Consider the following 63,410-nt stretch of genomic DNA (forward strand, 5'->3'; position numbering starts at 1 on the left):
CATCTTACGGACCAAATCTCTTATTTGTCATGAACCATTTTTAATACTATCGAATTAATCTATATATTTATCTTACTTGATACGTTTGGTGCAGAAATGGCCGATCAGAATTCGTTAAAGGTTGTTGATACGCACAACATAGCTGGATACTTATATGATCCACCTCTTACTCACAAGGAATTCTAGTATATGATTTTCGGTCTTAACACGTGCATTATCTCTCACGCACTACGAGAGAATCTCGTCATATGCAAGAAGATGATCACAGATTTTTGGAACAACACTTCAATCAATCCGCGAGGGCAAGATGGAGTTATTTCCATAGACTCCAAAGTTCAAAAGAAGCCAGTTAGCATCACTGAGACCATCGTGAGAGAGGTGTTGATGTTTGGTGATCAACCTGATTACCCGACTGAGTACCCCACTGCTTATGTTACTGAGGTCCTCACCAAAATGGGTTACAAGCGTATCTATCCTCCGGCAATTAAGAAGCTATTTCATCAATACTGGAGATTCTTGATTCACACGTTCTTCACCTGCGTGTCCGGTAGAAAAGGGGGCTCTGATGAGATTAGTCATGTTCAGATGTCCGCTGTCACTGCTCTGATCATGGATTGGAATTACAATTATTCCAAGTTCGTTTTCAATGAAATGATGAGCAATATAAAAGGGAAGAAGAAGGAGATGTTCCTTATGTATCCAAGATTCCTGCAAATGATCTTTGATTCTCACTACACCTATCTTTTCAAGTCCGTTGACACCTTGGATATGAAGTCAATGATTGATGAAGCAAAACAGAAAAGGATCCAAGATTGTGTACCCGGGTCTCCATGCTCTGGTTAAATTCAGACAATTTGTGGAAACAGAAGCTGAGCCTATAGCTCAGGTTGCTGATGAACATGTGACTCCAAATCAGCCACATGTTGCGTCATTTGAAATTTCTGATGATGAAGAAGATGAAGTTGAACACCGTCAGTCAGTCAGACACCTCTGCAAGTGCTGAGAACTTAAATGCTGTGGAAGCTGTAGCAGCTCTGTTACAGTCAATTGCTCTGAAGCCTCCTCAGACAGTTGCTGAAATCAGTGAGGAAAATATAGCTGAGGATCTAGCCGTATACCTCGGTCCAGGTAAATGAAAAAAGGAAGATCCGAGGCCTGGCGTGCTGATAAGTGAACCTGATATAACCACTACACCAACCATAGATGCAACAATTAGCCCACAACAACAAACTGCTTAACCTGAGCCACATGCTCCTGAAATACAAGCTGAACATGATACATCTACTGCTGAGCCTTCATTTCATGATCTGTTGACTAGTGATTTTGTTAGTGAATTCGATTTAGAGACATATATTCCACACACTGAAACTACAGATATTCCCTCCGGTTCATCTGGTCCATATGCTCAGGGTCAGTCAAGTTCAGGTACGTCAGACAAGTTGCCCAAATTCTGGCTATGCAAGAATCTTACCTTCAGAACAAAGGTGAAGGTGTTATTCTTGAAGATGCTCCTGTTGACATTTATTCATTACAACGTCGAGTCTTTGAACTCGAGCAAGATTCAGTAGTTAAAGGCGTTCGTATTCAAGAGTTGGAAGCAGGTAACTCTGACAAAGATGCCAAGATCAAAGAACTACAGTCCAACATGGGAGAATTAACAGCATTGTATCTTGACCTTCAACAAAAGCTATTTCAAAAGTTTGGAGACGAGTTTAAAGGCAATGATGATGAGGTCTCTAAAATGCCCAACGTTAGTCAAGGCGGCAGTTCTACTACTCGCCCTGTTGACAACATTGATGAGTCGGAATCACTGAAACAGTACATGGATGCCCCCTCCATCACCAAAGAGAAATCAGATAAAATTCAGCAAAAAATACTTGAAAATGGGAAGAAGAAACTGCTGGTGATGAAGAACTCAAATCAGAACATTGAATCATCAGATCAGACAGGTTTGTCATTACTTTTTAAAAGGGGTTCTCGGACAAATATGTTGACCGATCAGGAGTTCTATTATGGGGTTTTGATGCAAACAAGAATACGTGGTAGGTAAAGAGGAAGTCAGAAACAACTGAGTATTACAAGAAAATAAAAGACTTTGGCTCCTGGACCAAAGTGGATCTTAGTGACCTGATTAACTCTCCTTTCACCAACCCGACGAATGATAAACATGGTATAGACTTCTAGAACTTTCTGAGAAGGGAAGTCGACAGAGGCCTCCCAAATATGAAGACTGCTGAATCTTTTCTGAAGAAGGCAAAGGGAGTCCAAGATCCAAAGACCGGGAAAACAATGGTAAATGTTATGTGACCTGCCACGGACAAGGCCACTCATATACCTTTGCCAGACGCGATTCCAGATGGCACGTTATACAGCATGAGATTTTGGATGTATGATAGTGTCACTGCTACAGTTGTCATCAAGCTGGCGAAAGGAAAGGGTCAGTACAGATTTGTTGATCCAAGAGGCCTACTACAGTTTGGAGAAAGGGACATCTAGACTCTAAGTGAAATCCAGATAATTGCTGATCGAATTTTTGAAACGGCTGCTAAAGAATTAACTGGTATGGTTGCTTCTATTATCAGATGCAAGTTTTGGGCGGGTGCATTGAAGGATGCTGACATTGACTACATGGAGCATGATTAAAAGACAAAACTACAAACCAAGGGGGAGATTGTTGGGCCTAGTTTATATGGTTTGTACTTAGTCTAAGTTGTTTTGGGTTTAGCTTGTGTATGGGCTTGGGCTAACATGTAAGCCGAGAACACCTTTGGGTTCTCAGCGGGCTTTTGGTGTGTTTGGGCTTTGTAATCTGGTTCTCCTATATATAGGTCTCCAATGTATAGGGTATAGGTTGTTCGTTCACTCATTATTCAGTATAGTGTATTGTGAGTGCTTAAGTACCTGACGTATCTTAATATACGTGTGTTTTGAAGCAATCTCGTATTACTTACTTGTGTTTATTCGTGTTCTTGGATCACCAAGTATCGGTATTCCGCACCTATACTTTTTATATTGATATCATAATTGTAGTGATCCAGATTCGGGACTTACAGCCAAGAGCCATCTTTCTTTTTACTAAAACAAATGGTGTTGCAAACGAACTAGTGCTCTCTCTTTATGCCCAAACCTAATAACTCTTGTGTCATGGTTTCAATAATGTCTTTTTTGGCAGCTGGATACATGTATGGTTTCTGAGAAATTACCTTGGAATCATCTTTGAGAACAATTCTGTGGTCACAGCTTCTTGGAGGAGGCAAAGAAGTGGGGCAGCAAAGACACTATCATATTTCTTCAATAAGGCATCAAGGTTTGGATTAATATTCTGCTCATGTACTGATGGAAAAGTAGGTATTTCCTCATTGGTTACCAACTGTAAACTGAACATTTGAGCTATGAGGGAAGAGTTACTGATTAACCCATCTAACTTTTCACCGGAACACAAACTTAACCCTTTACTTTTAGACCCTTTAAGTTCTACAAATATTTTACCAATTTTGAATCTCATTGTGAGCTCTTTAAAGATCCAAGTGATATCACCTAAGCCTTGTAACCACTGAATTCCCAGTACCATATCATAGTTACTTAAGGGAATCAACAAAACCTCTGCAGTGAACCAATTTCCCTGCATCATCCATTGTAAATTTTCACAAATCTTATTACAGCTCATCTTATTCCCATCTGCTATAGTAATACTGAGATCAGGCATTGCTTTAGCTGGGCAGTTCATCTTAAGAGCCAACTTTTCATCAATGAAGTTGTGTGTAGATCCAAAAACATCAGAATGTGCAACTGTTTAGTACCAATGGATCCAGTTACTTTCATGGTTGAGTAAGATGAAACTCCCATGATAGCATTTAATAAAATCTGAGGATCCAATTCTTCATACCCGTGTGTCTCTTCTTCTATCTCATCTTCATAAATTTCATGGAGAACAATTGTTTGTTTTTGCATTTATGCGTAGGTGAAAATTTCTCATTACACCCAAAACATTCACCCTTAGCCCGCTTTTCTGCTATTTCTATTTCTTTGGATGTAAGATTTTTAGTGAAAGTGGTTCTTGGATTAAATGATGGTGCTGGCAATAAAGGAATGTTGGCTGAGGATATAGGAGTAGGATTGTAGATAGGTTTAGGATAAGTATCAGTAGGCTTATAGGAATGGCTAGGTAATAGTTTGAGGTTATAATTTTGTTGTCTAGCTAACATGTAAGCTTCAGGTAAGTTCTTTGGTCTTAACAGTTTAAGAGGGTTTTCAATCTCTGGTTTAAGAGGATTTAGAAAGAGACTTACAGAATATTCTTCACAAATGGATACTCTTGTCAAGGCTAAATCAAACTCTTGACACAACACTTGCAATGAATCAGTGTGTGCATCATTTTGCCTAAGTGATGCCAATGCCGCCATAGCATTTTGATCCAAAACTTGAGCAAATCTCGTGGAAATGAACCATTTATACTCAGGCCAAGTCATGCCCTCTGTAGCCCCCCCCCCCCCCCCCTCTAGACTTAACAAAAGATTGGTGCCAAAGTAATGCAAAATCTTCAAGGTACATAATAGCACATCTTACCTTTGCATTATCTGCGGTTGAGTCAATAGTGAAAAACTGTTCCACACGGCATAACCAGCCCTCAACATTTGTGCCATTAAACTTTGGAAAGTCAATCTTGGTCAATCTATTAAAACTGCCAAAATTATACCTTTGATCCCCTGAATCGTGAGTCTGATTGAAGTGATTGTAATGATGATTGGAACCCCTGATCCATTATAATTAGACTGAGTTGCCTTCAATGCTTGCAGACCTCTAAGGATCTCGGCCATTTATCTTGACAATTGTGATGAGGTTTGGTTCAACTGATTCTTTACAGAATCAATTTCCAGATTCATTGTTGTTTGGATCGCTTCTAATTGGTTCAAATTCATGCCAGTTGTAGTCTCTAATCGTTGCAACACTACGTCATGATCAGTAATACGTTGCTCAAAAGATTGATTTCTAGTAGACATGATCAATTGATGAGAGAATCAAATGAATTAAAATGAATTTGATCGAACAAATGACCAAATTTGATGAACTGAATGGAACGATGGTACAAAATTGAGTCAAATTGAGTAAGAAAAATGAATTGGGGAAGAACTTGTGAATTAGGGTTTCAAGAACAGAAACACATAGATGAAATTGATCGAATGAAAGGTCAATTTCAGATAATCGAATTGAAAATGAATGGATGAATCGGAAGAAACAGAACGAATGATGAACGAAATTGATGAATTCGGTGAATTAGGGTTTGAAATAAAATTGGTTGAACAAGCCCTCCAAGTTTTTCAAGATAGTGATTCACAAGCTCGTGCAAACAATAATGGTGGAGTTGGGGTCGAGGGCGTGGTTCCTTTAGAGGAAGAGGCAGAGGTCGTGGATTTGATAAAAGTAAGGTGCCCCAATGCAACCTCTGCAACAAGTTTGGTTATCTTATAAAAGATTGTTGGTACAATGAAGACCCGCAAGCAAATGTCGTTGAAGAGACAAAAGAAGAAGGTGAACCCAAATATGAACAACGCTTGTTCATGACTATTACCTCACCTCCTGAAGAACCCTACAACCTTATGACACATACATCAGGACCTGGTAATACTAATAGTCTGTGGTTCATTGACTCTGGCTGCTCTAATACATGACTGGTTTGAAATCCATCTTCACACAACTTGATGATTCCTTCAAACCGGAGGTTCAGTTAGGAGACAAAAGAAGCTGATGGTTGAAGGGAAAGGTACGGTTTAGATAGACACTGGGAATGTAAGTCATAAGTTGTTAGATGATGTATACTATGCCCCTCTCCTAGAGTATAACTTACTAAGTGTAGGGCAACTCATGAAAAAGGGGTATGCACTACATTTTGAAAATGGTAAATGTTTGATCAAGCAAAATAACATATCACTTATAAAGATCACAGTGTCGATTAATAACATGTTTCTACTAGATGTTACAAAAGCTGAAGTTTGCAGTAATGATGCCTCATCTCTCACTCCTACAAAACTATGGCACCTAAGGTGTGGGCATCTCAATTTTGATAGTCTAAAACTCCTACAAAATAGGAACCTGGTTTTCGGCATACCCACTATTAGTCGTGCCCCTACCTGTGAAGGATGTATTTTGGGCAAGCAATGCAAACAACCATTTGTGTCTATATCAGGGCGTGCCATGAAAAGGCTTGAGCTTGTGCATGCCGACCTATGCACCCATGTAAACTCCAAGCCTAGGCCAAAGTCTGTATTATTTGTTATTGATTGATGACTTAAATCGTGTATGTTGGGTGTATTTTATTTCAAAGAAATCTGATGCCTTTGCCAGATTCAAAGAAATCTGATGCCTTCGCATCAAAGTTCTTCGCACAGACAGGGGTGGTGAGTTCTATTCACGTGAATTCAATACCTATTGTGAAACTCATGGAATAAGACGTGAGTTAACTATTCCATATACCCCTGAACACAATGGGGTTGTGGAGAAGAAAAATAGGATGATAATGGGAATGGCATGAAGCATTCTAAAAGAAAAGAAACCGCCAAATTTAAATTTTTTATGGGCCGAAGCAGTGGCCACAGCCATCCATTTGATTAACGTGTCACCCACAACTGCCATTGTGGGACAAACTCCTAATGGGCCGGGCCTGGTCGAATAAGAAGCCATCAGTCAAATACTTGCGTGTATTCGGGTGTGTCGCCTACAGTCTAATTCCAACTAAATGACAAAGAAAACTTGATAACAAATCTGAAAAGTGTGTGTTTATCGGGTACTCTACCCAAAGCAGTGGGTACTGATACAACCCAACAACCAAGAAGTTTATGACCCAGCGTAATGTTGTTTTCATGGTAGAGTCTCAATGGGACTGGGAAGATACTCTTAAGGGTGAGAAACAAATATTTGAACGATATTATAGTGACCCTTTTCCAGTTGAAGCAAGTGAATATTCCGGAAGTTCCTCCAATTCAACTACAACTCCAGTCCCTCAAACTCCAGGCAATGCTACTTCTCTTATCAACAACACTGGTAGTTATTCTCCACTGCCTCTGAAGTCACCAATAACTAGTAGTGTTAGTGCTAGTGACTTGGACTAATCTGGTTCTTGTTCATCTTCGCCTATTTTGAGAAAAAAATTTCTAAATGATGTTTATGCATCAACTACCGAAATGGAGGTTCCTCCAGATTTTTATACAACTTGTCAATTTGCCTTAAATGTTGCCGATCCATCAACTTTTAATGAGGCCATATCCAAAAGTGAATGGAAACAGGCAATGATCGAGGAACTCAATGCCATAGAAAGAAACAACACTTGGAGTTTGGTTTCCCTACCTCCTGGAAAGAACTTGGTGGGGCTGAAGTGGGTGTATAAGATGAAAGTAGGACCTGATGGCATAGTGATAAAGTACAAGGCACGCTTGGTAGCAAAGGGGTATTCCCAAAAGAAGGGGATAGATTATGAAGAGACGTTTGCTCCAGCTGTTGCAGCACATCAAGGTTGGAATGTACACCAACTTGATGTGAAATCTGCCTTTCTCAATGGTGTCCTCTGTTGGGGTAAACAGAGAATTACAAAGAATTTTGGGGCAATTTTCTGGGTTATATTAAAACTTGAAAAATGAATTACAAACTGAATTGAAAGTGAAAGTGATGACAAAACAAAAGCTAGCCTACAACTTAAATAGAAAAAAAAACAAACTGAAACATCCCACGTAGCACTATCTCCACTATCTCCATTTACTCATTCAAGATACTCCCGTTACTTCTCCCACTTTCTCATTAACTTATTTCCCAAGTCAAACATTGACTTGGACCTTCAGTCTCATCCATACCCAACAACGCTCGCATTTCACAATACTTGACCCGACCCAATGCCTTGGTCAAAATGTCCGCCTTTTGCAAATTCCCTCTCATATGTTCCACTTGTATCTGCCCTCGTTCTACACATTCACATATGAAATGGTACTTGGTGTCGATGTGCTTACTACGCCCGTGGAAAACCGGGTTTTTCATAAGAGCTATGGCTGATTCATTGTTTGCTAGCATCTTAACAGTTTGAGGTTCCTTACCCGTTAGGTCGCCTACCAGATTCCTTAACCAAAGGGCTTGACACGCTGCTGAAGTGGCAGCCATGAACTCAGCTTCGCACGATGATAACGCCACCGTGCGCTACTTTTGAGAAGACCATGTTATCGGGTTGCCAGAATAATAAAAGATCATACCAGTTGTGCTTCTTTGGTCATCCAAATCGGTTCCATGACTACTATCACAATAGCCCACAAGTTTTCCATATCCCCCTCTTTTATACTTCAACCCATAATTAATAGTTCCTTTTACGTACCTTAGGATCTGTTTGACGGCTACGAAATGGCTTTCTTTCGGCTTCTCCATGTATCTACTAACCGCTCCAACCGGATACCCGAGATCCGGCCTCGTGTGATTCAGATAACGCAAAATTCCAATGAGGCTCCTGTAGTCAGTGGGGTTCACGGCTTTCCCGTCTTCGTCTTTTGCTAAACTTATCTTATACTCCATTGGCATTTTGGATGGATTGCAACCCCACATTCCAGCCATTTCCAAGATCTTCTTAACATAACCTGATTGTCTTAAGGTAATACCATCTTCTTGTTGATCAACCTCAATGCCCAGGTAGTAGGACAATCTACCCAAGTCACTCATATCGAACACCGTCTTCATATTTTCGTTGAAGTCATTGATCACCTTTTCTTCTTTCCCGGTCACAATTAAGTCGTCAACGTATACACCCACAATGAGCGTAGATGAGTTTTGCATCTTGTATACTGCCGGTTCTTGAGCACACCTGTTAAAACCCATATGTTTCAACGCTTCATCTAACCGAGCATTCCAAGCTCTCGGTGCTTGTCGAAGCCCGTACAGTGCCTTATCCAACTTATACACCATATTTTCTTTCTTCTCGATCACAAACCCGTCCGGTTGTGTCACGTAAACCTCCTCCTTTAGTACACCATTTAAAAAAGCTGATTTGACATCTAGGTGATGAACAAACCAACCTTCTTTTGCTGCCATAGCCAATAGTAAACGAATTGTCTCCATCCGTGCCACCGGTGCATAAACCTCGTCAAAATCGATACCTTTCTTTTGCACATACCCTTTTGCGACTAAACGAGCCTTTTGCTTAATCACTTGACCCTCTGCATTCTTCTTCAATTTAAAAACCCACCTTAGTCCAATTGCCTTGTGACCGATTGGCAAGTCGACGAGAGACCAGGTCTTTTTCTTCTATATGGAATCCAATTTAGTCTTCATGGCATCTACCCATTCTCTTTTCACAACAGCTTCTTTGTATGTTGTTGGCTCATCATCGACCAACAACAATTGATTAGGTTCTTCGTTCATTGGTTCAGTTTCTTCGTATAAATCAGTCAACGTTCGAAACCCTTGAGGTGGCGTATGATCATAGGCTGATCGATTCACCGATTCAGTGTTGTTAGGGCTCGAATTTGAACTAGACGACTTCCCCTGATAGGTTTGTACTTCTAAAGAACTGAAATTAGGTGATGGTGTGTAATGATTAAAAGGGGTGAGGGGGTCACCGTCAATGTTGTCGCCATTTGCACCAGAATGACCTAAGTCATTAGTTTCTTCATGAGCTTGTATGTTGACCCAGCTTGTTGCTGGCTCATCTTTATTGTTTTGAGTGTTGGGCCAGGACCAAATTCTTTTTTCATTAAACTTGACATCACGTGCTACAACAACCTTTTGGTTACTAGGACTAAATAACCGATAAGCCTTGCTTCCCTCTTCGATTCCCAAATACACCATTGCAACACATCTGTCATCTAGCTTCGAGGTCAGACCTGAGGGCTTCTTCACATATCCCACACAACCAAACACTTTCAAGTGATGAAGTGTTGGTTTTCTACCTTTCCATCCTTCGTACGGCGTCATTTTTTTCACCGATTTTGTGGATATTCGGTTTAGGAGATAAACGGAATGTCGTACGGCTTCCCCCCACAATACCTCCGGTACCTTCGTTGTCTTCAGCAATGACCTAGTCATTCCGAGTATTGTACGGTTCCGACGCTCCACAATACCGTTTTGTTGTGGGGTGTACGGAGCCATCAATTGTCTTAGAATACCTTCCTGTTGACAATACTGATTAAATTGGTGTGAGGTGAACTCACCACCACGATCAGTTCTGAGCATGTGTACTTTGTGTTCACTTTCTTTTTCAACCTGCACCTTGAACCTTTTGAACACCGAGAAAGCTTCGTCCTTTGATTTTATCATGTAAACCCACATATACCGACAATAACCATCGACAATTAACATGTAAAATCGGTTACCTCCCAATGTCACTGGTGATATTGGCCCGCATAGGTCCGCATGAACTAGTTCGAGTGGCTCCTTTGCTCGCCACTCAGCTTCATATGGGAACGGATCTCGCATCTGCTTCTCCACTAAACACCCCTCACAGATTTGACCCTGGTGTGATATGCTTGGCACTCCTTTAACCAAGCCTTTCTTAACCATCAACTCCATATCTCGGAAGTTTACATGCCCCATTCTAGCATGCCAAGTCCAAGCTTCATCATCAATCTTTGTAGCAAGGCAAACCGGGCGTGTTTTCTTTAACCCGATCTTGTACAACCTGTTTTCGAACGTTCAACCTTCATCAATAGGTCCCGAACTCGTTGTAAACCCTTAGGAATTCCTTCTTCATTCCCACTTCATATCCTTCTTCAGTCATTTGTCCCAAGCTCAAGATGTTACTTCTTAAAGCCAGGATGAAATAAACGTTCGGGATCAAGAGTTGGTCACCGTTTTTGCACTCGAACAAGATTTTGCCTTTCCCTTCTATCTAAACTTTGGATCCGTCTCCAAAACTAACTTGGCCAGTAATCTTATCATCCAACTCAGCAAAAAATTCCTTTACCCCGGTCATGTGGTTGCTAGCACCGTTGTCGAGGTACCACATCTCTTGATTATCTTTTGTTTGGTTTTCATGTGTGCATGGGAACACATTCTGCTCATTTAATAATACCAATTTTGGTACTTGTTCACCACAGATGGTCAACATGAGAGTTGTTTCATCTTCCTCCTTTTTAACAAAATTTGCTTCACCCCTTTTCTCTTTATCCTCCGTACACTCGGATGCAAAATGACCCATTTGGTCACATTTGAAACACTTAACGTGTCTCTTGTCTCGCCCCTTTCGGTTGTCAGTTTCCAGGTGAGAACTGCCACCCCAGCGTCTTCCTCTACCACGACTTGAACCTCTGCCCCGTGACCCGTTTCGACCACCTCAATCTTGGTACGAACCTCAGCCTCTTCCTCCATGTTGGAAACCTCTCCCGGTTCCCTGGTGACTTTGTTGTCCATCACTACGGGTGAATAACAAAGTGTTATCACCGATTACGCTTCCTTTTCGTTGGTTCAAGCGATCTTCATATGCCTTCAAACGCCCGATTGCTTCCTCGAACAACATCGAATCTATATCCGAACACTGTTCTATGGATGCAACCAATTGAAAATACTTCTCCGGGACCGAATCAAACAACTTTCTAACCAACACGTCTTCTTCAAGAGTCACCCCAAGGCTACTGTACCTTGAAGTCATCCCACTCAACTTCCTGGCGAACGCATCGATACTCTCGTCATCCTTCATCTTTAACGAATCAAAATCCCTCTTGAGAGTATGTAAGCATGCTCTCTGCACTCTTTCGGCACCCAAGTACCGGGTTTTTAACGAGTCCCAGATTTCCTTTGCTGTCTTTTTCTTTGCCACCTGCAACAAGACTTCCTCCGGGATCACTTGAAAGATGAAGGCACCAGCAGTCTTATCCTTCTTCTCATCTCCCACCACACCTTCCTTCGGCTCGACGGATTCCCATACGCCTTGGACATCCATCACAGCCTCCATCTTGATCGCCCATGTGGTGTAATTAGTCGCCGTTAGGGTTGGGATTTGAAGACATACAGAACTGGTTTCTTTCGGGGGTGTTGAGGTTGTAGCGACGACAGACATGTTGAATTTGAGATATTTTGGCATACACAAACCTTGAACGCTATGATACCAAATGTTGGGGTAAACAGAGAATGACAAAGAATTTTGGGGCAATTTTCTGGGTTATATTAAAACTTGAAAAATGAATTACAAACTGAATTGAAAGTGATGACAAAACAAAAGCTAGCCTACTACTTAAATAGAAAAAAAAAAAAAAAAAAACAGACTGAAACATCCCACGTAGCACTATCTCCACTATCTCCATTTACTCATTCAAGATACTCCCATTACTTCTCCCACTTTCTCTCCCACTTTCTCTTTAACTTATTTCCCAAGTCAAACATTAATTAACAAGCTCCAAGAAGAAATTTATGTCCAACATCCAGAAGGCTTTGAAGTAGAAGGAAATGAGGACAAGATCTGTCGTTTAAAGAAGGCATTGTATGGTTTAAAACAGTCTCCAAGGGCTTGGTATTCCAAGATAGATGAGTACTTTGTCACAAATGGATACCAAAGAAGTAACAACGAGCCAACTCTGTATGTCAAACAAACTTAAACTAATGACGTCATCTATGTCTGCCTCTATGTAGATGATATTATATTTCCTAGTTCTAATTCATTACATGTTTCAGAATTTAAGAAGGGAATGATGTCTACTTTTGAGATGACCGATTTGGGCTTACTTTCATATTTCTTGGGCTTGGAAATTCACCAATCAAAAGGTGGAACTTTCATGTCACAAGAAAAATATGCAAGGGATCTTTTGATCAGGTTCGGTATGAGTGGTCAAGTGGAAGTAATACTGAAGACACACCAATGAACTCAAATGAAAGGCTGCAACTGGATGATAATGCTAATAAGGCTGATGCAGAAATATACAGAAGGTTGGTGGGCAGTCTTATTTACCTGACACACACACTAGGCCTGACATTGCTTACTCGGTCAGCTTAGTGTCAAGGTACATGCAAAATCCCTCCGAAATTCACTTTGGTGCAGCCAAGAGAGTTCTGCGGTATGTGGCAGGAACTCTAAAGTTTGGCCTTTGGTTTAAACGTGCAAATGAAGGTCAAGGGGTAATTTGTCCGGTTTTCTGATAGTGACTTGGCAGGTTGTATGGATGATAGAAAAAGTACATCAGCAAGCATATTCACCATTGGAAGTGCTGCAATTACTTGGAGCACAAAGAAACAAGTCGTTTCTTTATCAAGTACTGAGGCTGAATATATTGCTTCTACCGTTGCCACTTGTCAAGCCATTTGGCTTAGAAGAATCCTGAATGTCTGATGCTAAGTCAAAAGGAGGCTACAACAATCTACTGTGACAACAGGTCTACTATATGTCTATCTAAAAACACAATAATACACAGCCGGTCCAAACACATTGAGTTAGAGTATCACTTTGTTCGTGAAATGGTAACTCAGAAACAAGTAAAAATAGAGTTCTGTGGTACTCAAGAGCAAGCTGCAGACATCTTGTCAAAAGCACTTTCAAAAGAAAATTTGGCTAATTTAGGAAGATGATTGGGATGCAAGAGTTTGAATTATCGGCGGGTATTAGAAAGTAATTCAAACCCCTGATGGGTCAGATTCTATTCAAGTTCATGGATTGCATGGGTCAAGTTTTATTTAGTTTTTGAATAACAACCGTTGCTATTGAGTCTTCTCTTTGACCGGTCCTCTTGCTTTATTTCAGCAAAGTTTGCTTCCTATTATCCAGTCGGTTTACATTGTAATTGTTGCCTTTATAAGGCCTTTTCTTTTCCATGTAAGAGTATGCAATCTTAATAAAACCCTAAAAGCAATTCAAATATTATTATCTTTGATAGTTCTTATACTATTTACAGAAACAACCTTGGATCTCACAGCTATCGAATAAAACGAATGATCTAGGTGACGGAAACACCTAGATCAAAGAAAACGAAATCGGGCAAAATGTTGCATAAAAGATGAACTGATGTGTAGTAAAACACACTTACTTTCCTTATGATTTTATCATGGTTTTTATGCTTAATTGTTTATTTTATGAAAGTATTGGGGTTTAAGTGCAATAATTTACAAAGTTTAAATGTTAATTGTAGGTTTATGAAAGATGGTGAAAAAAGAGTTAAGTTGGAAGATTCTAGGGCCTTTTTGGTCAAGTTTCAAAGCTACAACTCAAGGCCCGACCTAAGCCCACAAGTTAGAAGCCTTACATGATATTATATTAAGTTAATTAACTTAGTTTTCAGCCATTATCCAGCCCTAAATCCCGAAAATAAAAAAACCCTAACTCCTATCCATAGTTCCGATCGGCAGCAGCAAAGGAGAAAGGAAAAAGAAGAAAAGTTTGGCGGCTGTGGTGGCTGTGACGGCTGGAGAGTAAGAAGAACACCAAGGAGACTCTTGTGCAGCAGCTAGGCATCAAATACATCCATAAACTCAGCTCAATAACCCTAAGTAATCATTCATACACTTTGTTTTTTGTTCAAGAACCCTAACTAGTTGAATTGATCTTTTTCTTTGGATTGTTTTGCAAGTAATTGATTGTTTGACTTTGATTTAGTTCTTCTTGGATTTTGAATGAGTTTGATTATGTTTATGTTGATGTTTTACTTGAATGTTAATGGCTGTCAAAACTTAATGAGTAGCTAATCTTGTTTGTTCTACCTAGGTTTGATGAATATTGTTAGGTTTTGACTAATAATATGGATTGTTAATGATCATGGCTTAAATTGTTAATATAAAGTTTGATCTAACAGTAAATTAGATTGTGTTTAGTGGCTGTGTTTTGTTTGATTATACCTAATAACCTCGTGCTTTAATTAATTGAATCGGTTTTGATTAGTTGTTGCATGTTTAAGGCTCTTTACTTTGTGTTTAGGGATTATTTGCGGGAAGTACAACCGTAGGGATAAGTGAGTAAATTAATTAGATAAAATCAGTTGTGAAACATCTTCTTAGAGACCGAGAGGTGATAAGAAGTAAACTCGTCTCATTAGTTTTACTTGTTAGAATTAAGATCGCGCGAGAGCGGGTTTTGTTCTTGTCGGGTTTGGGTGTTTGAGCGATTAGTTGGTCTAGTTTAAGTTAAGTTGAATTGTTCCTCTATCCTTGGTTGCATAGTATTCGTTTCCATTAGGCTAGTGTGTCGGTGAGACCGAGAGGTGAGTCGGCATTAGAACACGTTAATAATTTGTTTTCCCGGTTTGTTCTTAAAATCAACTAAAATAAGTTAGAGTTTGTTAGTGAGACCGAGAGGTGATCTGACCTTCTTGAGCGAACCTTAGTTATGTCATCCTTTAGAACCGGTTTCGTGAGAGTTTTCAATCCATTGTCTTGTCATCTCCTTCAATATGATTCTTACCTAGGTAGACGTTTTTATCACTGCAGTCAAAGTTTCTGAAGTTTTGTTAAAAGTTTTCATTTAGTTAAGTTAAGTAGTTAAATTAAATCTAAAAAAATCAATTAAATATTTTGGTGAGTCTTGGTTAGAGTTTAGTGATTATAAACGTTTTCACGTGTCTTCGAGTTCGATATCCAGACTTTCCTCATCTGTGCTATACGCGACCGATACACTTGCCTTTTGTGTGAACTAGGATAGATTGTTTGGTTTTTAAAGCTTAGTTGCGACTTGTGTTTTATTTATATATATATATATTTTCGCACATCATGAACACATTTATGGTTTCCAAATGATTTCTCTCAAATTACACCCTTTTGGTTGTTTATTAAAATGAATTGGTATGTGTTCAATTACAAAATGTATACTCTTAATAAGAGGGTGTTATTTTTTGTTGATGTGTCATTTCGATGTTAATCCTTACAAATTATTTAACTATTAATTCAACTATTTAAATATGATAATTTTTTAATACTATTTATTTGTCAAATTTTAAAAATTTTATCTTTTTAATTCCCTTTTTTATAACGACCAAACAAAATTTTGATTAAAAAAACTAGTAAGACGCTAGAACACCAATATACCATAAAAAGAAAAACGAAACTACACTTTGAACATATGCCCCACAAAATTCCTTTCAGTTTCCCTTCTTTATCCATAAAAATCCCATATTTTTTAATTCCTTACCATTAATAGTGCGCAGTTAGTAATAGTTTTTTTATAATTATAAATCAATTCAATTGTTCCAAAACTAACTGTTTTGTTATTTATATTAAACAATAAATTAATTAAAAACATGCTGTTAATTTTAATTTAGCTAAATTTAATATCATAACACCCAAAAATTTTACATTACATTAACTTTTTTCTTAACTTTAATTTTCACATATTTTGTATATTAGATATAATATAATAGATATTTACAAGCCTTTAATTTTCACATATTTATTCAATACATATGCTTAAATTTATAGTATGTTTTTTATTACATGATTTTTCCAGACCTTAGGTATTCAAATTGATGTTTATGTTTACCGATAAAACCGTAGATTGAGAAAATTGTTATTGGAAACCAAAGAAGGTAAAAATGGCTCTACTTCTTTGAGTATACACTCTCCAAGTGTATTGTGTTATCTTTATGTTTATAATTTTTAATTAATAATAAATATTTTACGTTATGTTTTTATTTTCTGTTTATAAGTTTCGTTTTTTTAAGACATGTGTAGCCTCAAAGGAATACAACGAAGTACAATTAAACAAATAATGTCAGCTAACTATATAACTGTTTATATTTAACTGTATAATTGTTTATATGTATAAGGACTTTTATTAACATTGTAAGATAAGTATATTATTAAATTTGTATTTTATCTATTTATATATATTTAATTTTAGTTAATTACCCATGTAGTCTAAGCTAGTACTATATGTACTATAATTATAGTTGATTTGTTTGTATTATAATTGATATCTATAAATTACAATAGGTCATAAAAAATCACATGCGTTTAATTTTATGAAGAAAGTTTTTCACTGCCTTATAATATTTTTCGTGAATATACCTCCTTATTTTATAAAATAATTCACATAATTAAAGGGACAATATCATTAATAAATATTTAATGCATTTAATGAATAGTTTTAGAACCTTCCAACTATCTTTTCCACTTTTGCTAAAATTTTGTCATTTGTTGCCGACCCCAAAACAGGCTTGGAGCTGCGGTTTTCATACATTAATTATGTGTCTGGATGATGAGATACGATACATGAATATGCTGAGCTGGATTTTATGATGATCCTAGATGATGCTTTAAAAGGGGGGTTAGCATTCAAACCCCAATTTCATCGTCTAGGGTTTTGTTCATTCTTGTTGAAGAAGCATCTTTCATGGCGTCTGCATCAAGGGTCAACACTTGCCTCCACTGTGACGACTCTTCATCCATTTCCTTGAGAAGTGGGTGGGTTCTAACCACAGGAAAATTCGCAGAGCTGTGCGGTCGCTGCTAGTAAGTTCAATCGAATATTTCCTATCTAATGTCATCCAGATCGTCTATATATGAGTTGATTATATGATTCTTTGTGTAAAATTTTGGATTTTAAGCAGTATATTAGTGGATCTGGAGTTCTATGTTGTTTTTGACTTGATATTTTATGTACACACAATTTCAAACTCACTGAAACTAAAAGGGTTTGTACTACAATTCACCCTATATTGCATGTGACCATGAGATTTCAAACTTTAACAACATAAGAATGTGTGTGACTTTACCTATCTAGGTTTAAGTTTTGCGCAAATTAAGATCGTGCAGATTGATGGGCGTAATCTATTGAAATGTGCAAACCATGCCCAAATTGAGTTACTAGAACTACTTTCTCATCTAATTTGTATCTTGGATTCATACAGTTCGATTTATGAATCTGGACGGTTCTGCGAAACATTTCACAAAAAACAACAGGATTGGAGGAAGTGCCAGTCTTGTACCAAGGTGAGTATAATTCGTATTTTTTTGTTAGAAAAATTTATATGTTAAAGGATACACATTGGATTTTATTTCTTTTATATTTTAACCAATGCTGTGTTCCATCTTTGCAGCCAATCCGTTGTTCATGCTTTGTTTCATTCAGCGACTGGCTTTTGCTTGAGGATGGTACGGAAAAGGTGATATGTCTAGAATGCTCAAAGATTGCTTCTTTTATGGTAAGATGGAAGTTCGGACTAAAAGATTGCGTTTCAGGTTTTTTTGTTTTTCAATAATGCTATCTTTATGGATTACAAATTTCTTAGGAACGACATTTCAGCAAAGTGTTGGATCTTGATAAGGAAATAAGGAGGCTCCCAATTCGTAAATTGTATCCTTTTATTTATATCTTGTCTCATTGATGTTTTGACTATCGATTCTAGCGTATGTTTAGTGTATTCTTTAACTTAACGTAGCCTGAAATGTACAATCGCTTCAATGTTTGAGAAGCAGCTAACTGCTGGTGATATCCACAAGGATGGCAGCATAGTCATTCCAAGCAAGTATGCAGAGGTGAGACAAAGCGTTTATATTATTTCCACCCAATGATATTTTAAATGCAAGAATTTGACAATGTTAATGAATGTGCATATATACCTCAGGCTTATTTACCAGAAGTTTCTGATCCTCACGGGATCCCATTTTATGTTGTTGACGATGAAATTAATGAATGGCATCTGCGCTTCCATTTTTTGCTCAATAATGTGTACGTTTTAGATGGACTCAAAGAGTACATGGTTTCAAACAAACTGCAACAAGGGGATACATGTATACTTTTATCATTTGAAGTTTATTTCTTCACTTCATTTTTTATTTTACCTTTTTTGTTAATGTAAGTGCAAGTACTGTTTTTGCAGTGGCATTTTCTCAGCTGATACCTGATGGACCATATGCCATAGGATTTAAAAAGGCTTCTACCAAGAAATCGTCTCGTAAGGTAATACGTGTATCCATTTCCATAAATTATTTTCCATCTATGTTGGCATAATCCCTATCAGATCGCGAGAGGTTGAGAAAATCAAGGAGTTGGATATTAAATATAATTAGAAAGTTAAACTGAGTTTATCGGTTTAGATAAATTAGGCTGTAATAGATTAGAATTATTAGTTTAATTATGTTTATCCTTATTAGTGTTAGTATTTGATTTGAATGCCTAGCTGAGTAGTATATGAGTATGTAATCAGTTTTGTAAGTCGAGTTTTGTGATTAATAGAAGAAAAGGGTCATTAGTGGGGTGGTAACCAAATTCGGTCTTATTTCTGCTTACCGATCAATAGCTTGGGCCTAGTTACAGTTTGCAAACTTAAGATGCTATTAAAGCTTATAATGAACAATTATCATGTATTCAAACTGTGCCATATATTCTGAAGTGATCTATGAACCCATTCTTTATAATGCACAGTTCAATTCCTTAAACCCAGCGTACATACATGTTTTGTCTATTAATTGATTATTAATTTATGTGCTAAATATTTTTCACGCGTCATCCCGACGTGGGAAGTAGCAAGCACTTCTATGTGGATGAGGGTCTTGTTGTAAAGAAGCTGCATTATCTTTTCATTTGTAGGACTCATGATATTAAAGTCTTTTGTTGCAGCTGGAGTTACATTTTAAGACTTTTAAATCTGTTGTGTTTGGTATTATTGTGATCGACATAGACTAAATGTTACCTGTAATGTTTTATGTTGTGTGTTTTATTTTCGTAATTGCAAGGATGCCTGCTTCTTTTGATACTCGTCAAGGTGCTTGTACAGTAAGGCTAGAAATTGTGTTCCTGTTTGCAGGATGACCTTTATTTGTAGCTGCATTATAGTTTTGGTTTTCAGTCAACGGCCTCTAGTTACCCTTTGAATATGTTCAAATGTACGTCAGACTGGACAAGGAAAAGTTCAATGGCACAAGCTTCCTGGACCGTAGTTTGAGAATAGTTCTCAAATTGGAAGAGTAGTACTATCACCTAGAAGCTCCCATACATGATGAGCCAACAGCTAACGCTACCAAAGCGGTTAAGATAGCTAGTCTAAACATCTTGAAGACTTGTCTAGTGTGCTTTGTCTCATGTTGACCTCCTTGGTGTAAGAAGTCAAAAGAGATTCGGAGGACCATTCAGCATTCTAGACATGAGCACTTTGAAACAATGAAGCGCTTATATCATACCGTATGTTGGAAGACACTCCTATTAGCTCACATGTCCTAAGGGTGAAGAGCTATGCAACTATGTTGACCAACCACAACTTGATTCTACCTTGAGTAATTAATAAGTCGCACTATATGACCTTTTGTACTTATTGACTAAAGCATACGATCATATCATTCTGAATTATAACATACGAACGATAGGGAAATAGCAATCTCGGAGCTCATATGTTGCTTAAGAATGCCGAACTTAGCCTGTGGCAAACCAAGGATTTATTTTGATGAGGGCTTAACCAAAATTTTGAAGGGGGGATGGGAACTATTTTTTTTTGTGTGGAGGGCAACTGTCCCCATTGTTTCTATGTTGGTACGCCCCTAAGCTTAGCATGCCAAGAAAGAACAAACACAAGCGCTCTAGCGTCCTTGTAACATCCCGATTTTTTTCCGAAACTCTAGAAATAAAATGTATTGAACGAGTTATTAATTCGTCATTCAAAAATTATAAATGCTTAATTACTATGAATTGGAAATCTATAGATGGTTTATATTAAATGATTATGTTTATAACCTTAGGGGAGAAAAGTGAAACTTTTAAAAATACAAACTCTTCTCTTTCTTATTCCCGGCCATAGTAACGGATATTCCGGTGATTCCATCAACCCAAAAAATTGGTGTCTAGTGAATTTGATGCACCGAGAGGTGTCTAGTGAATGTGATACACCGAAAGGTGTCCAGTGGATGCACCGAAAGGTGTCCAGTGAATGTGGATGCACCGAAAGATGTATAGTGAATATGAATTATTAAAACGAGTATGTTAAGTTATTGCATTATTGTTATAGTTGTTGTCCAACTGAGTAAATTCAGGCGTGCATATTTCGTTTATATGTACGTCAACCAACAGGGCTATCTAGAAGGATCTGATCGAGGGCTCAAGGGGAAAAAAACTTAAGGATCAAGAGTTTTACCAAAAGAAGAATTTAATGATGTTTTGTACACAATTTTTGTATTTATTTTGAAAATGTAATGTTTTATCATTAAGAAAAATGGCGCATTGAGTTTTGACCAACTGTAAATGTGACACGTCAGCCCTAGAACGGGCGAGGTGTTACAATTATGGTATTCTGTCGAAAATATTTAAAAAAATTAAATAAAACATGTGGGGTATGGGTAAAGATCTTTTTCGTATACTTATTGTATTTTGTTCAGTATCCTCATGCGTGAGCAATTCGTCGGGTGGATTCGACATTGTAAGTTTCTATTTTTTTAATCATCTTTTCTTGTAGAATGCCTCCAATTAGAAGATCAACCCGTCGTGACTCAAGCGGCTTCGTACCATTAACAATGCAGAAGGACGTTCAATCAATGGTCTAATGGTCTACTCCCTAACCTTATTGAGACAGTTGCTCAACGAATGAAAATCGAGCTACTCCCTAACCTAACTCAAACCATCAGGAAATGGAGGAAAAGATTATCAATTTAATGAAACTTTCCAATCTCCAGCACCACTCCGTTTTTCAACTCCCCTTCGATCCCCGACTCATCCTCGATCATCAACTCCAATCCATTCCCCTGCTCTTCCCCGTGATCCGACACCTCCCCTTTCGCCACCAAAGGCCAAGAAAAAGGAACCATTGATGTCGTCCCATGTTAGCATTCACAAATGACTTTCTAGATTCCAAAAGCAACACCCTAAGTCTTTTAGCTCAGCAAAGACATCAATTGACGCACATAACTGGATTTCTCACATAGAGAATATATTTGAAGTTTTGGGTGTCAATGATGAATTTAAAACGAGATTGGCTGCTTATAAGCTTGAGGACAACTCAAGGTGTTGGTGGAGTTTTGTTAAACATGCTAGAGGGGGTGATAAGTTCGCTGCTGCATTGCCATGGGGTAGTTTTAAAACCCTATTCTTCCAACGATACTTCCACTTCGCTTTTAGATAGGAGTACATCCGTGAGTTTGCTTCAATTAAACAAAGGGAAGACAAACCGATGACTGATGCATGGATTGATTCACAAGATTGGCTAGTTTTGCCGGTCCTACCGGAACCCCAAAAGAACTAGCCGAGAAATTGAAATGGGCATTACGTGAAAGGATCAAGTGGCTTATTGTTAACCAAGAGTATAACGACATTACTGAAGTGGCTAATGCAGTCCAAAATCTAGAGATTGCAAGCAAAACTATGAAACTTAAGTATTACGGGAACCTCATAAAGAACCTCACGCTAAATGTCGGCCAAGCTTCCCAAGCTCCATATTCCGCTAGTCACAAATCGAATTCAAACCATAACTACAATAACAAGAACGGAAGTTGGCATCGTTCCTTGCATGATGATAAGACCGGTGTTCTACAATATCGGGATCCGTTACCACCCTGCAAAATATGCAGAAAACTCCATGGAGGTGTATGCATTAAAGCAACTGATGGATGTTTTGAATGTAAACAAACAAGACATTATGTCCAAGATTGTCCGTATCTACTATTAAAACATCGGGAAGAGCACTCATGCTACCGGCGCAAACGCCATACCATCTACTGCTGGCGGTAGAGTGTTTTCTTTAACCGCTGAAAATAAACTCACATAGCTTTCAGAAAATAAAAAAAGCATGGCTACAACGATATTGGCCGAGACCCGTGAAGCATTGGAGCATTTTCTAAGTTATTGTCATTTGATTTTAAGACTTCATCTTTTTCAGTATTTGAATTTTTTCATCATTGAATGATCCTTGTTTTCTTTTCATAATAAAAAACTCATATTGTTCTAGAATTTTGTGTTGAGGATCAATTTCGAGGACGGAATTTATCTTTTAGGGGTAATAATCGTAACGTCCCAATTTTGTTCGGAACCCTAGAAATTTAATGTTTTGAACGAGTTAAATGTTTAATTATTATGAATTAAAAAAATATAAATGGTTTATTTAAATGAATATGTTTATAACCTTGGGGGAGCAAAGTGAAACTTTTAAAAATAAAAACTCTTTTCTTTTTTTTTTCCGGTCATAGTAACGGATATTCCGGTGATTCCTTCAACCCAAAAATTTGTTACCAACAAAAGCATGAAAACTTGCCATATGTCTGTAAAATTAAGTCGAGAATCATGCGACCAAATTTCACTATTAAAATTGTTCCAATTCTTGTTCAAATCACCAATCAAATATCACGGGATTTTCCAAACTTGTGAAACACGTTATAAAGCATATATATAATATCGAATCTACTCGTTTTTGACACACACCTCAACCTTCGCTCAAATGATTTGGATACGCGATTGTGTTGATTGAACCTGATTTTTTTAATTATAAAGGACAAAGATTTTTAAATGGGTTTCTGTCATCATATCATAAGCTGTGTTCGTAATAATCCAAAACCAAATGGACAAAAACTGATTAATATTATTGTTACTATTTATTTATTTATTGTCAACAATGGTAATCAATATTATTTGTGTTTAAATATTGTTTTGAATTTGATGCACGGTTTTTATTTTCTTTTAGTATACAATATAATATATCAAAGATTTTCAATTATGTAACTAGTTTACTATTAACATTATAGGTCCCTTGACCGGATCTAACAACAAAACAACTATTACTAGTTATCTTGGATCAACCTTCACACTAGTTAGCGAAAATAAATTGTGAAGACCGAGATCTCGGATCTTGTGTGTGTGAGTTTATTGTCGTGAGGGATAGAGAGAGAAGAGAGAGTTTGAGTTTAGAAGATAAGGTTTTGCAAAAAGGTTGTGTGTGTATGAGTTACACATATTATATATAGTGTGTGTGCTCATATACTATGTATTTATTATGAACGGCCCAATGAGCTCAAATACAAATGGCCTTGGGCCTAAACATACAAAAGATAAGTTTAACAAGCTAACAAATACATAGACATTACAATACGTACAAATACGAAAGACTGATATAGAAATGGGTCTTACAATCTCCCTCTAGTATTTGGTATTTGTCTTGTTAGCTTCCATCATCACTCGCACTCGAAATCGTACTCAAAGATATCGTCTTTGTCTTTGAAAGGTTGATGTTCAACAAGTAGACGAACGAACTTGTTGAATTTTCCGACAATGGCGTCCATGTTGTCACGACAGACATCTTCAACAGTACACAAAGGCGACTAGACAAGCTTCTTCAAGTCGGACAGTCTGAAACCTGCTAGTTCATGTTCGTCAAAGAACCGCAGTTTGTGTGTGCGTTCACAATGAATTGACTTCACCATGGATGTTGTCAAACTCCCGAGAAACGAAATCAAAGAGAAAGTCGTCATCGAAGGGTATGCCATGAAAAATTGGTTCTCCATGATCGTCTGGCATCTTGTATCTTCGACTCTTGGACGACTTGTTGGTGAACGAGTTATCTCCTTTGACTTGTAAGACCAACCCGGATTGACAACGAACTTTAGATAGTTGGTATTCCACTCGTGCTTCAGGAAACGCTTGAACCATGACTCCAGTGTGTCTTTATCATCATCTCGACCTACGGTTTTTCTGAAATAATTCATGTCAAGGACTGACAAAGTATGCATATCTCCATAGGTGAGTTATGTCAGATCGCCATTCGCATGCTAAATAGCCCAGCTTTTTGCTATCCTTGTGCCACTTTGCATAGAGAAATGCATCTGAGTGCTTTGATCTCCATATTTGGCTAACCATCCTGCTCATGCTGTAATACTTAATACACTTTGAAGACTTTCCTTTGGCAGGCTTAGCAGCAGGAGTCAACAGGTTCTTCAATAGCAGGCTTCACATTCACCCTTTCCGGTGTATCTGGATTGGGTGAATAGTTTATTCCATCATTGCTATCGTCGTTTATTTCCACCGCTTCCTTGACTGGTGACTCGGTATCTGCAACAGAACAAACGTTAAAAAGAGAGGCAATTTTAGCCTCAATCGCAACATCTGTTTCACGAATCTTATTAGCTTCACTTGGCGGTTCCTCCTCAACCACCTTATTTTCTCCAGTGGCACCACCATCACCATTACCACCATCACTACCACGAGGATCATCAAAACTATCATACTCGTGATCATCATCGTCATCATTCTTGTCCTCATCATCTTCCTCATTCTCATTGTCGTCACCATCATCGTTTTCATCATCAGACTCATCATCATCACCACCGTTTCCATCACCTCCACCACCACCTTGAGCTATTGGTTGTTGTGGAACATATTCAATCAAAGCAGTTGTAAAGACGACACTGACTTGTTCACCAGTAGTGGGTGCAACAAGTGGTGAACTTGTGGGACTTACCTGCCCAGATGTAGCGGTAGTAGTAACCACAAGTTCAGTGCTCACAACTTTTCCAAAAACAGCAGCAGGCTCATCAACTTCCTTCACACCTGATCCGCCTTCACCATCATCCTTTATAGGTTCACCCTTGTATAGGAAACAGTATTGTGACAATCGTCAATTTCAGGTTAACTCCGTTAACTCAACTCCGTCAATTTAAACTTAAAGATCACTGAATCTATAACGCACACCTCATTACATTTAAACTAGGGTTTAAATGACGCTTGACACTTACTACATGTGTAGTCTTTCGGGAATTGCACCGAAACGCAAACGAGTTGACGCAAACAATTGGTGAATAAACGAAAAACGTCAAAACAATAATTATGTGATAATTATGTGTTAGACTTATGTGTTATGTGATAACATTGTTATAAACGTTAACTCAATGTGCTAGAACTAGTTATTTAAGCTAGAAAAGTACAAACTAGAAGTTGGGGGACTAAAGTGTAACATGTTATTATTATTAATAAATATAAACCCTAACCTCTCCTCCCTCTCCCTCTTCCCAAAACCGACGGCCTGCCCTCCTTCCCCCTCCTCACGATCGGCTCACACACACACACATATCTTTTGGTTTTTGATCTTGTTTTTCACAATTGAAGCCTCCTATACCCGATTCTAGTCATCTTCTACCTTCCTCTTGCTTATTTTTGTGCTTTTGAAGGTATAATTATAAACCCTAAAATCTGGAAATTTCATATATTGTGTTCATATGATCTTTGTTTGATTTGATGATGTATTGATGATGATTTGATAACTAGAATTAATATTATTACATGTTAATTGTTGTGTCTTTGATTTTGAGATCAAATAAAACCCTAACCATGTATGTATGGTGTAATTGATATGCATGGATGATGGTTATGGTGTCTAGAATGTTATATGAACGGATTATGGCCCATAGATAGTTAATATATTGAGTTTGGATGCAAAAAGTTTCTGGACAGATTGTGTTGCTGACGTTCAATTGACTGTAATGGGGTGTAAATGTGAAAATTGGTTGAGATTATTGATACTACAGTAAACTAGGATGAGTCTAGTTTCTAAAGAATGTAAATTTGCAATTTTTGGACGTGTAAAAGTTAACCTTTATGATTTTACAAAAACGTTGTGCAAAGCTGAGTTGTTAGACCTGCTGTTAGGTTGTTTTGTAAATGTTATATCTCATGAACTACGAGACCAATTGGGTTGGTTCCACTTCTAGAAGTTGAATTTTTGAGTTAGGAACCTAACCCAAGTGGTCTTGCATTTGTTGGATTTTTCATTTAACGGGAATTGCAAATAAATTTCTGTTGCGCATAAATTTGACTGTTATGAGTTTGCTGTGGTAAATTGATCATTATGAGAAATATATATGGAATAAAAATACAACAAAATGTGTTCTGGAAACCTAACACATATATGCTTTTGTGATGATTTTTGGTAAATTAATTGAGATGCTATGATCGGTGGAATAGTACAATCCTTCAAGTAGAATTTCTGTCTCGGTGAAACTAGCTGCTGAATTTTGTGAAAATGCATGAAACATGATAATTGTTAGTTAATTGTTATGTTTTGACCAAATTGCCTCTGTGGGGAATACTTGCTATATAATTGTTATGTTTTGACCAAATTGCCCATGTGGGGAATACTTGCTATATAATTGTTATGTTTTGATTAAATTGCCCCTGTGGGGAATACGATCTAAATAGTTGTCGTGTTTTGACCAAATTGCCCTTGCGGGGAATAATTGCTAGTTAATTGTTATGTGTGACCAAATTGCCCTTACGGGGAGTAATTGCTAGTGATGTACATTATTAATACATGACACGTAAATAATTGCTCACATATGTAATGTATCACGAATGTACTTGTTAAAGTCACACGCTATTCACAAACGAAACACGAAACACATTGTGTGCATAGGTATTATGTGCCGAGTCTAGAGACTCGATAATAGTTCCGACACTTAGAAAAATCTCTTTGTTGTTTTAGAACACTAGAGAGTTTTTCTGTGACGCGCATCCTTTGGTGATTTATTTTGGGAATTCTTCGCAAACAGTGAGTTCACTTACCCCTCTAAACTATTTTCAAACGCTTTTCACTTGGGGAGATAACATACTCCGAAAACGCATTTAAGATTTTTTTAATATAAATTATATATCACTTGTAAAGCCTAAGTGGCAAACGCAATAACTAAAGTCCTTCATTCACATCGAACCGTTTAATATTGGATAATAGCGAGACATTGTTGAGTAGTACTACTGGTTTGACAAACCCCACCCAACGCTAAACTCGACTGGAGGTCGAGTGGGTGTAATCTTGGCTAAACACATGCCATGGTCGGGATAGACCTGGTGGCAAGGCAAATGATAAACAGTCAGCTTCGGTGTCGAACACTTAGTAATACTTGTTTTATAGGCTAGCTACCTATAGATATATAATTGACATAACACTATCTGGTAACGCAAAACGCTGAACGCTAAACGCAAAACGCTGAACGCTAAACGCAAAACACTGAAAGCTAAACGCAAAACGCTGAACGCAAACGTAACGCTTTATTGATATAAGCTTGTGAACTCACCAACCCCGTGTTGACACTTTTAGTATGTTATTCTCAGGTAGCCGAGGCGGGCGCGCGTTATAGGATTATGCATTTCTTGAAAACGCTTTTGTTATGCAAACTATTTTAAAACTGTTATCATTGGGTTTAAGTCCACCTGCGTGACGCAACATTTTTTTTATGGTTTTTACGCTTCCGCATTTAAATACTCGTAAACGTTTTCATGGTTTTGAAACTTTGTTTTATGGTTTGATTATAACTAATGAATCCGATCCTGTTAGTTCACACCCTCTGACGGTAAAACTCCGTTAGTAGATTTTGAGGGTGTGACAAGTATAAGTTTCCTTGAGCTCTGACCCATTCGGCATCAGTGACCATATTAGCAAGAGCAGTTTGTCGTATGTTACTCTACTCAATCCTTGGCTCATTTACAAGTAGAAACCCACGAAAGGTCTCCATGAGATGCATTCTCAAGTTCTCCACATCTTCATTTGTTAACCGCATTACCTCCATAACTGCAAGGTCACGGTTCACCAACGATCATTTATGCGTGATTGAGAGTCGCGCTGATCCTCCATTTCGCCATCTAGCTGCTCCATCGTGTCACACAGCTTCACAATCTCACCCATCAACCTATCCACATCCCTGTTGTTTCTACCTTCCAACAAACCAACTCTTGAGCCCAGTCGCTCAAAGTCAATCCAAACTTTATCAAGTGTGGAGTTAAGTTCCATCCTAAAGTTTCTTGCAAATTTAGAGGAGGGAAGATCAGTTTCCAGCTTGGATACTCTTGATTTGATCCTTTCAAGCCCATTATGTTGATCAAAATTTCTAAACGAGTTACGATTGATCAACTCTTGCTGATTGTTGATTCTATTGTGCAACATATCAATCTACTCTTTTTGACTTGTAATTTGGACTTGATCCAAATCACGTTGCTCTTGCAGAGTAGCCAATTTATCAGCCATAGCGTCGTTTTGTCGAGTAACTTCTTGATTGATAGCTTGTTGATCTTTGATGAATTTGATCAACATAAGCTCACGCTTGGCATGGTTTTCATTTTCCTCCTCCAATGCCTTAATCCTATCGAGTACAAGATATCGGAACACTGGAGACTTCTTCGATTTGCCACTTGAAATGGGTGTGTCAGCTATGATTGGGCTCTTTTGGGTTGAGGGAGGTGTGGTTGATATGGTTGAGCGTAGTGTGGTTGGTATAGGTAGGGTTAGAGATAAGGTTGGGAATGATTTGTTTAAGGCTAAGGGTAGGTTGGTAGGTTTGGTTGTGGGTTCTGTGGTGGATGTAGTGGTTTGGGATTGGATGGATGGTGTGAATGTAGAAGACCAAAATATTGTGCTTCTAATTGGTGAAGTGAATTGGTATGTTGGTGAGGTAACGGATACGGTGGTCCTATGTGAGGCTAAGGTTTGGGCTTGGGTGGTTAAAGGAATATTTTCAAACATATATGGCATGGGCTCATCTAGTCGGGTTGGTGAGGTTTCGGGAGATGTGATGGGTTCGTCTCTAAGGGTGGTTTCTTTGGTTTGGGTTTGGGTTTGGTTTTCAGGATAATCATAGGTTTGGGTTTTGTTTGAGATTTGGTTGGCGATTTGACTTTGGTTTCGGATTGGGTTTTTGGTGAGGTTGAGGCTTGGTCTTTGGTAAACTTTATCCGTTTGACTTGAAGGGCTTCTAAGGTTTTGGCCAAAGTGGTGGGCGATCCTATGTGTGGGTCAGGTATGGTGGTGGTTTGTGTTGTTATGTTTTGGGTGCTACGAATTCACTAATCATAGCTGAAATAGAAAGAAATCTACCTTAATAGAAGGTACCTTGGAAGGCGAAGACTTCTTGGAATCTTTGGCCTTATTCAAGCGTTTCAGTGGACGCTCCGGCTCGTCTTCTTCTTCCTCTTCATCAGTAGTAGCAGACTTATTAGAGTATTCACAAGCTTTCCTCTTACCCTTGTCATGTTTCTTTTTTGACATGTGTTATAACAACATCAACTTCGGCTCTATCTCAGTCTCAGCAACCGGTTCATCAACAGGCTCATCGTGTTCCTCTTCTTCATCACCTCCTTCATCCTGACCATCATCATCATCATGGTCATCACCACTATCTTCACCTTCCTTTTCCATCTCTGTCTCATCACTATCGGTCTCCGTTTTGGCAAACTGACCAAATTTTACTCCGGGCTCCCTACCTTTATACTTGTGGACACTCCTCCTAGTAGGCTCCAGAATAGCCTTCAAAGCAGACTGTCGAACCATCTTCACATGAAATAGTTCATTTGTTTCAATTTCATTTCCCTCATCATAAACTTCATCCGTGTGAACAGGCTTGGGTGTAGGTGTAACACCCCGACTTTAAGCGGAATACGCCACGGACATATCACTCATAGCTCGTAACACTATTAAAGAGACAATAATTATATTTATTTCATTTCGTAACGTAACAAGTACACAATTATTCCTAAATAAAAATAATATGAAAACACTTCATCAAAACAATAAATAAGTTCTTTATTCAAATTACCTAAGGTATACTAATGATCTTCATCCTTAGCACGCCATCTGATTCAACCTGTGGCACGTTGAAAATAATATATTTTTCAACAATTAAGTTGGTGAGTTTTCATAAGTTTTGCGTATACATACATAGGGAGGGGTTATTGTAAAAAGAGGAGTGTGTCTAAAAAGTGTAGGAAGGAATCTGAGTGGTAGGATCCTGGTAATCAATGGATAAGATTGAATGTTGGTTTAAATGGATGAGTGTTTTATTTTATAGGCTAAAATTGATGTGTTAAAGGGTATATTTGTCATACAATAATTTGTAACATGTAGTTTGCGAATGTAATAACCATGGAAGCTCCTATTTTTATGCCATTTTCTCTGGAACTTCCAAAGTATGTTCAACAACATAAAATCTTTTATATTATTCAACCCAATTAAAACACCAATATATCTGGTCCTTCCCTTCATAAATTGAAAACACACGTCAAATATTCTCAAACCCCAAAAACCATCTCAATTATTGGCGACCGTAAAACATGAAATCGAAGCAGAGGAAGGTGGGTTTTTTTCTATTCTGAATACCTCGTCATTGTTACAGTGTGTTTCTGATAACATCAGTGGTCTTTTGAAGTGCCAAATGTAATTGGTTTTTTTGTAATTGAATGTGCAGTAAACTAATAATGGAGAAGAAGAAATCTGCTTTGAAAGCGCGTTCGATAATCAACAAGGTTCAAGATGTGTTTTTCTATTTAATTGGTTGGTATTGAAACCCCCAAAATCTAGGGTTTTAGTGGTTCATCGTTTTTCCGGTAACATCGTTTAGCCGATTGTGTGTTATTGTTGTTGACAATTTGATTATTTGCATACTACTATCTTGTTGTTTTATAGGGTGTTATTAGTTTTGCAGTTTTTGGATTCAATAAGAATGAAAAGGTTTTGGTGTTACCAGTAACCGACAAAGTGTTATTTAGGGTGTGTGTTGTATCTAAAGTTCGTTAGTTTGGTTAGTGTGAATGTGTGTTTTTAAGAGTGAATGGAAGGTTGATAAAAGTGTTAAAGTGTGGTTGTGTTATGAGATGGTTGTTTGTAGTCTAGTTATTGTGTTTGTGGAGCTTGTATTTAGGCTGATGAAGTTTGTGTGTTTTAAGGGTTGTTTTAAGTGACGGGGTAACGTTGTAACGGTGTTTTTTAACGGTTTATGAATAAGGTTGCTTTAACGGTACGAGGGCTAGGTTGTTTTTGTGTGGGGTCGTTATATTTGTTTTGTTGTTTACTTTAGAAGGGTGTGTGTTTAATGGTTGTGTTATTAGAATGGTGGTTGTATTCAAGTTGTTCTTGTGTGTGAAGCTTATTTTTAAGATGATGAAGTTTGTGTGTTTTAAGTGGTGTGGGAACGGTATGTTTAACGGGTTGTGAATAATGTTGCTTTAACGGTACGCGGGATAGGTTGTTTTTGTGTTGGGTGTGATAATTGTTTTTGTTGTTTATTGTAGAAGGGTGTGTGTTTACTGTTTTTGTAGTTTTTTTTTGTAGTTTAGTGACTCATTAATTGCATTTTGGTTAATCTTTTTGTTTGTTTGTTATTAACACAATATGTGTGGGTTTGTTAGTTCGAAGAAGCCCACGAATAGCATACAATACTACTTTTGGAGGTGTAGGGTCCGGTGATGCTGTCAAGAAACAAATTAACTTCAAAACCATGTAGATTGTGGAGTGTTTATGATGAGACACATGGAGACTTTTAAGGGTTGTGTCACGAAGGAATGGTTTGCTGATTGTGGGCTTTCAGAGGAGGTGGACGCTCGTGGAAGAGTTTCAGGGAAACAAAAGGCGGAACTAAACGATCTTAGAACAAAGTATGTCGTGAAGATGTTGCTGAGCGAAATCAACCTGACAAAGGTTGAGTTCGTGCATGATATGATGGAGTATGAAAGATTGTTCGCTGATGAGAAGATGGAACTGGAAAACACGGCGCGAGCAAGAATAATTGAGCGCTTGAAGCTATCTTGATATTTTAGTACAAGTATTTTAATTATGTGGATTTGAATGTTTGACTTTTGGTTTTGTGTTTTGGATCAGAAAGGTTTGGTTGTTAGACTTTTGGTTTTGTGTTCTGGATTTGAAAGGTTTGAATGTTAGTACAACTTGTTTTGTATGTTAATCTAGAGTGTTGGTTTTATTAAAAAATGTTTTGTGCTGTAATGTTAAATATTGTAGTGAATAAGAAGTTTAATTGATATCTCATATTATAAAATTGATAGTGTGATATTTTGATCCAGAATATACTCCCTATACGATTATTTGGTTAATTTTATTTAATGTTAAACTAAATGTCAATTATTAAGGAAAAAAATCCGGATCTTTTTTAATTTTTATTAATTATATAATTACATACCATAATACAAAATAAACTAAGATTACAATCCTACCCCTTGATAGATGATGTTAATCCAATGGTGGAAAATCCTTCCTACATTTTTTAGGAAAACATTACTTTTTATTTTAATCTTTCGCTACATATATATATATATATATATAGATGTATGTATAAAAGGCGTGATTCAACTTTCGTAATGCAATAAATATCTAAGCGTAAAGTAAATAAAATCAATTAATGTCGTTCTCTCGTTCCTTTAGCCGAGGCCGTAGTAATAGGGGAATGAGAACCACCTTACGAACAACAGAAGTCATAACGTTAGACAGTGCAGGTACGTCCCGTCGGACCCGCCCACTATGTGTATGCGTTTGCATAACTTGTACCATAAGAATAGTAAACACGTTGTAAGCAAGTTCATGTATAATCATAAACAATATGCAAGAATAATATTAACATGTACGCTAATTGTGAATCGGTTTATAAATAAGCACATAACAATAACGAGCTCCATTCGATCCGCTATTTCAACCGGTCTCTCAACAAAGTGCATTGTCTTATCGATACGTACCTCCAGGGATATGAAGATTCTTGTTAGCTAAACAGTTTCGAAGGTTCGAAACATGAAACACAGGATGGATGCCTTGAAACTCTTGCGGGAGCTCGAGGCGATAAGCAACATCTCCGATTCGTTCAAGGATTTTGAACGGACCAACAAAACGGGGGCCTAGTTTACCTTTCATACCGAAACGGACTACTCCTTTCCAAGGTGAAACCTTAAGGAGGACATGGTCGACAACTTCGAATTCTAAGGGTCATCGTCGCTTATCAGCGTAAGACTTTTGGCGACTTCTAGCAGTAAGCAGATTATTACGAATTTGAGCTATTTTTTCAGTGGTATCTTGTACCATTTCGGGGTTCAGTGAGCTGAGTCTCACTGATCTCGTTCCAACAAATAGGTGAACGGCATTTACAGCCATAGAGCGTTTTGAATGGAGCCATTTTGATGCTCGAATGATAACTATTATTGTATGAAAACTCAACCAACGGAAGATGAGTATCCCAATTACCACCAAAATCAAGCACACAAGTTTTAGCATGTTTTCAAGGGTTTGAATGGTTCTTTCAGACTGACCATCTGTTTGAGGATGATAAGCGGTGCTAAGATCTACACGGGTTCCCAAAGCGGTTTGAAGCGAATTCCAAAAACGAGACATGAAACGACCATCACGGTCAGATATAATACACGATCAAAGGTATACCATGGCGACAAAAAATCTAGTTGACATAGATTTGAGCGAGTTGACCGATCGAAAGCTTTTCCTGAATGTGAATGAAATGGGCTGATTTGGTTAATCGATCGACAATTACCCAAAGACTATCATGTTGCCTCTTGGTGGTGGGAAGTTTTGTGACGAAGTCCATCGTATTGTTCTCCCACTTCCAGACGGGAATTAAAGGTTGCACAAGCAAACCAACACGTTTTTAATGCTCGGTATTTACCTTAGCACATGTTAAACATTTTCCAACAAAGATAGCGATATCTTTCTTCATGCCGGGCCACCAAAAAGTTGTTTGAAGGTCGAAATACATTTTATCCGCACCAGGGTAGATGGAATACCGTGACTTGTGAGCTTTGTCCATTATAAATGTGCGAAGCTTGTCACGACCTGAGACCAAAGGCGGTTAAGAAAATAGAGCAAACCATCACGCTTGGTTTCGAGTTGGAGTTCAGCACCACACGACATCTCTTTTTACATATTGCCTTCAGTAACGGAGATGTGTTGGGTCTCAAAGATACGTATTTGATGATCGGTCTGGATAACAACGCTTAGAAGAAGAATGCTTTTAACATGGGTTTTGCAACTAAAGGCATTAGCTACTACGTTTGCTTTACCGGGATGGTAACGTATTTCATAATCGTAGTAGCTTAGAAGTTTGGCCCATCGTCGTTGCCTCATATTTAAATCTTTGGTCAAAAATATGTTGGAGGCTGTTGTGGTCAGTGAATACCACACATGACCTTGAGCTCGGTGTTGTTGTATTCGCGTTGAAAATTTGGAGACACTATTTGTATGGACTTCAATTTGTATGAAAATTTGGCCCATGGCGGTTTGGCCCTGTCCGAAGCCAAAATCGCTTTCTAAATAAAGTTTTGGGCATTTTATTGTCTTTTCGTCCGTTTTTATGTTTTTATTTTTGGATTTGTGTTTGCCCATGGCCTTTTTTGGGCCATTTAGTTTTAGGAAGTCTTTTTATATGCTGAGAATGTAATCTGAAAAGTTATACTTCAATTTTAATAATAATTATTTTCTCTTCATTTTCCCTGACCTTTGGGTGGGATTTGGGGTTTTTGGAAGATCATCACGGGAATTCACTAATCAAAATGATCCGATCTCCATTATCGTTTTACCGCTGCATCACTCCTACAAAACTATGGCACCTAAGGTATGGGCATCTCAATTTTGATAGTCTAAAACTTCTACAAAATAGGAACCTGGTTTTGGGCCTACCCACTATTAGTCGTGCCCCTACCAGTGAAGGAAGAGTTTTGGGCAAGCAATGCGAACAACCATTTGTGTCTAAATCAGGGCGTGCCATGAAAAGGCTTGAGCTTGTGCATGCCGACCTATGCGGTCCCATGCAAACTCCTAGCCTAGGCCAAAGTCTGTATTATTTGTTATTGATTGATGACTTAACTCATGTATGTTGGGTGTAAATTATTTCAAAGAAATTTGATGCCTGTCAGATTTAAAGCATTCAGGTGTATGATCGAGAAACAAAGCGAGTCCAGCATCAAAGTTCTTCGCACAGACATGGGTGGTGAGTTCTGTTCACATGAATTCAATACCTATCGTGAAACTTATGGAATAAGACGTGAGTTAACTGTTCCATATACCCCTGAACACAATGGGGTTGTGAAGCGGAAAAATAGGACGATAATGGGAATGGCACGAAGCATGCTAAAAGAAAAGAAACCGCCAAATTTTTTATGGGTCGAAGCAGTGGCCACAACCATCCATTTGATTAACTTGTCACCTACAACTGCCTTTGTGGGACAAACTCCTAATGGGGCCTGGTCGAATAAGAAACCATCAGTAGAATACTTGCGTGTATTCGGGTGTGTCGCCTACAGTCTAATTCCAATTGAATGGTGAAGAAAACTTGATAACAAATTTGAAAAGTGTGTGTTTATCGGGTACTCTACCCAAAGCAGTGGGTACCGATTGTACAACCCGACAACCAAGAAGTTTATGACCCAGCGTAATGTTGTTTTCATGGAAGAGTCTCAATGGGATTGGGAAGATACTCTCAAGGGTGAGAAACAAATGTTTGAACGATATTATAGTGATCCTTTTCTAGTTGAAGCAAGTGAATATTCCGGAATTTCCAGCAATTCAACTGCCACTCCAGTCCCTCAAACTCCAGGTGATGCTACTTCTCTTATCAACAAGTAACAACACTGGTAGTTATTCTCCACTGCCTATGCGGTCACCAATAACTAGTAGTGTTAGTGCTAATGACTTGGACCAATCTGGTTTCAGTTCATCTTCTCCTATTTTGAGAACAAAATCTCTAAATGATGTTTATGCATCAACTACCGAAATGGAGGTTCCTCCATATTTGTATACACAATTTTCCTTTAATGTTGATACAAAAGTGAATGGAAACAAGCAATGATCAGGAACTCAATGCCATAGAAAGAAACAACACTTGGAGTTTGGTTTCCCTACCTCCTAGAAAGAACTTGGTGGGGCTGAAGTGGGTGTATAAGATGAAAGTATGACCTGATGGCATAGTGATAAAGTATAAGGCACGCTTGGTAGCAAGGGGGTATTCCCAAAAGAAGGGGATAGATTATGAAGAGACGTTGGCTCCAGTTGCTTGTTTTGAGACTATTCGTTTGGTCTTAGCTGCTGCAGCACATCAAGGTTGGAATGTACACCAACTTGATGTGAAATCTACCTTTCTCAATGGTGAGCTCTAAGAAGAAATTTATGTCCAACAGCCAGAAGGCTTTGAAGTAGAAGGAAATGAGGACAAGGTCTGTCGTTTATAGAAGGCATTGTATGGCTTAAAACAGTCTCCAAGGGCTTGGTATTCCAAGATAGATGAGTACTTTGTCACAAATTGATACCAAAGAAGTAACAACGAGCCAACTCTGTATGTCAAACAAACTGAAACTAATGATGTCATCTATGTCTTCCTCTATGTAGATGATATTATATTTGCTAGTTCTAATTCATTACGTGTTTCAGAATTTAAGAAGGGAATGATGTCTACTTTTGAGATGACCGATTTGGGCTTACTTTCATATTTCTTGGGCTTGGAAATTCACCAATCAAAAGGTGGAACTTTCATGTCACAAGAAAAATATGCAAGGGATCTTTTGATCAGGTTCGGTATGAGTGGTCGAGTGGATGTAATACTGAAGACACACCAATGAACTCAAATGAAAGGCTACAACTGGATGATAATGCTAATAAGGCTGATGCAGATATATACACTAGTCCTGACATTGATGGGCCGCCTTATTTACCTGACACAAACTAGTCCTGACATTGCTTACTCAGCCAGTTTAGTGTCAAGGTACATGCAAAATCCCTCCGAAAATCACTTTGGTGCAGCCAAGAGAGTTATGCGGTATGTGGCATGAACTCTAAAGTTTGGCCTTTGGTTTAAACGTGCAAATGAAGGTCAAGGGGTAATTTTGTCCGGGTTTTCGATAGTGACTGGGCAGGTTGCATGGATGATAGAAAAGTACATCAGCAAGCATATTCACCATTGGAAGTGCTGCAATTACTTGGAACACAAAGAAACAACAAACCGTTGCTTTATCAAGTACTGAGGCTGACTATATTGCTTCTACCGCTGCCACTTGTCAAACCATTTGGCTTAGAAGAATCTTGAATGATCTGATGCTAAGTCAAGAGGAGGCTACAACAATCTACTGTGACAACAGGTCTACGATATGTCTATCTAAAAACCCAATAATGCACAGCCGGTCCAAACACATTGAGTTAGAGTGTCACTTTGTTCGTGAAATGGTAACTCAGAAACAAGTAAAACTAGAGTTCTGTGGTGCTCAAGAGCAAGATGCAGACATCTTGACAAAAATACTTTCAAAAGAAAATGAAAATTTTGGCTATTTTAGGAAGATGATTGTGATGCAAGAGTTTGAATTATCGGGGGGCATTAGAAAGTAATTCAAACACCTGATGGGTCGGATTCTATTCAAGTTCATGGATTGCATTGGTCAAGTTTTATTTAATTGTTGAATGACAAACGTTGCTATTGAGTCTTCTCTTTGACCGGTCCTCTTGCTTTATTTCAGCAAATTTTCAGTTGGTTTACGTTGTAATTGTTGCCTTTATAAGGCCTTTTCTTTTTCATGTAAAAGTATGCAATCTTAATAAAACCCTAAAAACAATTCCGATCCTCTTCTGCCGTTTATCAAATATTATTATCTTTCATAGTTCTTATACCATTAACAGAACAACCCTGGATCTCACAGCTATCGAATCAAACGAATGATCTTGGTGGCGGAAACACCTAGATCAAAGAGAACGAAATTTCGCAAAATGTTGCATAAAAGATTAACACATTTATGGTTTCCAAATGATTTCTCTCAAATTACACCGTTTTGATTGTTTATTACAATGATTTGGTACGTGTTCACACCAAATCGTAATTACAAAATCTATACTCTTAATAAAAGGGTGTTACTTTATGTTGATGTGTCGTTTCGATGTTAATCCTTATAAATTATTTAACTATTAATTCAACTATTTAAATATGATAATAAAAAGAAAAACGAAACTACACTTTTAACATATGCCAATCCTCCCACAAAATTCCTTTCAATTTCCCTTCTTTATCCATAAAAATCCCATATTTTTTAATTCCTTACCATTAATAGCGCACAATTAGTAATAATTTTAATAATTATAAATTAATCAATACAATTGTTCCAAAACTAACTATTTTGTTATTTATATTAAACAATAAATTAATTAAAAACATGCAGTTAATTTTAATTTAGCTAAATTTAATATCATAACACCCAAAAAAAACTTTTACATTACATTATTTTTTTTCTTAGCTTTAATTTTCATATGTTTTGTATATTAGATATAATATAGGGATATTGGTTTTTAATACTCTCAACTTCCGTTTGTTGGTAGATAACACTTCCAACTTTCACTTTGTCTCCAACACTCCCATCTCTCACCCTATTTGTTTTTGTCACTCCCTCGTTAACCGAAGGCTAACGACGTTAGTGTAGACGCTGACGTGGTTTTTTTATTTTTATTTTTTAATTAAGTCAGATGAGGTGTCATGCCTACTTGGAATTTAACCTTTTTTTATTTTTTAATCTTTTATACATTGTTTAAACCATCATCTTCTCCACCCTCCAATCTCCCATCATAACCACCACCGCCTGACATCATCACCACCACCACCACTTCTCCGGCTGTCATCTTTATCTACCAGTTCGTCTTGTCTCATCGTATGAAACGTCTTTTCTGCATTATGTATGTCTAACCTTCTGCTCAAATTGAAGTCCGGTTGCTCTCCACCATTCAAATTAAAGACGGTACAAGCACTTTCATCAACCATCCAAATAGTTGTCTCCATGTTGAAACTCGCCACTGATAAAGAGCAAGTGGGGGAACTTGTTTTTAGCCGCCGCTCTCGATTTTCCGGCAAGTAGCGTGGGTGACAATCAGACTGTGGCTTTAGTCGGAAAACGACAACAACATCCCATGGTACAGTAGCAACCAGCGGTGGGTCTTGAGAGACTGAACAATGGTGCCATGCAGACATTGATTGATGAACACTTAGGGTTTTGCTGCTACACGTTTTTTCGACAATGTAACTACGAAGACGACGGCGGTTCCAAGTTAGATCTTGTTAGAATGGCAATGGAAAATGGTGGTAAGTGTGGTGGTTTAGGGCGTTCGTTTAGTAAACAAGATAACATGGGTGCTTTTGTTAAATCCGACGACATGTGAGCTTTTCCGGCCGAATCCGAGTAGGCATGACACCTCATCTGACTTAATTATAAAAAAAACTAAAAAAGCCACATCATCGTCTCCACTAACGGCGTTAGCCTTCGGTTAACGAGGGAGTGATAAAAACAAATAGGGTGAAAGTTGGGAGTGGTGGGAGACAAAGTAAAAGTTGGGAGTGTTATCTACCAACGAGCTAAAATTGAGAGTATTAAAAACCAATATACTTATAATATAATAGATATTTACAAGCCTTTAATTTTCACATGTTTATTCAATACATATGCTTAAATTTTATAGTATGTTTTTTATTAATTTTTCCAGACCTTTGGTATTCAAATTGATGTTTATCTTTACCGAAAAAACCGTAGATTGAGAAAATTGTTGTTGGAAACCAAAGAAGGTAAAAATGGCTCTACCTATTTGAATATACAGTCTCCAAGTGTATTGTGTTATTTTTATGTTTATAATTTTTAATTAATAATAATTTTTTAGGTTATATTTTTATTTTCTGTTTATAAGTTTCGTTTTTTTAAAGACATGTGTAGCCTCAAAGGAATACAACAAAGTACAATTAAACAAATAATGTCAGTTAACTATATATAATTGTTTGTATTTAAAATTTTGTAAATGTATAAGGACCTTTATTAACATTGTAAGATAAGTATATTGTTAAATTTGTATTTTATCAATTTATATATATTTAAGTTTAATTAATTACCCATGTAGTCAAAGCTAGTACTATATATACTTTAATTATAGTTGATTTGTGTGTATTATAATTAATATTTATAAATTACAATTGGTCATAAAAAATCACATGCGTTTAGTTTTACTAGTAGGAGAGCCTACGCGTTGTAGCAGGAACGCAACGAAAATTCTCGATCGGTTGGTAGTGTTTGAGTCCGTTATGGTGCCAACATAAGTTGTGCGTTGCGGTGGACTTTTGTCTACATACATCGGGCATCTAAAGTGTTGTAACTCTTCCTTGATTACAGGCATACACCAACGCATCAGCAAATGTAACTCTCCCTTCAGCACCAAGTTGTTAAGAAGCTTAAAATATTAAAACCAATTATCAAATTATTCTTGTGAAAGATTTTCAAGTTCAAGATGAGCATTCAAAAAATTGAAGAACTTAACTTATAAATTGTTAAGAGATATACATGGTGCACCAAATAAACATACTTCCAATTAGCAGCAGCAGGTTGTATTTCATGTAACCAAAAGTTGTGTGATACTATTGTAATCATACCCATCCTGAAGAAGTGTAGACCAGGCCATAAGTGTTAATAGCCTCATACTTGTATAAAGTACTGAGGGAGAGACAAGACTGAAAACTAACCCAGTATGAACTATGAACAATCAGTCATGTTGAACAAATTAAATACATATACAACAAACTACAAACTCGATCTGAATTAATAATAGTATGTATGCAAACCATATAGGAATTGCCATGGGAACTATAAACAATTAAAATTTAAGCAGAAACTATGGCAAAAAAGGGTTTAATTATAGGGGTGTAAACGAGCCAAGCTCAACCATGCTCTAGGTCGGCTCGTTTCGAGCTCAATTTTTTAAAGCTCGAGCTAAAATAAACTAAAAAAACATGAATCTGTTAAGACCGTTTTTTGTTACAAATGTGATGTTATTCCCAAAGTGCCCTTCTAATCCAATTCGGTTAAATGTTGCTTCTAAAATCAAATTATCACAAGCCTCAATCAAACAACAGTACATGTATTTATACATGGAAAAAACTGGTTGTAAATGTCAATAAAGTCATTTATATACTGTAGGCTTAAAAAGTAGAGCTCAAGACCATAACAGTGATGAAAACTGGAGTTAATAATAAAGTTTTTATAGACAAATCCAGGTTCACATATATCAACTTATAATGATGGCCGGATCTTCTTAATAAGACACTTGTTTTAATTGAAATAACCAATAATTAAGCTGAAGCTTCTCGAAAGCAAGCACATACATAAACAACAGAATATACAAGAGAACCCTTTGGTATTACGCAGCAAATGTGTACCTTGTTTAGCTCAAAATCATCATCCCACGATTCTCCTTTATCCAGATTTTTAAATACTAAATGCTACATTAGATCCCCTGATTTCATTAACAGTGCAAACGTTTCATAATTTCTCCCAGCTATAAACATACCTGAATGATTTAAATTGCTCTACTTGAATGATTGTTCTCGCTCTTCTTCCATTATTTAATCTACAAAAAAAAAAACTAAAAATTGCAAAGAGCACAAATTAATCCACACGCGAACAAATCAAATTAACATGAAATTGAAAAAAAAAAACTATTAGGAAATGGAACAAAGTTCGCACCTGTAGAACCATCGCGGTCACCTGGTGATGTTGTTAAACTAGTGTTCAATTATTGGTCGATTTCAATTGATAACATAAAGATTCTATTGATTGCACAATTGAGGGAATTGAAGAAGGAAACCTACCTTATGGATCAACTCTTGAATGGCACAGGGTTTAAAGGAAAAAAAGTGACGAAGTAGAATTAGGGTTTTGGGAAAACATAAGGGAGCAATAAAAATCGTTGATTGAATAACGTACGGAAGCATTGAATTACTGTTTGATGAAACGTTGTAGCAGGTGAAGCAACGTATGGCCGGCCGGTGATAATCAATATAACGACGTCTCGCCGGAAAGAATCAATTACCATTTTATCCTCCAAATATGTTTTATATGTAATATAGATATAGATGAAAAAGTTTTTCACTGCCTTATAATATTTTTCGTGAATATACCTCCTTATTTTATAAAATAATTCACATAATTAAAGGGACAATATCATTAATAAATATTTAATGCATTTAATGAATAGTTTTAGAACCTTCCAACTATCTTTTCCACTTTTGCTAAAATTTTGTCATTTGTTGCCGACCCCAAAACAGGCTTGGAGCTGCGGTTTTCATACATTAATTATGTGTCTGGATGATGAGATACGATACATGAATATGCTGAGCTGGATTTTATGATGATCCTAGATGATGCTTTAAAAGGGGGGTTAGCATTCAAACCCCAATTTCATCGTCTAGGGTTTTGTCATTCTTGTTGAAGAAGCATCTTTCATGGCGTCTGCATCAAGGGTCAACACTTGCCTCCACTGTGACGACTCTTCATCCATTTCCTTGAGAAGTGGGTGGGTTCTAACCACAGGAAAATTCGCAGAGCTGTGCGGTCGCTGCTAGTAAGTTCAATCGAATATTTCCTATCTAATGTCATCCAGATCGTCTATATATGAGTTGATTATATGATTCTTTGTGTAAAATTTGGGATTTTAAGCAGTATATTAGTGGATCTGGAGTTCTATGTTGTTTTTGACTTGATATTTTATGTACACACAATTTCAAACTCACTGAAACTAAAAGGGTTTGTACTACAATTCACCCTATATTGCATGTGACCATGAGATTTCAAACTTTAACAACATAAGAATGTGTGTGACTTTACCTATCTAGGTTTAAGTTTTGCGCAAATTAAGATCGTGCAGATTGATGGGCGTAATCTATTGAAATGTGCAAACCATGCCCAAATTGAGTTACTAGAACTAATTTCTCATCTAATTTGTATCTTGGATTCATACAGTTCGATTTATGAATCTGGACGGTTCTGCGAAACATTTCACAAAAAACAACAGGATTGGAGGAAGTGCCAGTCTTGTACCAAGGTGAGTATAATTCGTATTTTTTTGTTAGAAAATATTTATGTTAAAGGATACACATTGGATTTTATTTCTTTTATATTTTAACCAATGCTGTGTTCCATCTTTGCAGCCAATCCATTGTTCATGCTTTGTTTCATTCAGCGACTGGCTTTTGCTTGAGGATGGTACGGAAAAGGTGATATGTCTAGAATGCTCAAAGATTGCTTCTTTTATGGTAAGATGGAAGTTCGGACTAAAAGATTGCGTTTCAGGTTTTTTTGTTTTTCAATAATGCTAACTTTATGGATTACAAATTTCTTAGGAACGACATTTCAGCAAAGTGTTGGATCTTGATAAGGAAATAAGGAGGCTCCCAATTCGTAAATTGTATCCTTTTATTTATATCTTGTCTCATTGATGTTTTGACTATCGATTCTAGCGTATGTTTAGTGTATTCTTTAACTTAACGTAGCCTGAAATGTACAATCGCTTCAATGTTTGAGAAGCAGCTAACTGCTGGTGATATCCACAAGGATGGCAGCATAGTCATTCCAAGCAAGTATGCAGAGGTGAGACAAAGCGTTTATATTATTTTAACCCAATGATATTTTAAATGCAAGAATTTGACAATGTTAATGAATGTGCATATATACCTCAGGCTTATTTACCAGAAGTTTCTGATCCTCACGGGATCCCATTTTATGTTGTTGACGATGAAATTAATGAATGGCATCTGCGCTTCCATTTTTTGCTCAATAATGTGTACGTTTTAGATGGACTCAAAGAGTACATGGTTTCGAACAAACTGCAACAAGGGGATACATGTATACTTTTATCATTTGAAGTTTATTTCTTCACTTCATTTTTTATTTTACCTTTTTTGTTAATGTAAGTGCAAGTACTGTTTTTGCAGTGGCATTTTCTCAGCTGATACCTGATGGACCATATGCCATAGGATTTAAAAAGGCTTCTACCAAGAAATCGTCTCGTAAGGTAATACGTGTATCCATTTCCATAAATTATTTTCCATCTATGTTGGCATAATCCCTATCAGATCGCGAGAGGTTGAGAAAATCAAGGAGTTGGATATTAAATATAATTAGAAAGTTAAACTGAGTTTATCGGTTTAGATAAATTAGGCTGTAATAGATTAGAATTATTAGTTTAATTATGTTTATCCTTATTAGTGTTAGTATTTGATTTGAATGCCTAGCTGAGTAGTATATGAGTATGTAATCAGTTTTGTAAGTTGAGTTTTGTGATTAATAGAAGAAAAGGGTCATTAGTGGGGTGGTAACCAAATTCGGTCTTATTTCTGCTTACCGATCAATAGCTTGGGCCTAGTTACAGTTTGCAAACTTAAGATGCTATTAAAGCTTATAATGAACAATTATCATGTATTCAAACTGTGCCATATATTCTGAAGTGATCTATGAACCCATTCTTTATAATGCACAGTTCAATTCCTTAAACCCAGTGTACATACATGTTTTGTCTATTAATTGATTATTAATTTATGTGCTAAATATTTTTCAGGCGTCATCCCGACGTGGGAAGTAGCAAGCACTTCTATGTGGATGAGGGTCTTGTTGTAAAGAAGCTGCATTATCTTTTCATTTGTAGGACTCATGATATTAAAGTCTTTTGTTGCAGCTGGAGTTACATTTTAAGACTTTTAAATCTGTTGTGTTTGGTATTATTGTGATCGACAAAGACTAAATGTTGCCTGTAATGTTTTATGTTGTGTGTTTTATTTTCGTAATTGCAAGGATGCCTGCTTCTTTTGATACTCGTCAAGGTGCTTGTACAGTAAGGCTAGAAATTGTGTTCCTGTTTGCAGGATGACCTTTATTTGTAGCTGCATTATAGTTTTGGTTTTCAGTCAACAGCCTCTAGTTACCCTTTGAATATGTTCAAATGTACGTCAGACTGGACAAGGAAAAGTTCAATGGCACAAGCTTCCTGGACCGTAGTTTGAGAATAGTTCTCAAATTGGAAGAGTAGTACTATCACCTAGAAGCTCCCATACATGATGAGCCAACAGCTAACGCTACCAAAGCGGTTAAGATAGCTAGTCTAAACATCTTGAAGACTTATCTAGTGTGCTTTGTCTCATGTTGACCTCCTTGGTGTAAGAAGTCAAAAGAGATTCGGAGGACCATTCAGCATTCTAGACATGAGCACTTTGAAACAATGAAGCGCTTATATCATACCGTATGTTGGAAGACACTCCTATTAGCTCACATGTCCTAAGGGTGAAGAGCTATGCAACTATGTTGACCAACCACAACTTGATTCTACCTTGAGTAATTAATAAGTCGCACTATATGACCTTTTGTACTTATTGACTAAAGCATACGATCATATCATTCTGAATTATAACATACGAACGATAGGGAAATAGCAATCTCGGAGCTCATATGTTGCTTAAGAATGCCGAACTTAGCCTGTGGCAAACCAAGGATTTATTTTGATGAGGGCTTAACCAAAATTTTGAAGGGGGGATGGGAACTATTTTTTTTTTGTGTGGAGGGCAACTGTCCCCATTGTTTCTATGTTGGTACGCCCCTAAGCTTAGCATGCCAAGAAAGAACAAACACAAGCGCTCTAGCGTCCTTGTAACATCCCGAATTTTTTCCGAAACCCTAGAAATAAAATGTATTGAACGAGTTATTAATTCGTCATTCAAAAATTATAAATGCTTAATTACTATGAATTGGAATTCTATAGATGGTTTATATTAAATGATTATGTTTATAACCTTAGGGGAGAAAAGTGAAACTTTTAAAAATACAAACTCTTCTCTTTCTTATTCCCGGCCATAGTAACGGATATTCCGGTGATTCCATCAACCCAAAAAATTGGTGTCTAGTGAATTTGATGCACCGAGAGGTGTCTAGTGAATGTGATACACCGAAAGGTGTCTAGTGGATGCACCGAAAGGTGTCCAGTGAATGTGGATGCACCGAAAGATGTATAGTGAATGTGAATTATTAAAACGAGTATGTTAAGTTATTGCATTATTGTTATAGTTGTTGTCCAACTGAGTAAATTCAGGCGTGCATATTTCGTTTATATGTGCCGTCAACCAACAGGGCTATCTAGAAGGATCTGATCGAGGGCTCAAGGGGAAAAAACTTAAGGATCAAGAGTTTTACAAAAAGAAGAATTTAATGATGTTTTGTACACAATTTTTGTATTTATTTTGAAAATGTAATGTTTTATCATTAAGGAAAATGGCGCATTGAGTTTTGACCAACTGTAAATGTGACACGTCAGCCCTAGAACGGGCGAGGTGTTACAATTATGGTATTCTGTCGAAAATATTTAAAAAAATTAAATAAAACATGTGGGGTATGGGTAAAGATCTTTTTCGTATACTTATTGTATTTTGTTCAGTATCCTCATGCGTGAGCAATTCGTCGGGTGGATTCGACATTGTAAGTTTCTATTTTTTTAATCATCTTTTCTTGTAGAATGCCTCCAATTAGAAGATCAACCCGTCGTGACTCAAGCGGCTTCGTACCATTAACAATGCAGAAGGACGTTCAATCAATGGTCTAATGGTCTACTCCCTAACCTTATTGAGACAGTTGCTCAACGAATGAAAATCGAGCTACTCCCTAACCTAACTCAAACCATCAGGAAATGGAGGAAAAGATTATCAATTTAATGAAACTTTCCAATCTCCAGCACCACTCCGTTTTTCAACTCCCCTTCGATCCCCGACTCATCCTCGATCATCAACTCCAATCCATTCCCCTGCTCTTCCCCGTGATCCGACACCTCCCCTTTCGCCACCAAAGGCCAAGAAAAAGGAACCATTGATGTCGTCCCATGTTAGCATTCACAAATGACTTTCTAGATTCCAAAAGCAACACCCTAAGTCTTTTAGCTCAGCAAAGACATCAATTGACGCACATAACTGGATTTCTCACATAGAGAATATATTTGAAGTTTTGGGTGTCAATGATGAATTTAAAACGAGATTGGCTGCTTATAAGCTTGAGGACAACTCAAGGTGTTGGTGGAGTTTTGTTAAACATGCTAGAGGGGGTGATAAGTTCGCTGCTGCATTGCCATGGGGTAGTTTTAAAACCCTATTCTTCCAACGATACTTCCACTTCGCTTTTAGATAGGAGTACATCCGTGAGTTTGCTTCAATTAAACAAAGGGAAGACAAACCGATGACTGATGCATGGATTGATTCACAAGATTGGCTAGTTTTGCCGGTCCTACCGGAACCCCAAAAGAACTAGCCGAGAAATTGAAATGGGCATTACGTGAAAGGATCAAGTGGCTTATTGTTAACCAAGAGTATAACGACATTACTGAAGTGGCTAATGCAGTCCAAAATCTAGAGATTGCAAGCAAAACTATGAAACTTAAGTATTACGGGAACCTCATAAAGAACCTCACGCTAAATGTCGGCCAAGCTTCCCAAGCTCCATATTCCGCTAGTCACAAATCGAATTCAAACCATAACTACAATAACAAGAACGGAAGTTGGCATCGTTCCTTGCATGATGATAAGACCGGTGTTCTACAATATCGGGATCCGTTACCACCCTGCAAAATATGCAGAAAACTCCATGGAGGTGTATGCCTTAAAGCAACTGGTGGATGTTATGAATGTAAACAAACAAGACATTATGTCCAAGATTGTCCGTATCTACTATTAAAACATCGGGAAGAGCACTCATGCTACCGGCGCAAACGCCATACCATCTACTGCTGGCGGTAGAGTGTTTTCTTTAACCGCTGAAAATAAACTCGCATAGCTTTCAGAAAATAAAAAAAGCATGGCTACAACGATATTGGCCGAGACCCGTGAAGCATTGGAGCATTTTCTAAGTTATTGTCATTTGATTTTAAGACTTCATCTTTTTCAGTATTTGAATTTTTTCATCATTGAATGATCCTTGTTTTCTTTTCATAATAAAAAACTCATATTGTTCTAGAATTTTGTGTTGAGGATCAATTTCGAGGACGGAATTTATCTTTTAGGGGTAATAATCGTAACGTCCCAATTTTGTTCGGAACCCTAGAAATTTAATGTTTTGAACGAGTTAAATGTTTAATTATTATGAATTAAAAAAATATAAATGGTTTATTTAAATGAATATGTTTATAACCTTGGGGGAGCAAAGTGAAACTTTTAAAAATAAAAAATCTTTTCTTTTTTTTTCCGGTCATAGTAACGGATATTCCGGTGATTCCTTCAACCCAAAAATTTGTTACCAAAAAAAGCATGAAAACTTGCCATATGTCTGTAAAATTAAGTCGAGAATCATGCGACCAAATTTCACTATTAAAATTGTTCCAATTCTTGTTCAAATCACCAATCAAATATCACGGGATTTTCCAAACTTGTGAAACACGTTATAAAGCATATATATAATATCGAATCTACTCGTTTTCGACACACACCTCAACCTTCGCTCAAATGATTTGGATACGCGATTGTGTTGATTGAACCTGATTTTTTTAATTATAAAGGACAAAGATTTTCAAATGGGTTTCTGTCATCATATCATAAGCTGTGTTCGTAATAATCCAAAACCAAATGGACAAAAACTGATTAATATTATTGTTACTATTTATTTATTTATTGTCAACAATGGTAATCAATATTATTTGTGTTTAAATATTGTTTAAAATTTGATGCACGGTTTTTATTTTCTTTTAGTATACAATATAATATATCAAAGATTTTCAATTATGTAACTAGTTTACTATTAACATTATAGGTCCCTTGACCGGATCTAACAACAAATCAACTATTACTAGTTATCTTGGATCAACCTTCACACTAGTTAGCGAAAATAAATTGTGAAGACCGAGATCTCGGATCTTGTTTGTGTGAGTTTATTGTCCTGAGGGATAGAGAGAGAAGAGAGAGTTTGTGAGTTTAGAAGATAAGGTTTTGCAAAAAGGTTGTGTGAGTATGAGTTACACATATTATATATAGTGTGTGTGCTCATATACTATGTATTTATTATGAACGGCCCAATGAGCTCAAATACAAATGGCCTTGGGCCTAAACATACAAAAGATAAGTTTAACAAGCTAACAAATACATAGACATTACAATACGTACAAATACGAAAGACTGATACAGAAATGGGTCTTACAATCTCCCTCTAGTATTTGGTATTTGTCTTGTTAGCTTCCATCATCACTCGCACTCGAAATCGTACTCAAAGATATCGTCTTTGTCTTTGAAAGGTTGATGTTCAACAAGTAGACGAACGAACTTGTTGAATTTTCCGACAATGGCGTCCATGTTGTCACGACAGACATCTTCAACAGTACACAAAGGCGACTAGACAAGCTTCTTCAAGTCGGACAGTCTGAAACCTGCTAGTTCATGTTCGTCAAAGAACCGCAGTTTGTGAGTGCGTTCACAATGAATTGACTTCACCATGGATGTTGTCAAACTCCCGAGAAACGAAATCAAAGAGAAAGTCGTCATCGAAGGGTATGCCATGAAAAATTGGTTCTCCATGATCGTCTGGCATCTTGTATCTTCGACTCTTGGACGACTTGTTGGTGAACGAGTTATCTCCTTTGACTTGTAAGACCAACCCGGATTGACAACGAACTTTAGATAGTTGGTATTCCACTCGTGCTTCAGGAAACGCTTGAACCATGACTCCAGTGTGTCTTTATCATCATCTCGACCTACGGTTTTTCTGAAATAATTCATGTCAAGGACTGACAAAGTATGCATATCTCCATAGGTGAGTTATGTCAGATCGCCATTCGCATGCTAAATAGCCCAGCTTTTTGCTATCCTTGTGCCACTTTGCATAGAGAAATGCATTTGAGTGCTTTGATCTCCACATTTGGCTAACCATCCTGCTCATGCTGTAATACTTAATACACTTTGAAGACTTTCCTTTGGCAGGCTTAGCAGCAGGAGTCAACAGGTTCTTCAATAGCAGGCTTCACATTCACCCTTTCCGGTGTATCTGGATTGGGTTAATAGTTTATTCCATCATTGCTATCGTCGTTTATTTCCACCGCTTCCTTGACTGGTGACTCGGTATCTGCAACAGAACAAATGTTAAAAAGAGAGGCAATTTTAGCCTCAATCGCAACATCCGTTTCACGAATCTTATTAGCTTCACTTGGCGGTTCCTCCTCAACCACCTTATTTTCTCCAGTGGCACCACCATCACCATTACCACCATCACTACCACGAGGATCATCAAAACTATCATACTCGTGATCATCATCGTCATCATTCTTGTCCTCATCATCTTCCTCATTCTCATTGTCGTCACCATCATCGTTTTCATCATCAGACTCATCATCATCACCACCGTTTCCATCACCTCCACCACCACCTTGAGCTATTGGTTGTTGTGGAACATATTCAATCAAAGCAGTTGTAAAGACGACACTGACTTGTTCACCAGTAGTGGGTGCAACAAGTGGTGAACTTGTGGGACTTACCTGCCCAGATGTAGCGGTAGTAGTAACCACAAGTTCAGTGCTCACAACTTTTCCAAAAACAGCAGCAGGCTCATCAACTTCCTTCACACCTGATCCGCCTTCACCATCATCCTTTATAGGTTCACCCGTGTATAGGAAACAGTATTATGACAATCGTCAATTTCAGGTTAACTCCGTTAACTCAACTCCGTCAATTTAAACTTAAAGATCACTGAATCTATAACGCACACCTCATTACATTTAAACTAGGGTTTAAATGATGCTTGACACTTACTACATGTGTAGTCTTTTGGGAATTGCACCGAAATGCAAATGAGTTGACGCAAACAATTGGTGAATAAACGAAAAACGTCAAAACAATAATTATGTGATAATTATGTGTTAGACTTATGTGTTATGTGATAACATTGTTATAAACGTTAACTCAATGTGCTAGAACTAGTTATTTAAGCTAGAAAAGTACAAACTAGAAGTTGAGGGACTAAAGTGTAACATGTTATTATTAATAAATATAAACCCTAACCTCTCCTCCCTCTCCCTCTTCCCAAAACCGACGGCCAGCCCTCCTTCCCCCTCCTCATGATCGGCTCACACACACACATATCTTTTGGTTTTTGATCTTGTTTTTCACAATTGAAGCCTCCTATACCCGATTCTAGTCATCTTCTACCTTCCTCTTGCTTATTTTTGTGCTTTTGAAGGTATAATTATAAACCCTAAAATCTGGAAATTTCATATATTGTGTTCATATGATCTTTGTTTGATTTGATGATGTATTGATGATGATTTGATAATTAGAATTGATATTATTACATGTTAATTGTTGTGTCTTTGATTTTGAGATCAAATAAAACCCTAACCATGTATGTATGGTGTAATTGATATGCATGGATGATGGTTATGGTGTCTAGAATGTTATATGAACGGATTATGGCCCATAGATAGTTAATATATTGAGTTTGGATGCAAACAGTTTCTGGACAGATTGTGTTGCTGATGTTCAATTGACTGTAACGGGGTGTAAATGTGAAAATTGGTTGAGATTATTGATACTACAGTAAACTAGGATGATTCTAGTTTCTAAAGAATCTAAATTTGCAATTTTTGGACGTGTAAAAGTTAACCTTTATGATTTTACAAAAACATTGTGCAAAGCTGAGTTGTTAGACCTGCTGTTAGGTTGTTTTGTAAATGTTATATCTCATGAACTACGAGACCAATTGGGTTGGTTCCACTTCTGGAAGTTGACTTTTTGAGTTAGGAACCTAACCCAAGTGGTCTTGCATTTGTTGGATTTTTCATTTAACGGGAATTGCAAATAAATTTCTGTTGCGCATAAATTTGACTGTTATGAGTATGCTGTGGTAAATTGATCATTGTGAGAAATATATATGGAATAAAAATACAACAAAATATGTTCTGGAAACCTAACACATATATTCTTTTGTGATGATTTTTGGTAAATTAATTGAGATGCTATGATCGGTGGAATAGTACAATCTTTCAAGTAGAATTTCTGTCTCGGTGAAACTAGCTGCTGAATTTTGTGAAAATGCATGAAACATGATAATTGCTAGTTAATTGTTATGTTTTGACCAAATTGCCCCTGTGGGGAATACTTGCTATATAATTGTTATGTTTTGACCAAATTGCCCCTGTGGGGAATACTTGCTATATAATTGTTATGTTTTGATTAAATTGCCCCTGTGGGGAATACTTGCTAAATAGTTGTCGTGTTTTGACCAAATTGCCCTTGCGGAGAATAATTGCTAGTTAATTGTTATGTGTGACCAAATTGCCCTTACGGGGAGTAATTGCTAGTGATGTACATTATTAATACATGACACGTAAATAATTGCTCACACATGTAATATATCACGAATGTACTTGTTAAAGTCACACGCTATTCACAAACGAAACACGAAACACATTGTGTGCATTGGTATTATGTGCCGAGTCTAGAGACTCGATAATAGTTCCGACACTTAGAAAAATCTCTTTGTTGTTTTAGAACGCTAGAGAGTTTTTCTGTGACGCGCATCCTTTGGTGATTTATTTTGGGAATTCTTCGCAAACAGTGAGTTCACTTACCCCTCTAAACTATTTTCAAACGCTTTTCACTTGGGGAGAAACATACTCCGAAAACGCATTTAAGATTTTTTTAATATAAATTATATATCACTTGTAAAGACTAAGTGGCAAACGCAATAACTAAAGTCCTTCATTCACATCGAACCGTTTAATATTGGATAATAGCGAGTCATTGTTGAGTAGTACTACTGGTTTGACAAACCCCACCCAACGCTAAACTCGACTGGAGGTCGAGTGGGTGTAATCTTGGCTAAACACATACCATGGTCGGGATAGACCTGGTGGCAAGGCAAATGATAAACAGTCAGCTTCGGTGTCGAACACTTAGTAATACTTGTTTTATAGGCTAGCTACCTATAGATATATAATTGACATAACACTATCTGGTAACGCAAAACGCTGAACGCTAAACGCAAAACGCTGAACGCTAAACGCAAAATGCTGAACGCAAACGTAACGCTTTATTGATATAAGCTTGTGAACTCACCAACCCCGTGTTGACACTTTTAGTATGTTATTCTCAGGTAGCCGAGGCGGGTGCGCGGTATAGGATCATGTATTGCTTGAAAACGCTTTTGTTATGCAAACTATTTTAAAACTGTTATCATTGGGTTTAAGTCCACCTGCGTGACGCAACATTTTTTTTATGGTTTTTACGCTTCCGCATTTAAATACTCGTAAACGTTTTCATGGTTTTGAAACTTTGTTTTATGGTTTGATTATAACTAATGAATCCGATCCTGTTAGTTCACACCCTTTGACGGTAAAACTCCGTTAGTAGATTTTGAGGGTGTGACAAGTATAAGTTTCCTTGAGCTCTGACCCATTCGGCATCAGTGACCATATTAGCAAGAGCAGTTTGTCGTATGTTACTCTACTCAATCCTTGGCTCATTTACAAGTAGAAACCCACGAAAGGTCTCCATGAGATGCATTCTCAAGTTCTCCACATCTTCATTTGTTAACCGCATTACCTCCATAACTGCAAGGTCACGGTTCACCAACGATCATTTATGCGAGATTGAGAGTCGCGCTGATCCTCCATTTCGCCATCTAGCTGCTCAATCGTGTCACACAGCTTCACAATCTCACCCATCAACCTATCCACATCCCTGTTGTTTCTACCTTCCAACAAACCAACTCTTGAGCCCAGTCGCTCAAAGTCAATCCAAACTTTATCAAGTGTGGAGTCAAGTTCCATCCTAAAGTTTCTTGCAAATTTAGAGGAGGGAAGATCAGTTTCCAGCTTGGATACTCTTGATTTGATCCTTTCAAGCCCATTATGTTGATCAAAATTTCTAAACGAGTTACGATTGATCAACTCTTGCTGATTGTTGATTCTATTGTGCAACATATCAATATACTCTTTTTGACTTGTAATTTGGACTTGATCCAAATCACGTTGCTCTTGCAGAGTAGCCAATTTATCAGCCATAGCGTCGTTTTGTCGAGTAACTTCTTGATTGATAGCTTGTTGATCTTTGATGAATTTGATCAACATAAGCTCACGCTTGGCATGGTTTTCATTTTCCTCCTCCAATGCCTTAATCCTATCGAGTACAAGATATCGGAACACTGGAGACTTCTTCGATTTGCCACTTGAAATGGGTGTGTCAGCTATGATTGGGCTCTTTTGGGTTGAGGGAGGTGTGGTTGATATGGTTGAGCGTAGTGTGGTTGGTATAGGTAGGGTTAGAGATAAGGTTGGGAATGATTTGGTTAAGGCTAAGGGTAGGTTGGTAGGTTTGGTTGTGGGTTCTGTGGTGGATGTAGTGGTTTGGGATTGGATGGATGGTGTGAATGTAGAAGACCAAAATATTGTGCTTCTAATTGGTGAAGTGAATTGGTATGTTGGTGAGGTAACGGATACGGTGGTCCTATGTGAGGCTAAGGTTTGGGCTTGGGTGGTTAAAGGAATATTTTCAAACATATATGGCATGGGCTCATCTAGTCGGGTTGGTGAGGTTTCGGGAGATGTGATGGGTTCGTCTCTAAGGGTGGTTTCTTTGGTTTGGGTTTGGGTTTGGTTTTCAGGATAATCATAGGTTTGGGTTTTGTTTGAGATTTGGTTGGCGATTTGACTTTGGTTTCGGATTGGGTTTTTGGTGAGGTTGAGGCTTGGTCTTTGGTAAACTTTATCCGTTTGACTTGAAGGACTTCTAAGGTTTTGGCCAAAGTGGTGGGCGATCCTATGTGTGGGTCAGGTATGGTGGTGGTTTGTGTTGCTAATGTTTTGGGTGCTACGAATTCACTAATCATAGCTGAAATAGAAGGAAATCGTACCTTAATAGAAGGTACCTTGGAAGGCGAAGACTTCTTGGAATCTTTGGCCTTATTCAAGCCGACGCTCCGGCTCGTCTTCTTCTTCCTCTTCATCAGTAGTAGCAGACTTATTAGAGTATTCACAAGCTTTCCTCTTACCCTTGTCATGTTTCTTTTTTGACATGTGTTATAACAACATCAACTTCGGCTCTATCTCAGTCTCAGCAACCGGTTCATCAACAGGCTCATCGTGTTCCTCTTCTTCATCACCTCCTTCATCCTGACCATCATCATCATCATGGTCATCACCACTATCTTCACCTTCCTTTTCCATCTCTGTCTCATCACTATCAGTCTCCGTTTTGGCAAACTGACCAAATTTTACTCCGGGCTCCCTACCTTTATACTTGTGGACACTCCTCCTAGTAGGCTCCAGAATAGCCTTAAAAGCAGACTGTCGAACCATCTTCACATGAAATAGTTCATTTGCTTCAATTTCATTTCCCACATCATCAACTTCATCCGTGTGAACAGGCTTGGGTGTAGGTGTAACACCCCGACTTTAAGCGGAATACGCCCGGTGTAACGGACATATCACTCATAACTCGTAACACTATTAAAGAGACAATAATTATATTTATTTCATTTCGTAACGTAACAAGTACACAATTATTCCTAAATAAAAATAATATGAAAATACTTCATCAAAACAATAAATAAGTTCTTTATTCAAATTACCTAAGGTATACTAATGATCTTCATCCTTAGCACGCCATCGATTCAACCTGTAGCACGTTGAAAATAATATATTTGTCAACAATTAAGTTGGTGAGTTTTAATTAGTTTTGCATATACATACATAGGGAGGGGTTATTGTAAAAAGAGGAGTGTGTCTAAAAAGTGTAGGAAGGAATCTGAGTGGTAGGATCCTGGTAATCAATGGATAAGATTGAATGTTGGTTTAAATGGAGGAGTGTTTTATTTTATAGGCTAAAATTGATGTGTTAAAGGGTATATTTGTCATACAATAATTTGTAAAATGTAGTTTGCGAACGTAATAACCATGGAAGCTCCTATTTTTATGCCATTTTCTCTGGAACTTCCAAAGTATGTTCAACAACATAAAATCTTTTATATTATTCAACCCAATTAAAACACCAATATATCTGGTCCTTCCCTTCATAAATTGAAAACACACGTCAAATATTCTCAAACCTCAAAAACCATCTCAATTATTAGCGACCGTAAAACACGAAATCGAAGCAGAGGAAGGTGGGTTTTTTTCTATTCTGAATACCTCGTCATTGTTACAGTGTGTTTCTGATAACATCAGTGGTCTTTTGAAGTTCCGAATGTATTGGTTTTTTTGTAATTGAATGTGCAGTCAACTAATAATGGAGAAGAAGAAATCTGCTTTGAAAGCGCGTTCGATAATCAACAAGGTTCAAGATGTGTTTTTCTATTTAATTGGTTGGTATTGAAACCCCCAAAATCTAGGGTTTTAGTGGTTCATCGTTTTTCCGGTAACATCGTTTAGCCGATTGTGTGTTATTGTTGTTGACAATTTGATTATTTGCATACTACTATCTTGTTGTTTTATAGGGTGTTATTAGTTTTGCAGTTTTTGGATTCAATAAGAATGAAAAGGTTTTGGTGTTACCAGTAACCGACAAAGTGTTATTTAGGGTGTGTGTTGTATCTAAAGTTCGTTAGTTTGGTTAGTGTGAATGTGTGTTTTTAAGAGTGAATGGAAGGTTGATAAAAGTGTTAAAGTGTGGTTGTGTTATGAGATGGTTGTTTGTAGTCTAGTTATTGTGTTTGTGGAGCTTGTATTTAGGCTGATGAAGTTTGTGTGTTTTAAGGGTTGTTTTAAGTGACGGGGTAACGTTGTAACGGTGTTTTTTAACAGTTTATGAATAAGGTTGCTTTAACGGTACGAGGGCTAGGTTGTTTTTGTGTGGGGTCGTTATATTTGTTTTGTTGTTTACTTTAGAAGGGTGTGTGTTTAATGGTTGTGTTATTAGAATGGTGGTTGTATTCAAGTTGTTGTGTGTGAAGCTTATTTTTAAGATGATGAAGTTTGTGTGTTTTAAGTGTTGTGGGAACGGTATGTTTAACGGGTTGTGAATAATGTTGCTTTAACGGTACGCGGGATAGGTTGTTTTTGTGTTGGGTGTGATAATTGTTTTTGTTGCTTATTGTAGAAGGGTGTGTGTTTACTGTTTTTGTAGTTTTTTTTTGTAGTTTAGTGACTCATTAATTGCATTTTGGTTAATCTTTTTGTTTGTTTGTTATTAACACAATATGTGTGGGTTTGTTAGTTCGAAGAAGCCCACGAATAGCATACAATACTACTTTTGGAGGTGTAGGGTCCGGTGATGCTGTCAAGAAACAAATTAACTTCAAAACCATGTAGATTGTGGAGTGTTTATGATGAGACACATGGAGACTTTTAAGGGTTGTGTCACGAAGGAATGGTTTGCTGATTGTGGGCTTTCAGAGGAGGTGGACGCTCGTGGAAGAGTTTCAGGGAAACAAAAGGCGGAGCTAAACGATCTTAGAACAAAGTATGTCGTGAAGATGTTGCTGAGCGAAATCAACCTGACAAAGGTTGAGTTCGTGCATGATATGATGGAGTATGAAAGATTGTTTGCTGATGAGAAGATGGAACTGGAAAACACGGCGCGGGCAAGAATAATTGAGCGCTTGAAGCTATCTTGATATTTTAGTACAAGTATTTTAATTAGTGTCTTGATCACCAAAAATATTGTATTGTCAAGATTTTATTATTGTTAAAAAAAATCTACAAAAGAGTTGATTGAATTTACTTTATTATATTAAATTTTTTTTTTTAAAAAAAAGTTTAAAGGGTCAAACAGAGATGGGGGCACACAAGTAAGTCCTGTCATGTCTCGAATGAAAGGCTTGTCAGTTTACTGGCATTAAGTCCAACGTTCAACCTTAAAGCTTAAAATTTCCCTTTATATATAAAATATTGTTTTTATCAAGTACTACGGGGTTGAAGTCAAATTGAGGTGATATGGGGAAAGCCAAATACGCTTTGAGAAGATATAGGAGGCATCACAGGTCCATGAGTGATGTCCATCTAAGCTTTATGCCAAACTGAACCTAATAATGCAATGAAAATCATGCTAATTACGTTATACCTGCTATCAACCTGTCTCTTTTGTCATAATAACGCTGAACATGAATCCTAGTGACAACCTCTTAAACGATATGATTCCATGTTTGGATCTTCTCATAAAAGGACGGCGTTTTTACTAAAACTGAAATTTGATCCCAACTTTACAAATCAAGGGAGTTCATGTTTATATTAATGTGGATTAATTCTTCTTGCTTTGTTTTAATTTCATCTTGTCTTGCTTTATCTACTTTATTTATTTTTTTCTCGAAACTACTCTCCTCGAAACGCTTGTATAAATTCTTTTTAATTTGGGTTTTGAAGGTTTTTCTTGCCATCTACTTGTCTGAACATGCTTGGCTTGGGCCACTCACCGGTTTGAGCCCACTTTGTGTTCTTGGCCCATCTTTATTCTTTGTTTAAATATCATTGGATCAAATGTTTCATTATTCTTATAGTTCAAAATCTGCTTATCTCTCAAGTTCCTTAGCCAAAAACTTAACCATCCTCACTAATCCTCTATTAGTGTTCCATTGTTTGATTAACAGGTAATGAACTATGCCATGTGAGATCTAGGTGTTGACAGCGGCTTACTTGAGGTTGCCATAAACTGATTTCATGGATGAATTGATGAGTTAAAAGGAATTAATAAGAAATTAGGGGTTATGAATGGACATCTTAGGGTTTAATTAAGTGTTTTCGGTTGTTTGTTTTAGACCAATTGCAGGTTTAATGGAAGTTTTGGATGACATCTCGGTTGGATGAAGATGAATTGCATGTTTCCCAAGAAGAAACCCAAGGGGTTCTCTGTCCCCAGCTGTCAAGGGGTTCTCGGTCGATTTTCGTTGACCGAGAACACCTTGTATTGACAGAGAACTCCCGTTCTCGGCTAAGTGACCGAGAACTCCAGTTCTCGGTTGTTTTCTTTGACTTTCATTGACAGAGAACTCTTTCAGTTGACCGAAATCTAACCAGCTGGGCTTCATACTCTCCGTTTGGGCTTAACTCTTACTGTTGGGCCTTTATGCTATTTGGTTATCATTTGGGCCAACTAATGTGACTTTTAGGCTGTCAAATGGGCTCCATATGGGCCTGGTTCATCTTACGGACCAAATCTCTTATTTGTCATGAACCATTTTTAATACTATCGAATTAATCTATATATTTATCTTACTTGATACGTTTGGTGCAGAAATGGCCGATCAGAATTCGTTAAAGGTTGTTGATACGCACAACATAGCTGGATACTTATATGATCCACCTCTTACTCACAAGGAATTCCAGTCTATGATTGTCGGTCTTAACACGTGCATTATCTCTCACGCACTACGAGAGAATCTCGTCATATGCAAGAAGATGATCACAGATTTTTGGAACAACGCTTCAATCAATCCGCGAGGACAAGATGGAGTTATTTCCATAGACTCCAAAGTTCAAAAGAAGCCAGTTAGCATCACTGAGACCATCGTGAGAGAGGTGTTGATGTTTGGTGATCAACCTGATTACCCGACTGAGTACCCCACTGCTGATGTTACTGAGGTCCTCACCAAAATGGGTTACGAGCGTATCTATCCTCCGGCAATCAAGAAGCTATTTCATCAATACTGGAGATTCTTGATTCACACGTTCTTCACCTGCGTGTCCGGTAGGAAAGGGGGCTCTGATGAGATTAGTCATGTTCAGATGTCCGCTGTCACTGCTCTGATCATGGATTGGAATTACAATTATTCCAAGTTCGTTTTCAATGAAATGATGAGCAATATAAAAGGGAAGAAGAAGGAGATGTTCCTTATGTATCCAGGATTCCTGCAAATGATCTTTGATTCTCACTACACCGATCTTTTCAAGTCCGTTGACACCTTGGATATGAAGTCAATGATTGATGAAGCAAAACAGAAAAGGATCCAAGATTGTGTACCCGGGTCTCCATGCTCCGGTTAAATTCAGACAATTTGTGGAAACAGAAGCTGAGCCCAGGTTGCTGATGAACATGTGGCTCCAACTCAGCCACATGTTGCGTCATTTGAAATTTCTGATGATGAAGAAGATGAAGTTGAACACCGTCAGTCAGTCAGATACCTCTGCAAGTGCTGAGAACTTAAATGCTTTGGAAGCTGTAGCAGCTTTGTTACAGTCAATTGCTCTGAAGCCTCCTCAGACAGTTGCTGAAATCAGTGAGGAAAATATAGCTAAGGATCCAGCCGCATACCTCGGTCCAGGTAAATGAAGAAAGGAAGATCCGAGGCCTGGCGTGCTGATAAGTGAACCTGATATAACCACTACACCAACCATAGATGCAACAATTAGCCCACAACAACAAACTGCTTAACCTGAGCCACATGCTCCTGAAATACAAGCTGAACATGATACATCTACTGCTGAGCCTTCATTTCATGATCTGTTGACTAGTGATTTTGTTAGTGAATTCGATTTAGAGACATATATTCCACACACCGAAACTACAGATATTCCCTCCGGTTCATCTGGTCCATATGCTCAGGGTCAGTCAAGTTCAGGTACGTCAGACAAGTTGCCCAAATTCTGGCTATGCAAGAATCTTACCTTCATAACAAAGGTGAAGGTGTTATTCTTGAAGATGCTACTGTTGACATTTATTCATTACAACGTCGAGTCTTTGAACTCGAGCAAGATTCAGTAGTTAAAGGCGTTCGTATTCAAGAGTTGGAAGCAGGTAACTCTGACAAAGATGCCAAGATCAAAGAACTACAGTCCAACATGGGAGAATTAACAGCATTGTATCTTGACCTTCAACAAAAGCTGTTTCAAAAGTTTGGAGACGAGTTTAAAGGCAATGATGATGAGGTCTCTAAAATGCCCAACGTTAGTCAAGGCGGCAGTTCTACTACTCGCCCTGTTGACAACATTGATGAGTCGGAATCACTGAAACAGTACATGGATGCCCCCTCCATCACCAAAGAGAAATCAGATAAAATTCAGCAAAAAATACTTGAAAAGGGGAAGAAGAAACTGCTGGTGATGAAGAACTCAAATCAGAACGTTGAATCATCAGATCCAGACAGGTTTGTCATTACTTTTTAAAAGGGGTTCTCGGACAAATATGTTGACCGATCAGGAGTTCTATTATGGGGTTTTGATGCAAACAAGAATATGTGGTAGGTAAAGAGGAAGTCAGGAACAACTGAGTATTACAAGAAAATGAAAGACTTTGGCTCCTGGACCAAAGTGGATCTTAGTGACCTGATTAACTCTCCTTTCACCAACCCGACGAATGATAAACATGGTATAGACTTCTAGAACTTTCTGAGAAGGGAAGTCGACAGAGGCCTCCCAAATATGAAGACTGCTGAATCTTTTCTGAAGAAGGCAAAGGGAGTCCAAGATTCAAAGACCGGGAAAACAATGGTAAATGTTATGTGACCTGCCACGGACAAGGCCACTCATATACCTTTGCCAGACGCGATTCCAGATGGCACGTTAGACAACATGAGATTTTGGATGTATGATAGTGTCACTGCTACAGTTGTCATCAAGCTGGCGAAAGGAAAGGGTCAGTACAGATTTGTTGATCCAAGAGGCCTACTACAGTTTGGAGAAAGGGACATCTAGACTCTAAGTGAAATCCAGATAATTGCTGATCGGATTTTTGAAACGGCTGCTAAAGAATTAACTGGTATGGTTGCTTCTATTATCATATGCAAGTTTTGGGCGGGTGCATTGAAGGATGCTGACATTGACTACATGGAGCATGATTAAAAGACAAAACTACAAACCAAGGGGGAGATTGTTGGGCCTAGTTTATATGGTTTGTACTTAGTCTAAGTTGTTTTGGGTTTAGCTTGTGTATGGGCTTGGGCTAACATGTAAGCCGAGAACACCTTTGGGTTCTCAGCGGGCTTTTGGTGTGTTTGGGCTTTGTAATCTGGTTCTCCTATATATAGGTCTCCAATGTATAGGGTATAGGTTGTTCATTCACTCATTATTCAGTATAGTGTATTGTGAGTGCTAAAGTACCTGACGTATCTTAATATACGTGTGTTTTGAAGCAATCTCGTATTACTTACTTGTGTTTATTCATGTTCTTGGATCACCAAGTATCGGTATTCCGCACCTATACTTTTTATATTGATATCATAATTGTAGTGATCCAGATTCGGGACTTACAGCCAAGAGCCATCTTTCTTTTTACTAAAACAAATGGTGTTGCAAACGAACTAGTGCTCTCTCTTTATGCCCAAACCTAATAACTCTTGTGTCATGGTTTCAATAATGTCTTTTTTGGCAGCTGGATACATGTATGGTTTCTGAGAAATTACCTTGGAATCATCTTTGAGAACAATTCTGTGGTCACAGCTTCTTGGAGGAGGCAAAGAAGTGGGGCAGCAAAGACACTATCATATTTCTTCAATAAGGCATCAAGGTTTGGATTAATATTCTGCTCATGTACTGATGGAAAAGTAGGTATTTCCTCATTGGTTACCAACTGTAAACTGAACATTTGAGCTATGAGGGAAGAGTTACTGATTAACCCATCTAACTTTTCACCGGAACACAAACTTAACCCTTTACTTTTAGACCCTTTAAGTTCTACAAATATTTTACCAATTTTGAATCTCATTGTGAGCTCTTTAAAGATCCAAGTGATATCACCTAAGCCTTGTAACCACTGAATTCCCAGTACCATATCATAGTTACTTGAGGGAATCAACAAAACCTCTGCAGTGAACCAATTTCCCTGCATCATCCATTGTAAATTTTCACAAATCTTATTACAGCTCATCTTATTCCCATCTGCTATAGTAATACTGAGATCAGGCATTGCTTTAGCAGGGCAGTTCATCTTAAGAGCCAACTTTTCATCAATGAAGTTGTGTGTAGATCCAAAAACATCAGAATGTGCAACTGTTTAGTACCAATGGATCCAGTTACTTTCATGGTTGAGTAAGATGAAACTCCCATGATAGCATTTAATAAAATCTGAGGATCCAATTCTTCATACCCGTGTGTCTCTTCTTCTAT

General features: G+C 37.6%; 2 protein-coding genes across 4 annotated transcripts; one reads left to right on the forward strand and one right to left on the reverse strand.

Moving 5' to 3' along the window:
- Positions 1-11,314: 11,314 nt before the first annotated feature.
- On the reverse strand, positions 11,315-12,019 carry LOC143598478 (uncharacterized). The gene has a single exon (XM_077076684.1). The coding sequence runs from the start codon at positions 12,017-12,019 to the stop codon at positions 11,315-11,317; it is 705 nt and encodes a 234-aa protein (XP_076932799.1).
- A 6,213-nt stretch (positions 12,020-18,232) lies between these two features.
- LOC143598477 (B3 domain-containing transcription factor VAL3-like) lies at positions 18,233-45,436 on the forward strand. 3 transcript variants are annotated; one of them, XM_077076682.1, is made up of 4 exons: positions 18,233-18,408; positions 18,498-18,663; positions 18,753-18,832; positions 44,994-45,436. In XM_077076682.1, the coding sequence occupies exons 1-4, from the start codon at positions 18,334-18,336 to the stop codon at positions 45,015-45,017; spliced, it is 345 nt and encodes a 114-aa protein (XP_076932797.1). In that variant the 5' UTR covers positions 18,233-18,333; the 3' UTR covers positions 45,018-45,436. The 3 variants fall into 3 exon arrangements, with proteins under 3 accessions (XP_076932797.1, XP_076932796.1, XP_076932798.1); XM_077076683.1 differs by lacking the exons at positions 18,233-18,408; positions 18,498-18,663; positions 18,753-18,832 and adding exons at positions 42,986-44,026; positions 44,116-44,281; positions 44,371-44,450; XM_077076681.1 differs by lacking the exon at positions 44,994-45,436 and having other exon boundaries at positions 18,753-19,705.
- The last annotated feature ends 17,974 nt before the right edge of the window (positions 45,437-63,410 follow it).

This window comes from Bidens hawaiensis, unplaced genomic scaffold (genome assembly GCF_021521415.1).
Source record: "Bidens hawaiensis isolate Kalapana, Puna unplaced genomic scaffold, B.hawaiensis_p1.1 tig00050423_1, whole genome shotgun sequence".
In the NCBI taxonomy this organism is placed as follows: Eukaryota; Viridiplantae; Streptophyta; class Magnoliopsida; order Asterales; family Asteraceae; genus Bidens; species Bidens hawaiensis.

Excerpts from the sequence above, each read along its gene's own strand:
- LOC143598478 (XM_077076684.1), bottom strand. The coding sequence starts at position 12,019 with ATGTCTGTCGTCGCTACAACCTCAACACCCCCGAAAGAAACCAGTTCT.
- LOC143598477 (XM_077076681.1), top strand. The coding sequence starts at position 18,334 with ATGTTTGAGAAGCAGCTAACTGCTGGTGATATCCACAAGGATGGCAGC. Across the intron at positions 18,409-18,497 it reads TTCCAAGCAAGTATGCAGAG|GCTTATTTACCAGAAGTTTC; the intron begins GTGAGACAAAGC and ends TATATACCTCAG. Across the intron at positions 18,664-18,752 it reads ACTGCAACAAGGGGATACAT|TGGCATTTTCTCAGCTGATA; the intron begins GTATACTTTTAT and ends CTGTTTTTGCAG.